Source organism: Helianthus annuus, chromosome 16 (genome assembly GCF_002127325.2).
Source record: "Helianthus annuus cultivar XRQ/B chromosome 16, HanXRQr2.0-SUNRISE, whole genome shotgun sequence".
In the NCBI taxonomy this organism is placed as follows: domain Eukaryota; kingdom Viridiplantae; phylum Streptophyta; class Magnoliopsida; order Asterales; family Asteraceae; genus Helianthus; species Helianthus annuus.
Window position 1 is genome coordinate 182,526,094 of NC_035448.2, and position 72,089 is coordinate 182,598,182.

Genomic DNA, 72,089 nt, shown 5'->3' on the forward strand with positions numbered 1-72,089 from the left:
CGGACAAATTATTCTTAGATGTTGTATTCCCGATTCAGAATGTGATTTCAGAAAAAGTTGACAAAGTTTTCAAAATGGTTGAAATAGAGAAGTCTGAGATTTCAAAGTTTGTCGGTAAGAGTCATAAAGGTTCGTATAACAAACCTGGTTTCAAAAAGAAAAATATGAAGGCTGGGTTGGGTTATAAGAAGAAACAACATTGGAACAAAAATGAGACGCCAAATTATCAGGCTAAAATGAGTTTTGTTCAAGGAAATAGTTTGGATGAAGAAAAAGAACTTAAAATTGGACGACAGTCTAATGCTGAGTTTGAGGCACAAAAGCGAAAGTAACAACCACAGGTCAAAGATGTGTCCATGAGAACATGTTTCAAATGTGATCAAAAAGGACATCTTGCACGAAAGTGTCCAAATCTAAAACCTGTGGATGTTGATCAAAAGAAGATTGATGCTGAGAAACAAAAATCTGAGAATGTGAGACAAAGGTCAACCAAATTTGATTCGAAACAAACTTGGAGGTACAACACAAACAAGTTTGCTTCAAATCAAAATTGGAAATCAAACCAGAACAGGTTCGATTCAAGACAGACCTGGAATTCTCACACACCCAGATTCAGAACAACACAAAGGTGGAAAACTTCAGTTGATATGACAAAACCCCAACAGTTTTGGAAACCACAAGTTGTTGTTCAAAATCAAAATGTTCAAAAAGATTCACATTTTTACAAACGTGGTACACCGAAAGGTCAAACATGGAGTGTTAAGAAACATGTTGATTCGGTAAAAGATGAGAAAGTTGAAGTTAAAATTGAGAAAGTTTTTGTGAAAAATGACAATGAATTTCCAGCATTGAATGAAAATTATTGTATTGAAATGCCTAAGGTTCAACAGACCTGGGCTAAATTGTTCAAGTAACTCAATTAGTTGAATGTGCAGGTGCTCAAGAATACTGAAGATTATGAAATTGAAAGTTGGAGCAGCCTGGCACATGAAGAGGAAGCAGAGGCTGCTGGACCCTGTGTTGCTTGAAACAGGGAGTTTATGTGTTTTCTGTACATAAATAAACATTATTTCAAAACCCTAAAAATTTGGAAAAATTAAAAACCAAAAATATGTTTTTAGTTTGTTAAACTTGAAAAACCAAAAATATGTTTGTTTTTAATTTTTGTCAAAAATAGAAAATTACAAAAATATGTGTTGATTGAATACGCCGAAACCCTCACGGCTGAACAAACATGATTACTTTCACCAGATTGAAAAACGGTTTTCAAACTGTAAAAATCAATGTGTTGTAAATCATGGGGGTACTTTATGTTAGATTTTCTGCAAATCAGAGCACTTTAAGCATAAAATGGATGGCGAGACAAAGCTATCAGTGTCGGTTATCAAATTTCTTTAATGGTTTTGCATTTTAGGGGGAGAAAAATTGTCAGAAAATACAAAAACATTAGAAAATTTGAAAAAGCCAAAAACATGATAAAATTCAAAAATTTGAGTTTTGCGTAAAAAGAAGAAATGATAGTACATCAGTAGACAGTTACGGTATGCTAAAGAATTGTAATGATTAAATAGCGTTAAACAGTCTCACTGATGATATGTCGATAGGTTTTTATACACTTAGTAAACTTTTTCGGGATATAAACCTAAATTCAAAAACTTGCTTATTTCGTGGGGAACACTACTTGGATATATAGGTAACCCCTGAAATCTCGTTTGAAAGGTCTCGTATTCTGATATACTAGGTTTTATACTCTATGATGTCTGGGGTATTATTCCGGGACTTCTGCTGAATGGAAGTTCTGACCTAGTCCTTGGATAATACTTTCACCGAATGCTTGAAACATAGCACAAACCCTCAGCATGCAGATGAAACAATAAAATTGATATTCGCTGCTGTTGTAGCTAAAAGATCCTCTAAAGGGGACATACCGAAAAGTTGAAACTGATATCTCTCTGCGCATACGGAAGTATCGACCTGAGATCCCTCAGTCCTCGCATACCTAATTTATGTACAGATATCATTGTAGTATTCTCACCTGTAAGACTGAATATTGGGATTCTGGATACGGGAGTATATTCAAGAGGTGGGACACATGAATGAGTTTAAGTCTTAAAACATCTAAATCGTATCCTGAATTAGTTGAAATTTGTATGAAAATTTAAATGGATCAGTATATTAACAATCTAAGTGAATTGTTTAATTCTTAATGTGTAACTAAGCTCAACGGTACTTGTGACTTGTCAAAAACTGATATGATCCTCTGACGCATACTCAAACAAAAATATTGTCTGTAAATATGTTTGTACATATTTCTTTACTGCTTTATATTTTCAGAAAATACAAAAAGATTTTGATTTCTGCTTTATTTTCGATAAACCGATGTCTGAGTTGCTGAGTTTCAAAATCTAAGTAAGCTGATTGTGTTTCTGAAAATAAAACAAGTTCATTAATTTGATATTTGAATTAAAATCAAAAATTTCAAAAACAATTTGTGATATCTCCAAGGTCATTAGTTTGGACTTGGAAGATTAACTGTGAGGGAGTTGGATTCTTTAACACTGCCAAATCTATAAAGTTTGTTGATAGGGGGAGTTGATTAGAGAATTTGATTGATAATTTCAAAATGATTGTTACTTATAAATGTCTGAGTGTTGCAGATGTTATACCAGACTACGATCCTGAAAGCCGAGTCTAAGGGGGAGTCTGAAGACGAGCTCAACGCAAACGGAAGCGTGCAAAGAGCCAGGTATCGTTCTGGAAGAGCTTGTAACTGGAAAGCAAGGTGTCGATCCCAAAGCACGGAAGCTTGACGAAAGGGGGAGCCTGACGAAGAAAAGAGTCTACAGAAAGGAGAAGCTAAAGCTGAAGACAGATCCACCGGGATTCTGTTTGAGCAAGGGGGAGTCTGTGTAGCTGAGGATGTTAAAGCTTCAAGAAGACTCAGAGAGAGAGAAAGAAAAGACGCTACGAGTTTGACTACAGATTGACTACAGCAATATCCAAGGGGGAGTCTGTTAGTGCATTATCTGTCTATCGCCTCCGTCAATCTAGTCCGTAGCAGAAATCGAAGAGAACGAGAGTTACATTGTTATTTTAGAGTTAGTTAGTCAAAAAGGCAAGGTGGCGTAATTGTAATTAATGAGAAACCTCATTAATCCCTTGGCCTATAAATAGGAGGCTTATGCCTTAGGTTTAGAACTTTTGCCATTTTCACATCTTGGAGAGCTAGAAGCTAGAGAGCTAGAAGCTAGAGAGAGAAGCTAGAGAGAGAAAGTTTATTGTTCGTGATTCAGGTGCTGTACGTTTTCAGATTTGTCAATAGAATCACAGTTTAGATTACGTCTCGTGTGTTAGCTCGCGTTCGTGTACGGATTCCGCACGTCACACGTTCGATTACGCAATCGTTTTGGAGTCAAACCGGTCCTAACAGATACCTTCCATAATGCCCGTAACGAGTTTTAATCCAATATATGCCCCGTGGGGGTATTTCGGTCATTTTAAAGATTATAAAAGAGGTTTCTGAGTTCTACAGGAAATCTAAGTTTTCCAAACAGTTTATAAAGTCCAAAATACTCTATTTATTATTTAAAATCAGTAGCAACTGGAATCGGGTCAAAAGACCATGTAGAACTCAAGTTATGCTCGAAAAGGGTATATTCGGTATTTACCGAACCGATGCCATAACCGCAGGTTATGAGTAGGTTAAAAATAATTAAAAATCTTTAAAAATTCCAAAATATTATTTTACATCAGTGTGTAAAAGGTTTGGTGTCGAAATCTGGGTTTAGATAGGCGTTATGCTAATTGCGCCGTTTAATTACTAAAGTTTCCGTAATTGCGCTATTTAGCATAACTCCTATTCTGGACCTCGAATTGACGTGAAATTTTAAGGACCTGCTTAGAGATCAGTAACTAAGGTTATTGTCCTTTCACGTGTCCAAAATTCTCGTTTTAAAGTACAAAGGGCGTTACGGTCAACTTTTAAGCATTTAACGGAAATGTGCTAAAGACTTGGACAAACAACGAACCGGTCACAGAGGGTTAAACCATCATGTAACCTGGTACTAAGAGAGTCTTAAGGCATATCTAACTCATACCATAACGGGTCAGAACTGAAGTCAAAGAAAAAGTCAAAGTTTTGCGACTTTCGGTTCCGAACCGGGTCAAAACAGTAAATGGTCGGATCAAACAAGCTTAGACTAGTTAATATACTTATTATTATGTTGTATGAGTGTTAAAACAGGTTACACACCATCTACATTACTGATTATGCATAAAATCGCAAAATAGCATTCTGTTGACTTTTTCTAAGCAAGTTTGACTCGACATTCGGACTAGTTAGAATGGGAATCAGAGGGTGCCCTTTTAGGGGTTTAATGCCCACATGATTACCAACATATAACTACCTTTGTTTCGATTAATCACTGGACCATTTGTGATTAACCGTTAAGTCAATCATTAGTTACGACGGATTGACTTTTAAGCTATAACTAAGCAAAAACTAAACCACAAAGGATTAAACATACTTACAAGAGTCCTATGCACGACTTGTGAAGCCTAGAGAGAATGCTTGAGTTCCAGAAATGAGCAGAAATGATGAATGAAGGTGTGAACAATTGTTACAACATGAATTGCCTTTTATAGTGTTCAACATCCTCCAAGATGGTGACAACTAGGTCTATGGGGTGATCTAGATCATTTACAAGTGTATCCTAGTGCCTAGGAAGTGTTAGGAGTCGCCCATGTCCCCAAAAATATCTTGGTAAGTCGGTTTAACCGTTATAACAGCCAACAGCCAACTTACTGTCGCTGGGCACCTCTTACGGACCGTAAGGCAGGGCCCTTGCGGTCCGTAACCCTTTGACAGAGAACACGTTTTACCCTTTCGCACCTTACGGACCGTAAGGCAGGACCCTTGCCGTCCGTAAGCCCTTGCCAGAAGCAAAAAAATTAACCTTTCATGATTTGAACGGACAACTTGCAATGCATGATTTTGAGTCTGGAAAATGTCAGTATGAGGCCCTTTTAACCCATGCTTGATCAGGTGTGCCAACCCATTATGAAGATTATTGGCTTACATAAAGATGAGGTTCATGAACAAAGATTTGAATTGCATTATTTTCTTAGGATCCAAATTAGTAAACTTGGGCATCTTTTATTTTTAGTAATTATCGGATTAAGGTAATTTAGATGTTTGTTAATCATGTTAGGGTCTTGGGATTTGTAATGGAGTCGCTCAGAGGTGTAAATTAACATGTCGACGTGTCTAAAAATCCTACCACACATCTTTTTAATTTGATCCGGGTTTACCATACTTTTGTCGTAAGTGACACGTGTCGTTTATTCATTGGACACAAAATTTCGAGGTGTTACATATATACATATCTGTATTTCAAAGTTGCAATACAATAACCGGGTTTCGTTTCGAATATGCGACGCTTCACGGTCATCGAGGAGGGTAGAATAGGTCTTCTCTCAATGTCATCGTGAACGTTAATGTGTGTCTTGAGTAATGAGTGGCACTGCGACACATCATGGCTATCAAGGAGGGTAGAATTGGTCCTCACTCGACATCTTCGTGGTTTGTCAGCAAGTGCAATGTGATGTGGTAGCGATAAAGTATGCGAAATATGCGAAAAACACTGCGATTTAGCGATATACGCGATATAGCCACATTATGATCCGAATCTCTGGTGCTAGGCGTAACGAGTGTAACGAGTAGTAACAACGCACGAATGTGCGGGTTGTTACAGTCTCCCCTGCTTTAGGAAATTTCGTCCTGAAATTAATCCACAAGAAGGGTCGCGAGGGTTGATGCGAGCGAGTAAGCGATAAAGCGACGAGATAGCGAGCGATCTATTTGAGAATCCAATGCGTGAGAGTATTGCGAAGGCTAAGCGAGAGCGAAGAGTTAAAGCGATTCGTATAATTAAAGGTGATAACAAACACAAGAATGCGATTCCGGAGCGTTTTAAATTTTTGAAAAGTAGGTTAATTTAGGAAAAACTTGTTTATGAAAATCTTCTCATGGTGCGGCATTAACTGTGTTGATATTCATGCCAACACTATGAGAAGGGTTTTTGGTTAGGTTACAAAAAAACTCATTTTACGAAATTTTCTCGTCACGCGGTAGTAACTTGAGTCGATTGTCATACCAACGTTACAAGGTAATCTCGTTTTGTACCAAGGTTTTGATCAAATTTTTAGAAAAAGTTTTGTAACGAAAGTTTGTTTACACAAAAGGTTTTAATGATGTCAAAAATTTTCAAATTTAAAGTCGACCCCGCATGGCACTTCCCACGAAAGTTTGACAATATGGCGGAAACACTTATATATAGGAAGTACCAGCGGCGTATCCACCATGTTTTAGCCATATGGCTTCCGTCCCGTGGGGCGGTGTCATGTGTGTCGACATGGTACTTAATAGATTTGCGATGACTTGGTCCAAGCGAGAAAAGTTGGCTCAAGTCTTTGGAAGGCGAACTGAGTGATGAAGTCGATCTCAAACTCAGTTCTGCGATACAAGCGAGGGCGATAAGCGATGATTGGTACACGATAATCGATAACACAACACCAAACATCAAGCATAGTAAGCGAAGACGGCGGCGATAAGCGAAAAGCGATAAGCGACAAGCGTAAAGCGATGAGTGATAGCGAAAGGCGGTAATGACGACTGTCGAGTGATAAGCGACAGTCGATGCGTTGCAAGCGATGGAGACATGCGATTCGACTAGATTTAATAACACCACAATTTTAAATTAACACTAGCCCACATGGCCTTTTTCCACGAAAGTCTGCTGATACGGCTAAGACACCATCATGTCTTAACCCTATTAGTTTCGTCTCGTGAAGCAAGGTCATGAGTGCTATCATAACGCAGATAACACAGATACACAAATAGCGATGGCGATCAGCGATGGAAATATCGAAGCGATGAGATAGGTGCAAGAAGCGTTAAGGCGAAGAGCGACGAGCGGTACTCATCAAGCAATCCACGATACGCGGTTCTCGGCAAGTGATACACAGTAGTGGTAAGCGATGGAGCTATACTCGCGTAATAAGCGATGCATAACAAGTGACACACACACATAAGCGATTAAGCGTGAGCACACTAAAAGCAATAGCGATTCACATAACAAGCGATGACCAGTGGTAGAGATTGCGAGATACGCACCATATGCGATTGCGATTTCGAGCCACACAATAAGCATTTGAGATTGCGAGCATACAATAAGCGATAACGTGGGACACATAATATACAATTGCGATTTGCGAGATAGATTCTAGCGATAATGCGATTGCGAGCGTGTTGACTTACGTAAAGTCTTGCGATCACACGCTTGAGTTGCAATTTGGGTTGTTACGCCTTGCGAGATAGTATGGTGTGTCGAAAATAACCACAATAGTATAATAGGTCTACGTTCCAACTCCACGTGGCACTTTCTTCACAAAACTCCGGTTAGCATGGCGAATCATCGTCATGTTTCAACCATGCGCCTTCGTTCCGTGAATAGATGTCACACTTCGTCAGACATGGTCAAGACACTTATATATAGGAAGTACCAGCGACGTATCCACCACGCTTAACCATGCCCTGAACGTTAAGGCATCATTGAAACTCACTACGACCTCCGTGCACTAACCAAAATAATCCCGTGTGCACCCGTGATTAATCTGATCCTTGCACGCTTATCGTACCTTATCTCAAGAACGCATAATAGGGGTAAAATACATTATATAGTACATAGTGCTAGCATTTAGATTGTGCACGAGTATAAGAGAGAAGCAGAATCCACATGCGACGATAGATAAAATAAGTTCAACACATAAAAGAATTGACGGCGATAAGTCGTATTATTACAACAACATTTAGAAGCAAAATAACGTTGTTGTGGAGTACTTCTGCGGAGACTGCAGTTGTTGTTGAAATTCCTCTAGGCTGCGGTCCCGTGCGATAGTGCTGCGTAAGATGACCGTACCAGTGGCAATTTGCGCAATAGCGACAGTTAGCTTCTGGCGGGTGATGATACGTACACTTGAAACACTGGGGATGAGCTCCGTTGTAGGCGCGCTTCAAGTGAACTGGAGCTGCTCGGAGAGGTTCTGGTTGCGACAATCCGGTTGTTGATGAGTCTGGGCTCATGGTCTTTTGTTTACGGCTGGGCTGAGTTTCTTGAGATGATGCGGTGTCATCGGCGGATTCGTCTGATGATTCGCTGGAGACATCGTCGGAGGAATCTTCAGAAGAATCGTTGGTAGATTTGTTGGAAGAATCATCAGAAGAATTGATGATGATGGCTTGACGAGCTTGTTTGACAGGATTCTTGGAGAAGAATCCGTCCAGGACTCGTTTGTCGTTGATCTTTGCGGCCAAACGGTAGGTTTCTTCGATGGTAGCAGGTCTTGTAGCTTCGACGAAATCACCCACACACTCAGGCAAGCCGCGAATGTACTTGGGAATGGCTTTTTCTGAAGTGTTGACTTGACTTGGGCAGATTATGCTAAGCTGCTTGAACCTTGCAGTGTAGCCAGCATTGTCACCTTCGACTTGCTTGATTTTCCAAAATTCGTCTTCTAGCTTCTGGATTACGTGGGGAGGGCAGTACTCTTTCTTCATGAGCTCTTTCAGCTCATCCCAAGAGAGAGCGTAAGCTGTGGAGATCCCACGTTTATTACGTTCGGCTGTCCACCAGTCGAGTGCTTGCGACTAAAATACTCCGGTTGCGCAAGTAGTAAGAAAACTATCAGGACACCCACTTTGACGAAGGGTAACATTGATAGAATCGAACCACTGGAGCAGTTGGGACACACCTTCTTCACCCGTGAACTCCATCGGGCCACAGGCTTTGAAGTGTTTGTAAAGAAAAGCAGATTGTGGCGCTTCCGTCTTAGAGTCTTCCGGGGTTCGAGAGTTGCTGAGAGAGTGCACTTGAGCGACAATTTGAGGAATGACCTTGGCCACTTCCCTGACCACAAGCGAGGCAATCCTCTTCTCGACGCTTCGTTTGGCTCTTCTCCTAGCTGTTCGTCTCGAGGTAGAGTCGTTGGAAGGCATCTAGACAGAGATATATTTGGAGTGAGATTCGATCATAATGATTTTTGAGTTTTGCGATGCGATTGAGCGCGAGCAAAACTTGTTGCGAGTATAATATATTAGATTTCACATAGGAGCCACATAGGAGACACGAGATTCCTAAGTTCTCACACAATTGATTTGTTTTGTATATATAAATAGTTGTAGTTTATACTTATACACATATATCGATGTAGAATACGCGAGGACGCAATGAGAGGGAGAGAGCGAAAGCGAGCAATGAGGCATTAGTTTTGTTGCGAACGTTCGGTTTTTGTTTTAGATTGCGATGGCTGTGCGAGTTGTGCATTTTGTAAAACAGGGAGCGAAAATAGATAAATCGTAAAATATACAGCGTCACTAAGTTCAACAAGCATAAAACCGGCTAGTCGTAGGCTTAGTAAAATCGGAGTGCCTCGGGTGTTTAGGCGTCAACTACCCAACTATACTCAACAAGTTCATGCACGCGCGTTGACCTAGAAGACTTATGCTTCCACTGGGATGCAGCTCATGGCATTCGTCCTCCTAGTCATCGCGTGGCTCGAGTCGTCGTTATAGTCCGGTCCTTGGTAAGAGCTTTTTGAAAACCATTTTAGAGAGTGGAACGGTTTATTAAGATACGGGTTTCACCCCTGGCTTAACAGCTTCGTTCCCAATTATGGTTAGGCTCATCGAATAAATCCGAGAGTTCCACTAGAATTTCGAAATGGAGGCTTTTGTCCAGATATGGATGTCACTTCTAACTCAACGAAAGGTCCTCGTGCTAGGAAAATGCGCTGAGTGAGAAACCCTATCGAGAGTTCTTGGTTTTCACACCTGGTCTCGACTGGATCACCCGGTTGTGATATGCGAGTATTTTCGAAAACATGTGTATTGTGTCAGCCTTAGGAAAGGCTAAGTAGTATTTCAGCCTTAGGAAAGGCTTCTTCGTGTGAAGCTGTAGTATGCGGTGTTCACAAAAAGTTGTAGTTTTTAGTAATTTCGATCGAGAGTATCAAGTAGGCCCAATACAAACCCTACTGGGTTCGTACGAGTCGGCCTGTTGGTGCTTAGACTATAGACTAGGTTAATTTCTAAGACGTCGACCCGGACGGGGTCGAGTCTTGCCTAATTCCCTATAGTTATGGCTCTGATACCAATCTGTCACACCCCAACCGATGGCGGAATCATCGGGGCGCGACACTATGCGAATCAGATTGCTCAAGAGAATCCATAACAACTATATTGCGACAGTATTTAATGTGTTCATTATCCCATACTAATAAACCATACAATCACATAAGGTATCACAAATTTCTTGTCCTCTCGAATAATACAACCCGAAAACATAGATTTTTAGGTGAGTTTCTAGACTTCCTAGCTTGATTTGATGTAGGCTACTACTAAACCTGCAACATACGTTAAAACAACATCAATACAAAAGTATTGGCGAGTATACAAGTTTTGATGGAGTAGCGTAAAAATAGATAAAAGTGATGCGAATTACCAAATACATAAACAGGATACCTTGACATACATGCAAAAAGATAGATACTACCAGCTAAGTCACTCGAGTTGCGATTGCGATTGCGATTGCTATTCATCCTAACTAGACCCCGTCGGGTGCTATAGTTCTATTCTAGTTAAGGCGGGACCTCGCGAGTATAAGTCCTAACACATATGTAACTAGCATCACGTATGAATATGCCTACAGTCATTCGCAAGTGATAAATAAATTAATTGAATAATTCGTTTGATAAGTTTGATTTATTAGGAACGTATGTTACACCCAAAATGCGATTAAAAAGGGGGTTCGAGTATACTCACAGTCGGTGTTCAGCAAGCAAACACAACTTGGTTGGATTGAAGGGAGAGTGTCTGAGATTAGCCTGATTGCAGATTAATAGCGTAAGCGTTGCATAGTGCGTTAAGCGGTGCAAAGTGGCAAAGGATCGGACAATACACCGATCGGATGGCAATCCGATCGGGTGGCCGGTTGATTGGGTGACAATTCGCTCGGATGGTCATCCGGTCGGGTGACCTTTCGAGTGGATTGTTTCCTCCTTTGGGAAGGATGTGTTTGTGTATGATGGTTTGACTTTTGAAGTTTTTGTTGTAGCATTTGAAAACACAAAAGTGTTTCTATCCTTCAGGTCAATCGATCGAACGGTCGGTCGATCGATCGAACGGTCGTTCGATCGGGCGACATTTCGGTAGGTTGAACACTTAGCGAGAACAAGTTAACAGCAGTTGTCACTCGATCCAACTGCAGTTTGATCGGGTGGCAATCCGTTTGTAGTGATTACGTTGAAAACTGTTTAAGTGTTGAAGTCTAAACACCACATGGTCGGGTGGTAGTCCGATCGGGTGACAATCCGATCGGACCGCAATCCATTCAATGTTCAAACTCCAAATTATTGAAATCAAAGTCAAGTGCGGGATCCAAGGTGCAATCCGATCGGATGGCAGTCCGATCGGATGGCTGGCTGTCCGATCGGACGACTGTCCTGTCCGATCGGACGGCAATCCGTCCAAACGATCTAGTCATCCTTGGCACTTGACTATTTTGAAGGTTTTTGGCGGTTTTGATCGAGACGGTGTTGTGACGTGCTAAACAACAGAAACCCCATCTCGAACCAAGGGACCCGTTCAGACAGGAATCACCCAAATCTGACCGGTTTACTGATTCGTGATGATCGTTCTTGGTCAACCCGAAATTGGTCGTCTCTTTGTTAGAAACCGGATCTTGAACCAACACGACACTAAGAATGAGTAGAAGGTCGGTACAAGCTCCGACTCTATCGATGTTGAGTGCATTAAGTGTAAAAGAGTTGAAAGAAACTTGGAAAACCATCTTTCAATCCTTTTACTCATGATTATGTGCAGATCTATTGTGAAAACGTTGTTTATTCTTGTGGGAATCCTCCGGATCTGAGTTGTTCTTGGTGGAATGAGGCCAACACTTGAAGTTCATAAGAACTTCATGATGACATCACCCTAGAACACCTCAAATCCATCGATTTCACGGCTAAAAGTTAAGATTTAGAAGAGAAAATGATGGAGAAGTGCGTGTAGATCATAGAAGTACAAGATTTGAGGTAAAAACTTACAAGAATCGTGAGAAATCAAGAGAAAATGGTCCAAAGCGTGCTGGTCGAGTGAGAGCTGTCACATCACTGTTCAAGTGATGTGACATGTGCTATTTATAGGCAAGAGAGGAGAAAAGGTAGTGCAGTGCATTGGATTGGATGGCTGTCCGATCGGATGGCTATTCGATCGAAGTGCCATTCGATCAAACGCCTCCGGCGAGCTGATTTTTGGCGTTCCGTTTCGATTGTTAAGCGTGGCGATAGTTTGGGTACACATTCTCATCCACATTTCATATATTTATTATAAATAGCCACGTTGGGTCGTATATACATATCCATATTTCAAAGTTGCGATACAATAACTGGGTTTCGTTTCGAATATGCAATTACTTTGTGACGCTTCACGGTCATCGAGGAGGGTAGAATAGGTCTTCTCTCTATGTCATCGTGAACGTTAATGTGTGTCTTGAGTAATGAGTGGCACTTCGACACATCACGGCTATCAAGGAGGGTAGAATTGGTCCTCACTCGACATCTTCATGGTTTGTCAGCAAGTGCAATGTGATGTAATAGCGATAAAGTATGCGAAATATGCGGAAAAACTGCGATTTAGCGATATACGCGATATAGCCACATTATGATCCGAATCTCTGGTGCTAGGCGTAACGAGTGTAACGAGTAGTAACAACGCACGAATGTGCGGGTTGTTACACCTTCAACCAACAATCTTGAATTTTTACAATCAACGATGTTTGATTTTTTAACCTTTTTAGCGTTTTACCGATAAAAAGAACGCCACGAAATAAGATCACCTTAAACCTCAAATTTTGATCATGCTAAAATCAATTATGTTTTGCTTTATGAGATGGACAACATTGTTAATCCTCTGTTAAGGAAGATAACTGATAATGTTGTCCACCACATATAGCTAAACTTTATTGACAACAAACCTCAATAATGTTTTTGTATGTTTTTGCGTTATAAATTTGATAGAAGTTTAGGATATGTCAATGTGATTTTACTCAATGAAATGGACAATATCCTCACTTAAGGATTTTGTCTATTTCATTGAGCGAAATCTTACTGACAGCCAAATTGAATTTCAAAAAAACGTTTTTGGGGTTGAAGATATTTGATGTTTGGGTTTTTTGGCATTTCTAAGGCGAATGGGTTATATGAAACATGGCGTTTGGGTTTTTGTGTGTGTTTTTAATTGAAGGTCTGATATGTTGTATATATAGGATTTTTTGGCGGTTTTTTAGGCGCGATTTTACTATAATTAAGTTTGGCGTTTTATATTTAATGGCGTTTTACTTAGAATGGTCTGTGATTTTTGTTTTTGGCGTTTTATTTCATGATTTGGCGTTTTGTGTGAAGTAGTCAAAAGACCCTTTTACCCTTAATGAAGCGCGTCTACGTAATAAAATTGATGTTATTTACGAAAACGCCACCGCGCCAATCTAGTCCATAGATTGTTTTGATCGGACGATCGTTAAGCGTTCTCACCATTCTCACACTTTCTATCGTTTTCTCTAAATCTCGACCCTATATATATATGTGTGTGTGTGTGTGTGTGTTAATATTTTTTTTAAACAGTCTACTTATTCCAACTTCAAGATAGACCCATTTACAAAACAATTTTTATAATTTAAAAGTTAGTCTATCGGCATTAGGTTTATATATATAATTGTTAATATTTTTTTAAACAGTCTACTTATTCCAACTTCAACATAGGCCCATTTACAAAACAATTTTTATGGTTTAAAAGTTAGTTTATCGGCATTAAGTTTAGTGAGCCCAATAACACTAAAACAATACGAGATGATACATTTTTTGAGCTCGAACATGGTACATAAAATCTCAGACAAGCCTCTGGTTGAAAGTTTTAGTTTATTCATTCTCTTTAGCAATGTATAAATTCAATTTATGTTTTTTAATGATGGATTAATGACTATTAGGTCAACCCGGTAGAAATTTATAATAGAGTAAACACACACAATCAATTTCCCACTTAACTTGAAAACACATGTAAGTTGTTGTTACAAACAACTATAGTTATCCTCAGTTTTAGTACAAAGTTAATTATAGTTCTCGAATGCAATTATAATACGTGCCACCCCTCTTCCTTTTTAAGTGTGAATGTAATTTATCATAATCTTAAAGGTGGTTAAATTTAGCAATGCTCTTGATTATTTGCATATACGAAATCTCTATCATGACAAATGGTAATATGGATGGGTTGCTCAGGAATTATTTTCGGAAATGACATGTTTGCTTTGCGTTAAACGCGGCTCTTTGACATGTTGTGTTTTCTTTCAAGAACGTTTAGGTTCCGTTCCATTTGAGAGTTTATGTTCAGTTCCATTTGAGCGTTCTCTTTGACGTTTATAGGCCTTCTTTGTATTGAACCTGAATTTGGATTTTATATAGCTTTGACGCTTCACGATGATGAGAAAAATAGAAATTGCAAAAGTAATTGTTTTTATTTTGTTGTAGCAGATGTCACATTTCTTAAAGTTATACAACGCACTTTAGGTCCACTGTATCATGTGTTTGCTGATGAATGCTATCTTACAAGGGAAACCAGAGACAATATATTGTTTTTCAACCCGTGTACAAGGAAGTTTTTATTGAAATTTGAATGATTTGTTAGGCTGGAGGGTGTGGGGGCGCCACCACCGCCAACTTAGCAACTATAGTGCCCCGGGGCGCTATACGACCACACCGTCCGAATTAAGGGGGGGGGGGGCGCTATAGGAGGGGCTCCATCATGGTAAAGATTGAGAAGGGGCGCTATAGAGGGGCCCACTTGATCTAAATCAATGAATTTTTTTTAATTTTGTTTAATAGGGGGCTCCATCCAAACCATGCAAATTAAAGGGGGTTCCATGGCTGAGGTGGATCCTAGGTGGCGCTGACGTGACTTGATAAAGCCCCTAGGGGGCTCCAACCACACCCTCCAGCCTTATGTGTTTCTTCCAATGTATGTGTTTTTACACGATACTAAATTTCAAGAAAAATAATTTGTTTTCATTTCTGAAACCGCGTTTAACGCGGGCATTAACCTAGTGTACAAATAACCGAAACAAAGACTTACATGTTATTAAACTGAGAAATATTTCGTTTACCGCCCCACAACACGAGCGAGGCATAAACTAGTATAATATACAAAACAAAGACTCAAAGATGAGAGACCCTATAAAAGTGATGGCCCTGAGCATCCGCTTCACTTAAATGGGCCTTGAGTCGACTTTGGGGAGTCATATTAGACTAGTGGGTATAGGGAGGCTTATCCCCATAAAGATGGGTCGCCATGTCAGCGCCACGTGTACAATTTTTCATCTGATATACCTACATAAACTAAAAAATTAACAACAGTGATGAATAAAAAAAAACATAGCATACACATATACACATAAGTACATAACCTACACATTTGTACTTTAACAATAACAAAAATAGATAATCTAGACATATTGATTGATACATTTAACACACTCTCGTTTGCATATTATTTTTTATTAGGAATAATGGATTTTAATAATTTCAACTATTAGACATTAGCTGGTAACGGTCCCAACTTAAAAAATAACTATTGGTGATCCCACTTTTTCACATATTGTAAACCAATGGAACTTTACTAACAGAACCTTAATTTCTTTTTATCCCTTTTTTTTCTTTTCTGTTAGCAAAGGTCCATTGGTTTAGAATATGTGAAAAGATGGGATCACTACTAGTAATTTTTTAAGTTAGTACCATTACGGTCAACGACTAATAATTGAGATTATTAAAATTCATTATTCTTTTTTATCATCAAGAATTTTTTTATCTAACATATATGCTATTAACTTGCTTATATATTTCATCACCAGAAATATACCATTTTAAATTGTTTTTATATTTTGCACCAAAAAATGTATGGTTTTAACTTGTTTTTATATTTTCTTGGTGTGAGAAGAAAATGTGCTAGACAAGAAAAACAACTCAAAGACAATATAATTGTATGTATATTTAAAAGGCATGATCGGGAATAGTGTCGGATAGCTGTTTGACACTTCTCCATTAGGTGTGACCTTTATTTTTCTTTAAACTATTGTGTATTTTACTTTTAAAACTTCAACTTCGCTAATATACATCTTTAACCCTTCTATTAAAAAAAAACATTCTTGTTTATTTGTTAACTTTGTGTAAATGCGTGTTTGGTCCCTCTGCTTTAACTTTGGTATTATACATGTTTAGTCCTTCTACTTTTATTCCTTTCAGTATTTCATCTTTTAGTATTTTCCCTTGCTACCGACGAACCAACCTGGGGGAATACTAAAACGTTTGTTATTAGTGGACAAACGCTGCTACTTCTAGACTTTAATAAAGTTACTCTACAATTCCTAAACTTAGTTTAAAAAAATTTATTTAACCACCGTATTTTTATCTACGTCTCGATGTAATTTTTTTTGAGAATGTGTTATGAATAGTATTTACAAATATCCGAAACACATGCGTACATTTTATAAAACGGAGAAATATTCGGCTTAACGCACACAACACGGGCGAGACATAAACCTAGTTATAGTTCATTGGTGATGGATACCATTTTGGGCTAAAAAAGATTATATGAAATAATTCTCTATCCATCTAACTAATTTAAATATGAGCAGGCCACTATGGACTTTTTATGGGCCGGAGTAAAAATGATGAGCCCATAAACTAATCAACCCATGAGAAGAATCAACGGATCCATTATGGGGGTTACGGCAATTTCAGAAGTTGATTTTGGGCGTTTGCTATTGGTCGAAGGAAATAAATAGAAGAGACAAACACACAGTTTGGGTATCCAGATTCCAGAACAGTGACGATATTAAATTTCTTTATCGACTCCTTGCAGTGCACTATAATCTGACCGACAAAAATGAATAACTCGTGTTTTTTTTTATTGTCTTGTACGTCTACAAACTTCTTTATTAAGAAAAAAATGAATAACTCGTGTTTCTTTTTATTGTCTTGTACGTCTACAAACTTCTTTATTAAGAAAAAAAAAATGAATAACTCGTGTTTGTTTTTATTCTCTGGTACGTCTACAAAATTCTTTATTTAGAAATTTGACCTCTAAACTGACAAGGTTTTTTTTTTCCTTTCAAGTAGTATCTCTCTACTTCGTGTTAAGTTTAGAAATTTGACATTTGACATTTACATCAACAAGGTTTTTTTTAAATAGTGTCTCTCTATTTCGTATGGAATATTAATTGAAATCTATACGCAAGTTCGAGTTACCAACAATTTCATCCAATAATTCAACTTCTTCTCAGCCCTTTTATTTGTAGTTTTGAATTTGATAAATCCTAAGTTAGTTTGGTTTGAGTTTGTTTGCTATAGTAGGCTTTTGAAATGGCATGTCTACGTAATCAGTATGTATTTAAAATAAATAAAAAAAAACAGATTATATAAATAATAACTAGCTTTGGTTAAATGAGATTTGGCCAGCCGGAGGGCCAAAGGACTATCATTTTTTTAACGGTAATTATCTACATCGACTCATCGCACCTCCCCATTAGAGGCTCGGTTTCACTAAGGCCAAACAGTCGTTCATTACAATAGGGTCCACACTGACATAGTGAGTGACATGATGTTCAACTATGTAAAAGTATAGTTGAGTGCCCCCAACCAAGGTGCAATGGTGGGACTTGAACCCGAGCTTGCTCTTGATTTTAATTGAATGTGGGGTTTGGTTATATAAACGTATTTGGTTTAACTTGTGAACTTTGCTAAACATGAATTCTCGGTGAATAGTTTCACTATGTAAAAGCATGAATATTAGAATAGTGAGTGAATCGCCAACCAACAAAAAAATAATAAGAAAACCAAAAAATTGCGTTTAGTAGATATGATTAGTAATCATTATTGATAAAGTTCTTAATGTTCTGTGTCGCAACACCATTCACATATTTGTTTAACCTATATGAAAGATTCTATTATTCTCACATCTTTATATCTTATTTTCACATATTTTTTTTCACTTTATCTCTCGGTGTATATATATCTAAGAATGTGTGGTCACGTCATCACATGTCTTTAACACTATAATTGCATTTGTCAAAGCAACAATAAATAGGGCCCCCTTACTTTTAATAATTGTGGCCTTTAAAACCCATGTGTAGAAAGAAAGACTAGAAAAATAACATCCAATGGCGCCTTCTATAAGCTCTAGATTATTTGTAGGTTTGTATGTAATGTTATGGAGTGGTAGGTTGTATGCTGCTAATGGATGCTTTTCATCCATCATCAGCTTCGGCGACTCCATTGCTGACACCGGGAACGCAAAATATCTCGCTTCCATATCCGACGACGTACAATTTCTATGTGTCCCCCCTTACGGCCAAAATTTTATTGGCCAGTCCACCGGCCGCTGCTCCAACGGGCGTCTCATCATTGATTTCCTGGGTAACTCCTCTCTCCGTCTATGTAAAATGATGTTAGGGATGGATGGTGACACACTGATGAATAACGATATATAGTTGAGTTGTGACCAACATAAATGGCGACCTAGATTGGGAAATGGGTGGATTTTTAGAGGGATAATGTTTTAAGTTTATCACTTTTAGTTTTAACATTCCAATTCTATCCCTACCTATACTAACCAAACAAAATATATGTAAAAACTAGTTAAGGTAATGTTGATATATTTTGTAGCCACTGAAAAGACATTTATTATGAGGTTTAATCAGGGAGGGATGATCGAAATTCGATTCGAATTTAAAAAAATCGAAGTTCGATTAAATTCAATTCAATTAGACCATGCATAGTGGTTTTATCAATAATGCCCCCACCATGGGGCGTTTTCTGCCATATGGCAGTCCAATCAGCATGGGGGCATTATTGGGGGTTATTGCAAAAGTACCGTAGTGAGAATAATGCCCAAGCAATCATTACACAATTATTTATTTTTTTAAATTTAAAACATAAAATTCTTCATTAATTTAAAAAAAAAAATTACACTACTTGAATGCTTACGTCGAGGTTCGTTCGCTTCCTTCTTCTTATGCTACCTTCTGCCGCGTTTGGATGTCTCTCGCTCCGGTTCGGGTTGCGTCTCTGGCACGACATCCACATCGGGTTCGGGTTGTTGTTGTGAAGGTTGCGACCCGCCGGCTTGACCAAAGCCGAAAGTGGGTTGCACGAATGGAGTAGCACCACTCAAGTAAGCCGCGTACGATAACATGTTCGGGTCCATGTCTTGAAAGTTAAACGGGTGTTGCGGTTGGGTTGTGTTCGGGTTCATGGGTCTCGAGGGGACACCAAATGGGAGCCGGAATGGATGCATCTTTTTATAAAATATAGAAGTAGTAGAGAGAAAGTTTGAGAGTGTGTGAGTTTTTTTTTTATAAAAAATGATGGAAAAGTGGGTAATATATATAGTGGGTTAATAATTGGAATAAAAAAAATATATTAAACAAATGACCGTTGGCAACGGTCAACTCAATTCCCAATTCAAAATTTGGCGTGATTTGAAAAAGGCCAATCGATTTTTTGGCTTGGAAAACGCCCGAAAACGCCGGGCCGTAATGGGCTAATGGCGTGTTTCGGCTTTTTTTTTTTTTGAATTTTTTTTATAACAAACACCCCACTACGGGCGGTCTTATCAAGAATCAAAATTTAATTCAATTCGAGTCTAGTAAATTGAATACTACTTTATAATTTTAAATTCAATTCGATTCGAAATTTGAAGTTCGATTAAATTCAATTCAATTCGATTATCAAGAATCAAAATTAATTCAATTCGAGTCTAGTAAATCAAATACTAATTTATCATTTTAAATTCAGTTTAACAAGCCCGACATTTTAAATCGAACTATACTTATTTATTAATTATCTTTATATACAATACACGCATATGAGTTTAATTTGGACTATAGCATAAATTAATCTATAAATTTAGTCTAAGTCTTCAAATAGACTATTACCAAGCCCAACTAGCCCATGACTTAAAAATATCTTTAACATATCAATTTTAACCTAACTTATTTACATCAATGACCACCATCACTTAATTTATTGAGACAACGACACCACCATCACCCATCGATCATAGCGGTGCCCAACCACCATTCCCCAACCCCATCACCATATCAACCATCATTCTGATTTTCCGCATGCCCCATCAGCGCACTAGCCAACATCCTACATACCTATCGCCGTCACTCATCGCCGCACCAGTTTTGAACTTTTTAATGTGACACTGTAATTTGTGGTTACTCTAAAATCTGTATTTGGTGTTGAAGTTATGATTTTGGTAGTTTTTTACATATTTTAAATGAGTTTGAATAAAAATGAATTTAAAATTCGAATTTTTACTCGAATTCGAATCGGAGTTTTATTCGAATCGAATTTGCCATTTTTTAATTGAATTTGAATTATAGCAAAAATAAAAAATATTCGAAAAATTCATTCGTGTACGTATTTAAAAAGTCGTTATTCGATTTGATGAATATCCCGCACTGAAAATATAACATACTTTCTTGTTACATATGTAAAAACTAGTTTAGGTAAAATTGATATATCAAAGTATTACACTTATTTAAAATGCACGTTATTGTAAAAACAAATTCAAAATAATAACTCAAAGCTACCATAGTTTGACGAGGAGCATACAAAAAATGCTAACATGAAAAAAAATGATCACGTGATACGGTGTATATTTATATTACTTGGTCAAGACAAAAGTTGACGAGATAGTGTTTGGCAAAATAGTATACATGTTTTCCGAATTTATGTCCAAAGTGACCATATTGCTTCGGTTAAGCCGATCCGTCCTTAATGAGTTTATACTTTTGTAGCGGAAAGTCTTGGGTTGCCATTGATACCACCGTATTTTGGCATCAAGGGGAGTGGGAGTGTGGTGGCATTGAGGCAAGGCGTGAACTATGCGGTTGCGGGCTCAACAGCAATGAATTCATCCTTTGTCGAAGCTAGATGCAATGGTTGTGTTGTGATTAATGGATCTCTAGAAGTTCAGTTAGCATGGTTTAAACAATCACTGCCTTTTATTTGTGGCAATACTACCTCTTCAGGTACGATTGTGTGTCTTATTGCTTCTAACCATTGTGTTTTTAAGCTTTCAAAACATTAACATCGGGAACACTTAGAAATGCCGATTTTCTTCTTTTTACACCCTATTCATCGTAGGTTGAACTTTTGTAAATTACACTTTTTGTCCTTTAAACTTTTTTTCTTGAACGACCTATAGGACATTTTTTAGGTTGCATCATTTAACTTCCAAAAATTTACATACCCTTTATTTTTAAAAAGGTGTCACATACCCTTTATTTTTAAAAAAGGTGTCACACTTTTGTCATAATTTTCATTTACGGTTGTTAAACTTTTCTTTAGTTTTATAGGGTGAGGATATAATAGAAAGTTTTTTTAAGTAGGAAGTTTCTTAATCATTTATTTATTAGTCAAGGGCTAAGATTAAATAAATGAAATTGAAGAAAAAAAAAAGGAGGCGTGTGAGTTTGTATATGGGCATTCTAGTCAATCCAAGACAATAGTTTCTCTATCCTCCAATCCCCCCCCCCCAATTTTTTAAACGTTAATAACTATTTCATACGCATTATTATTTTTTTTTATAAAAATTACACAAAAAAGCGAGCGTTTTTTATCTTTAAAACGAGTATACTATTGCTATATTTTTGATTTTTTTCGAAAACCCAGTTGCGTAAAACACAATGGACAAAAAGCTTAAAAACGACTTTTTTTAAAACGCAATGAACAAAAAACACAAAAGAAATGTGTTATTTCTAAAACGCAATGGCTGAAAAACATAAAGAAATGTCTTTTTTTTTTTGTAAACGCAAATATGTTTTTCCTAAAACGCAATAGACAAAAAAGAAAGTTTTTTTTTTTTCTAAAACGCAATGGGCTAAAAACACATTTTATGTGTTTTACCTAAAACGTAATGGACAAAAAACACTTTAAAATGTGTTTTTCTAAAACGCATTGGACCAAAAAACACATAAAAATGTGTGTTTCTAAAACGCAATAGATGTAAACACAAAAGAAAGTATTTTTTTTTTTTCTAAAACGCAATGGACTAAAAACACATTTTAGTGTTTTACCTAAAACGCAATGGACTAAAAACACAATAAAATGTGTTATTTCTAAAACCCAATGGACTGAAAATACAAAACAAAACAGTTTTTCATTCCTTTGTACGCAATGACTCAATTCAAAAATCTAGATTGTAAAAATGCAATTTAAAATTTTCTTACTTAGATTGAAGTCGATTTTTTCAGATTTCTTCAACGATTGACGAAATTTGAATGCTAGAAACACTTATCAGCAATCGAATCAAACGAATCGAGCGATTCGCTTCAAAATCACGGGAAAAAATGAGATATTGTATGAAATTAAACTTGGTTTCTTCAAAAAAAGTTGAAGAACACGTTGATTGGGCGTTTAAATCATTGATTGGTGAAGAACATCGCACTATAATGTAGTGATTATTGAGATAGAAAGTGAAGAAAAGGTTGAAGATAGTGAGTTTTGAAAATGATGGGTTTTGAAGTTACAGGGAGAGAAGAAGGAAGACGATTGGATAAAATTGACTAAAATACCTTTCTGTTTATTTTTAAACTTTGCCACATGTCATAATCATATTGCTTTCTATGATTACGAGCCAAATTAAACTTCCTATTTAATCCTCTCCTTAGTTTTATAAAATTGACAATTTTATCTTTACAATTAAAGGACACATTTTATAATTTTCACAATTCTTTTTTATTTCCTTTTTTTCTTTAACTTTTATTTTTTTTCACTTTTATTTTATAAATTTTATAAAACCCATATAATCAACTTGTTTATTTTTATAAAAATATAATTCATTTTAATTTATTTATTTTGGTTTGTTTTATTAAGTTTTCTAGTTCTTATTATATTTCAAACAAACTAACTAATAACATTGTTTTTCCCTGTAAAATGCTTTCCACTAATGGTAAATTATAGAATTCTTGTAATTTTTTATAGCTTTCTTAGCTTATTTAACTTAAGAGATATCAAGCTCAGCTTTCGAGTAGACAAATGATTTATTAGACAAATACACAAAAAGGTTATAAAATTATATATATTATATATTATATATTATATATATTGATTATTAAGGACGATGAATAGTAACTTTATTTTTATAATAATATATACATTTTTATTATTTTATATTTAATATAATAGTTTATTATTATATTTACTTTTAATAGACTATTTTTATTTTTTTTCCTTTTTTAAAATCATATATTTCATTTACCATTTTTTATAATTCTTTTTTCTCTTTTTAAAACATGTATTAGTTTATCGATTAATTTGATATATTTTTTTAATAATTTATGCTTATAACTTTTTTTTTCTAAAAACTTAACTATGTAGTTGTGCTTAATTATTTTCCCTGACATTCCGTTACAAGTTTTGTTAAAAATGAAGTTGTACTCAAAATAAAGTATTTATTTAGTGTCATAATGGTACGATGATAAACTAAACTGCTCTAATGGTTTGCCTTTCTAAACAACATGCTTTATTTTTAAAACACGTTTGTTTTACATTATCATTTACTCGGTTTCGCTGCAACGCGCGACGTAAAAAAAAAACTAGTTTTAAATAATCATAAAATTTTGATAAATAGTATTAACAAACAATACACGAATGGTTTACAACGTGCAAAATACACAGTATGCAAACTATCCGATAGTTAAAACACCAATATATATATTATATACCTACCCCTTTTGATTGCTCATCTAAAAAGTTGAGAACTAAAGGGAAACTGGCTCAAACAAACTTTGATTAATGTAGCGTTGGAACTGACACGTCGAACTCGAATTATATTTTTAGAGTTTAGCTTTTAGAGTTTATAGTTTAGCTTCGGAGTTTAGGGATTACCTTTACGCTATGCCGTTAATGCGATCTAAAATCAAATATCGGTCAAGGGCCGATATTTGAGATATAAGTTATCATGATGAAATATCGGTTATTTTAATATCATGTAGAATTCATATATATATATATATATATATATATATATATATATATATAAACTGAAAACATATATAATATTAATAGTAGCAATATCAAAAGTTAAAACTCAAAAGTGCCAATATGTGAAATATGATCTAACCGTAAGCCATGAAATCTTCCTTCGAGTCCACATCAACCGAGGCATCCACAATAACGGTCAATATCGCTGATAACATCAGAATGTATTCCGAACCTGTAACACCCCCAAAATTCCACCTGCGGAAACCCCGCGAGGCGTGTTACGCATCAGAGTTCGAGCCACCAATCACATTGAACCAATAATAGATATTTAAATAAGTCATGACATTAATTACTAATATAAAATGTCAACATGTTATCAATTCTCAAAAGTTGTGTAGCGGAAGCATGTATTAATTCGTTCAGTAATAGTTTCATGATAACATTCAAATCAATGTAACGTTTATAAGTCACCCAAGAGTCTCGATCCATGACCACTCCAGCACTCCCAGATAGCAAGTCCATGTTCCAAGCGTTAACGACCTACAAGCATGCAAACAAGTGTGTCAGACTACGCTGGTGAGTTCAAAGTGTTGCTTACGTGTTGTATTACCAGATATATGTTAATGCGATTCAATGTTGCGTTACGATGTTGCTCAAGTTAGTTACCCTAGGGACTACGCCCTTACGTAACCGAGGAGTGTGCCTCTTAGCAACCCACTATGTTGTTCAGTTAGTTACCCTAGGGGAACCGCCCTTACGTAACCGAGGAGTGTGCCTCTAAACAACCATAGTGAAACCCAGATAATTAGTACCTAATAGCGCTATCAACTAATTACCCCCATTGCCCTCCAGGCAATAACCAAAACCGATTAAGTTATTTACCCAATGTTTCCCGTCCAATGTTTACCAGTTGTCCCAAACCACCGGGACGCATGCTTGAGAAAATGCATTGAACTCACCTGGGATTGCTCGGTATGATACACAAAAAGATTCAGTTAAGCTACAATGTGATCAACCACGTCCTAGCATGTTTATCATACGCGTCAGGTTTGATTCGAGTAAAGCACGTATAGTTACACGGAGTTAACACGTTACAGACACGTATAGATCATGGCAACCATGTTTCACATATTGTCAGTCAAGTTCATATCATGCTAACACGTATACACAACCAAAGGTAAAGCCCAGTAACAAGCGGCCCAATATCTAAACAGAAAACGGCCCAACAAATAGTGTTCAAGTCTTGTGCGATTAGAAAGCCCAAACATACAAATACTCGGCCCAAACAAAAGCCTTGTGCGATTAGAATTAGTCTGACCCAAATATTAAGTAAACCCAACATGGTTAAATAAATAGCCTACACACTTACGGCCCAATAATAAAACAACTTGTGCGATCCGGACCGGCTTGCCCGACCCGGTTGGGTTGTGCGATCAAATCAGCTTGTGTGACCGATCTACTTGTGCGAGTGGACGTCTTGTGCGACCAAGATGCCTTATGCGACTGTTTAAACATTCCGGATTTCTTGCATATCGGTTACAATCTGTTTAATCAATTTCCTATTTTACATTCTATCAATTAACAGGTTTTCAACCATACACTTAGCAATACATCGATCAAACAGGCAATTATCAATTGATCCATAAGAACCCTAAATAAAACATGAACAATAATATAGTGATTCATGTGAACATGTATCCAATTCTGTCAACCTAACCCCATTCACCATCAGCAAACCTCCATCCGAATCGTAGATCATCACAATACATTAGCATTTACATCAACCCGATTCATATCATAGCTAATTAACATCATATCACAATAGATTACCATGCGTTCAGTTCTAATTCTAAGTCATGCAATCCAATCATATGAACATTATCAACAAGCAAATCATACATCTAAGTCATCGATTACTAGAACATTAATACATTCTAATTAATCTGTTGATATTACATGAGTATGCCAATGGTTCCCTATCATATGTTCATGAATAATAACGCACATATGAGCATAGTCCATGCCAACATCACATCTAATTAATTCTTATAACATTAGTAACATTGACTAATCTGACAACCTACACATGGGCCGCCCACTTTGATAAAGGAATTTCGTCCCACATGCACTGACATCCACCCACTTTAATTATGAAGCACACAAACAACAAATAATACCATGCATCAATCTCATAATAAATGTATCCAAGGAATTTCAAACCAAGCAAATATAATAGCACACTAACCGAGAGTTTGACTGGATTAAAATGTGGACCGACTAGGGGAGTTGCATCGATGAGAGGGTGGGGGTTATCCACTGCCGTCGAGATGCCTCTTGATGGGGGAAAACTAGGGTTATACAATGGAGTATAGAACAGGTTACGTGCTCCCTATATCGTTACGTATACATATTAGAAAAAGATCGGGCCATTTATTTGCTTCATAGACTCAAACGGCCCAAACCACAATGGATCCGCTTGGCTTTTGCTCGGCCCAAGCCGTGCACTCATGTGCCCTAAATGGCTAACCAGGCGCGTAGCCCAAATGTCTCGCTGGCCCAATTCTTTCTAAATCTATATTTGGGCTTGGGTGAATCAGATTTAATACATAAGGGAACAGGTTTAACACAACACATCTAACGTGTCGAATTCAAGCAATGCCTAATGAAAGTAGATAACGGGGGTTTAGAATCGCAAAGCTAAATCATACTAACCTTGAAAGTTAGGGTTGTCACAGAACCGATATTTGACACTGATATTTTGTAGATGTCCGATAACCGATTTCTAGCGATATTTGCTTACGGTTTAACTTTAAGGGTTTAGCTTTAGAGCACACAGTTTCTAGTTTGGGTTCGATTAACAGTTCCGACACCACTTGAATGAGTTCAATCAAACTCGTTTTAGTCGGTTTCCCTCCGGTTCCCCACTTTTTGGAGTTCCTCTCTGAGCTCACCCCTACACACACCCTTCTGAAGGAATTTCTAAGAAATTTCAAAACGCTTAAGACATTTTTTGTTGCGTAGTATACAACTTACCAATGCATAAAATATGTGTGCTTCCCATTTAACCCATCATTTGCTCTTTAAATCACCCATAAAAAAAAAGCATTAAAAACCTAATGCATTTACAATGGTCAATCTAAAAGTTAAAATTTATTATAGAGTTAAATGTCATTTTAGTCCTTATGGTTTGGGGCATTTTGCCAGTTTAGTCCAAAGGTTTGAAACGTTGTCATTTTAGTCCAAATAGTTATAAGTGTTGCCATTTTAGTCCACTGCGTTAACCCCGTTCATTTTTTCTGTTAGCTAGAAGGGTAATCTGATCATTTTATATGGTCGAATTGCCCTTCTAGTTAACAGAATTACATATAAAATGACCGAAATGCCATTCTAGTTAATAGAATAAAGGGATGGAGTTAACCCAACGTACTAAAATAGCAACGTTTGAAACTATTTGGACTAAAACGACAACGTTTCACCATAAATAATATTAAAAACGATAACCATACAAAAAATGTGTTAGTTGAACAAAGAAGCCGATCATGCGTTAGTCATAAAATTGTTGAACGAAAACTAGCTACAACATAGCAAAATGTGTTATCTCGTCGCGTAGCACATGTGTACATGCTTATATATATATGGGACTGCTAAAATAAAAACCACATCCAGTTGTAAGAACCATGAGAACTACACCGTACGGGGCGAGTTAGACCAAAATTTTTTTCATAAACGTAGACGCGTGTATTATAAACACATTTGTATAAAAAAATTCAAAAAAAAAAAATTGTCGTGTGTGTAGTTTTGAGCACCACAAGTTTGTGTTTACGGGTGCCGTAAATTTTATTTAAAGTTTTCATGGTTCTTACAACTGGAGTTGGTTTTCATTTTAGCGGTCCCCTATATATATATATATATATATATATATATATAGGGGAAAGATAAATCGAAAACCCATGTGAGTTGAGAAAACCCAAATAAACCCTATGTAACATTTTTATTTTTTTCTAAAAAAAATAGGAAATGTAATATAAATGTACACGGACCTATTTATGAAAAAAAATGAAAAAAACGCTTACTATTTTTTTTTTTTAAAAATGTTGAAAATTTATATGTTACATTTTTTTGGACATACATATTATGTAACCTGAAATTTTGTAACATTTTTTTTTAAAAAAACTACTTGGTGTTTTTTTGTGTTTCTTTTTTTAAAATGTTCAAATATATGTATATTACATTTCCTATTTTTTTTAGAAATGTATCTTGAGTTTACATGGTTTTTTTACAAAGGTTTTCTAAGTTTTCTCAACTCAAGTGGGTTTTCGATTTATCCTTCCCCTATATATATATATATATATATATAGGGGACCGCTAAAATGAAAACCACCTCCAGTTGTAAGAACTAAGAGAACCACTTTCTAGCCTTTAGATCAACAAGATGGATGGATGAGATTGAAAATAACTAAAATTAATATTAAATAGATTTTGTCTTATTATGTCTTTAATATTTTAATTCAAAAGGGTAGTGTAGTAAAATTACTCTATTTTGTCTTTATTATTTTTTATTACTTTTTTTATTATATTACTTTTTATTTTTTAAAAAGAATTTTTTTAATTAAAAGCATTTTTTGAATTCAGGTTTTTTTAACCAAGCGATTTTTTTTTGCGCGCCGGTTTTTGGCGTCCCGTTTTACCGCGACGTTTTTTTACGTCCCGTTTTTTTTCGCGGAGTTTTTACGCGCCGTTTTTTCAAGCGTCGTTTTTTACACGTTTTTTAACGCGCCGTTTTTTACACGTTTTTTTACACGCCGTTTGTTACATGTTTTTTTACGCGTCGTTTTAACGCGCCGTTTTTTCACGTTTTTTGACGCGCTGTTTTTACACTTTTTACGTTTGACGTTAAACTTTTTAAACTTTTCACGTTTTAAGTTTTACGTTAAACTTTTTACGTAAATATTTTTACGTTTTACGTTAAAATTCTTACGTGTTACGTTTTACGTAAAACTTTTTACGTTTTACGCAAAACTTTTTACGTTTTACGTTAAAAATTTTACATTTTACGTAAAACTTTTATGTTAAAATTTTTACGTTTTACGTTTTACGTTAAACTTTTTACGTTTTACGTTTTACGTTTTTACGTTTTACGTTAAAACGAACGCACCCATAAATCGCAAACTCGGTAGGTGTCTCAGATAGATGGTTTATCATCATCGACTGGGTGGAAAAAATTAAAAAACCAACAACATCAAAACAATGTGTATCTCAGAAAAAAAACACGGCTTGGCTCAGATTTTCCGATAATCAGAGGCTGCAAAGTGGGGTTGCACGTTCAAAAACCTACCCTCTACCATCCTTGCCGCGCCATCGTAATCAAAATATGCGTTTTTTTTTTGCATCATCACTGCCAAGAACGATCGTCAATATCAATTGTCGCCAAAAAAAGTTTCAGTCGGCACAACGGGCACCACCGGCACCAGCAGGCACCACGGGGCACCACCGGGCACCGCTGTACACAAATCAAAGAACAAATCCAACAAACATAATCAAAACAAACAAGCTGTACAGGTAAACATTCCAACAGAAACAAAAATCAAACCCTTGGACCCCCACCAGCCACCTGCACCAGCACCGACTACCGAAGACAGGGAATCAAGCCAACAAAAAATCTAAACTTTTCAAAAATTAATGACAAGATTCAGAAAAATCAGAAATCAAAATACATATCAAAACAGAGATCAAAATACCAACATACCAAAATACCATGGGTATCATCATCATCATTCAAGTCGACCAGAGCATCAACTCGTCGGAAGGAGACCAGGACCTCCGCCGCTCACGGAGGCGCTGCTGCCGGCCCGCCTCCGTCCTTCTTTTCTCTCCGTCTCTCTAGTGGTGAACATACATGATCTGGTGGCACATCTGGCCGCCATTAATTACCACAAAAATCAAACCCCCAAAACTCAAACCCCCAAAATCAGCCACCGTCTTCCCTGGCTCAACCACCATCGCCGCCACCGGCCCTCTCCACCCACCCACCATCCCCAACGCCACCGCCACCAACCCCAACGCGACCACCACTGTCGTCTGCTGGAAATAACCACCGTCGCCGGTGGTCTCACCGAAGAAGAAGAGGGGTTTAGGTGCGTCATTGTCGGAGAAGGGGGGGCTGTCGGCGAGTGCACGATCGAAGCCCACTTCGGTGGTCGAAGCTGCGAGAGGGAGAGAGAGAGCCATGAAACATGATTTTTTGTGTGTGTGCTTGATGAGTGTTGGCAGAGAAATTATGAAGGAGAGAAGGTTTCTCATATGGTGTGGAAGACATAAATAAAGAAGAAGACAGATTTAAATGAAGAGAGAGAGGGTGTGATTTAAATGAAGAGAGAGGGTAAGATTAGAGTGGTTCCCATGGTTCTTACAACTGGAGGTGGTTTTCATTTTAGCGGCTCCATATATATATATATAAATATAGGGTGAGGTTCCTGTAAAAAGAACCTTTTTCGTGAGAAATGTGAGAAGGAATAGAAATCGACATGTAGGCATCATGTTTTGGACTTAGGCATGATGTTTTAAGTTGTTTTGGCAAGAAAAACACTAAACATAACAATTTAAAACACAATGCAACATATTATGGACATGAAATTGAAAACACAACCAAAACACACTGCTTAACACTTAAAACACACTACTTAATGTTCTTGGCATGGTGTTTTACGTTTTAAGCCTAGAATTCATTGCATTGTGTCTTAAATTGTTATGTTTGTTTTTTTTCTTGTCAAAATAACCGAAAACATTATACCCAATTCCAAAACATGATGCCTACATGTCAATTCTTATGTCTTTTGCCACTTCTCACGAAAAATGTCCTTTTTACAGGATCCTTAAACTATATATATATATACATATAGGGTAAGGTTATTGTAAAAAAGGTTAAAAGTGTGAGAAGTGTGAGAAATATTGTGGAGGTATGACATGTGTCCTCAATCTAAATTAATTAAAAAGGGTAAACAAGTAATTTTATCACTGATTCAATTAATTCAAAACCTTCCATAACCGCCACCTTATTTATAGGAACATGATTGTTTTAAAAGATCTCTATAAAAACACTACGAATAACACTGCAACCACCATTCAGCACGTATATAACACCATTCAACAATTATATAACACCATTTAATAAGGATATAACACCATTCAATAAGTATATAACACCATTTTAAAGATCTCTATAAAAACACTACGAATAACACTGCAAAATCACCATTCAGCACATATATAACACCATTCAATAATTATATAACACCATTCAATAAGTATATAACACCATTCAATAATTATATAACACCATTCAATAAGTATATAACATCATTCAATAAGTATAACACTATTAAAGACACTACCTCCATTTAATGTGGTCTTAGTATAATGTTCATAGTATGGTTATTGTACATGGTGTTTTAAACCTGCATGCATGGTGTTTTACATCTGCATGCTAGTAGATGTTCCAGATTCCATATGTTAAAACACCATGGTATTTTAAACCTACATTCCAGTAGATGTTCTTCGCATGTTCATTGTTTAGTGTTTTACACCTGCATTCCAGTATGTGTTTAAAACACCACGCTTTGAATCATAATACAATTAAAACACCACTGTATGAACATAGACAAAACATCTGATTGAAACATATTTTTTCTCTATATAAGTATAGCAATATGGTACTCATATTAAAGATAAAAATACGCTCGTTATTATGGTGTAATTTTTTTTTTTAAAAGTTACGTATAAAAAGTTATTGATGTTTAAAAAAGACGGGGGAAGTTGCATGTGCATTAATGTTAGTTTCTTAATTTAAAAATGTTAAATTTACCTGTATACCCTTAATTTAGAAAATTAATATGTTTAATAGTAAACATTATTTACAATTTTGCCATTATGATATCAACCATTAGATCTTTTCTTTCTTACATTTCTCACAAAAACCCCTTTTTTTACAGGAACCTCTACCTATATATACATATATATATATACATATATATAAATATATATTTGTATTTAGGATCTTTTTATCATCTATTATATGTATTTCTTTGATTACATACATCTTAAAAGTAGTTTACATATGTGTAATAGTCAAATTATATATTTGTGTCATAACTAATTACATATATGTAAGAAAACTAGTTTACATATGTGTAATTATAAAATTACATATAAAAAATGATAAAATTACTCTTAACATGTATGTAATCATAAAAATACACATAATAAATGATAAAATTATCCTAAACATAAAAATATATAAATAAAAAGATTGTTTATTAGGAGTTCTGCGAGTTCTCTAAATATTTATGGTTCTGAAATGATCCTTACCCTATATATATATATATATATATATATATATATATATATATATATATATATATATATATATATAGTGGAGAGTTCAAATGAGAATAAACTTTTTGTAAGAAGAAATTTCAACCAATAAGAATGTTTCATTTTACTTCATTTAATATAAGTATTTAATGTTACTATAAGGGTAATATGGTAAACCTACAAAGATTATTAATTAGTAGTATTCCTCTTTAATTGCTAACTATATTAAAATTTGTAACTTATCTTCAAAATATATATTTTTTCAAAAAAATAAAATAAAATAATTTAGAGTGTAGGATAAATTACAACGTGTATATGATAAATTACGGGTTGTGTAGGATAAATTTCAACATGTGTAGGGTAAATTTCGAAAGATGTAGGGATAACTATTGATGTGTGTAGTCAAAAAACATTAGTGTGAAGGATGTTAGTTTTTATGACTAATTAATTAGTCAAAGATGATAATAAATGAGATAAGTGAAAAAGTATTTAATGTTTTACAATTATACCCTTTGTTCTTTTTCTTCTCAATTAAATTTTCTTCTCAAATGAACCTTCCCCTATATATATATATATATATATATATATATATAGAAAGTATAATGTACTTCACGCCTTAACGTACATTAACGTACTTCACGAAATATATAACATGCATAATTATTTTTTGACCAAAATAACGTGCGTAATTTTGGATCCCATGCGTGATTATGTGGTCCCATGCGTGATTATATGTTCCATGCGTGATTATACCCCTGATCCAACGGTTACCATTGTCTCCTACGTGAAGTATGATAAGCCGTGAAGTATGTTAACCTCTCTCTCTCTCTCTCTCTCTATATATATATATATATATATATATGGTAAGGACCTATTAGGAACCACCTTTTATTGCTAGAACCATGAGAACCAATGTAAACATAATCAAAACTACTTAAAAAAGCTTAAAAAACACATTTTTTTAAAAAAATTTTCATTTAGAAATCGCAACATTTTATTTATATTCTTTTTTGTTGTAAAAAGTCGTGATTTAACTGTTAAAAATATTTTTAGCATTTAGTTTTATACTTTAGCTTTAGGGTTTAGTGGGGTTAAGCTTTTTTGGAGGTGGGAGACGACTGACGTCTTGTTTAAATACATGTATGATAAATTGTGAAAATAAATTTTGATATGCATAGGATACAATGTCTTTGACTTATGAATTAAAGAGAAAATATTTTATGAGAGGAGAGATAAACCAATTATTTGTAGAGATAAAATATTGGGTGAATTGCATATTTCCCCTTATAAAACTTTTTAATTCCATATTTACTTAATTCAAATTTAAAACTGCACATATACTCTTCCTTAACTTATAAAATTGTAAATATACCCATTTTAAAACACTTTATTTAAAATAAATTTTATAATAACTATGTTACGTCTTTAAAAAAAACCAAATTGTATTTATTTTTGTTAGATTTAGCCTAAATTAACAATCATAAAAAATATGTGTATTTTTCCATTTAAATGAAAAAAAAATGCTAAAACTTTAAACCATTACCATACCAAATAAAAAATGCTAAAACTTTAAACCATTATCATACCAAATAATTATCTCAAGTTATCGATAATAATTTATTAATTAAAGAAAACCTAAAAGAATTTAAAATATATGAAATTGTTATCATCCACAAGAACCAGGCCCTACTATTACTGTCGAATGAACTTTATGTGAGGCTCAAATAAACCATTTGGGCATGGAAAGCTTCTTATATGCAGTAACATACCCGGTTGTATTTAGTAGCTCTCAAATGAGATTCTAACAGTGACTAGGGAGTGGTTTTCCTTTGGATCATATTTAAGGGGTGTTTGGGATTGCGTTTTCAACTTGATTATTTGATTATTGTGTTTTGAAATCGCAAAAAATCTATTTTGAGTGTTTGGTAAAAAACTAATAAAAAGTGATTTTTTACGTTTTGTAGAGTTCAAAACGTGATAATCCATAAGTAGGTCACCCCTTGCTGCAGGAAAACGTGATAATCCAAAAACTGATTTTTTACGTTTTCACTTATTTATTTTTTTGAAATATATATACTTGCCAAACACTCAAATAATTGATTATCTGATTATTGTGATATCAAACAACATAATCAAATCCAAACACTATCTTTCTGCAGCACGTTTTGTTACAGCTAATTATCTGATTCTGATTATTAAAAACGCATAATCTATTTTCAAAACTCAACCCCAAACACAATATTAGATGAACCTCTTGATTTTGACAATTAAGAGTGGCAACACTACTAGAAAATCTAAAACTTCTTACAGCAGTTTTTGTAGGAAACGCGTTATAAAATATGCTTTTCTACGCATTTATGACAAACACCTGATGTAGGAAAACACCTCGTAGGAAACCCGTTTTCAACGCATTTCCTACACATTTTCTACGAAACTACTACGTCGCAAATTGCTACGAATCTCCTATAATATATTTAATTATTATCTTTTAGGATTTATTTTTTTAGCTACACATTTCTAACCAAAAAAAAAAAAAAAAAATTAACAAATTTTAGTACAACATTATTTGTGACCCACTTCCGACAAATAAATTAGAAGTGTTGTTACAAATTTCCGAGGAAACTGAGTGTTTTTTGTGACCCAATTCCAACAAATAAATAAGAAGTGTTGTTACAAATTTCCGAGGAAACTGAGTATTTTTTTGTGACCCAATTCCGGTCACAAAGCCAGGTTCAATTTTATCTCTTGTCACTATTCGATCTTGATATCTGTTTCATCGTATTGCAAAATTGAACCTGGCTTTGTGACCGTAAGCCACGGAATAGCGACTAAGGGAATATTAACATATGAAAAAATTGAGAGTATTAACATATAAAAAAATACATCATAAAACAAGCAATTTTCACCCGTAAACCATTATGGGTAAATATGCAATTGAGAGTATTTTTTAAGAGGAAATATGCAATTGTCCCTAAATTATTTGATATTTTACCATTTTGTCTTTTTAATTTATTTTTCAGTAATTAAGATTTAAAATAAAATTAGTGATCCATATTTGTGCGCTCTCTCTTCCACATTAAATATTTTCTCAATAGAGCATTCCAATATATACGCATGTTATAGGGGTGCCTGCGTGATACAGTGAGAAACATAGACAATGGTAATCATATAACATGTTATTTTTTAAGTAAAAAAAAAATACTATAGCAATACCATACGTAAATGAAAAAGAATAAAATGCTTGTTTTATGATGTATTTTTTTAAGTATTAACGTATGAAAAAATTACATGCACTTAAAAATCATGGTGAAAGTTGATTTAAAAGTCAATAATATACTTCAAAGGATCGCGCCTTATATCTTAAAAGTTTGTAATTACTTAAACTCTTGAAATTTAGTAATATTGCTTTCTCTTCGTCCTTATATGTATTATAATATAGTGTATGTACAAACACAATTTTTGATTCATCTTAGCAAAGTACTTATTGTTATAATTGTTGGCAGATTGTAGAAATTTTATTGGACGTTCTTTGATACTTATGGGTGAAATTGGTGGTAACGATTACAATTTTCCATTATCTACGGGAAGACCCATTGATGAGGTCAAATCATATGTTCCTCTTGTTATTGATACCATCATCTCCGCAATCAATGTAAGAAGCTACTCAAATAACACAACGCATGTTTTAAACAATGTAATATATAAATTATCACTACCAAATATCATGTCACAACAAAGGATGTTTCATTTGAGGACCACAGTCCGTCAGGACTAGAGGGGGTCCACTGATCATCTGGTCATCTAAGTTTTCTACTAATAAGGTTATACGACATCGTTGTTTTTAACAGTATAATAAGGATATGCAACTTCGTTGTTTTTAAAAGTATAACCCTCAAATTTTCTTTGATAAAATAGTCAACGTGAATGTAAGAAAACTTATAGTGTGACCTCTTACTTGACAAGGTTTACAAGTATATCATTTGCAGTGGCTTGAATTTAATCATTATAAGTGCAGGAATTGATTGATATGGGGGCTCAAACTCTAGTTGTTCCAGGAAACTTTCCAATTGGATGCTTTCCCTCGTATTTGACAACTGGTGTGTCTGATAAGGAAGGGTATGATCCCATAACCGGTTGCCTCACCAAGTTAAATGAGTTCAGCGAATATCATAATCAAATGTTGCGGATAAAATTAAATAAGATTCAAGAGCTTAATCCTAATGTTGTTGTCATTTATGCGGACTACTATAATGCTGCCATGCAAATTTACCGTTCTCCGGATAAATACGGTATTTAACATTTTATGAAGTCAAATGAATTGCGTATGAAAAAACCAAAATCGAGCGTTGCAAAATGGTCTTATTGCAGGATTCACAAATGGGACTTTGAAGGCGTGTTGTGGATGTGGAGGGCCGTTTAATTACAAGGCAACCGCAAGATGTGGAGATGTATCTATGATCTTGTGTGATGAACCAGATAAATATGTCAGCTGGGATGGCCTTCACTTAACGGAAGCGGCATATAAACTGATTTCCAAAAGTTTATTTCAAGGACAATATACTATGCCCGAATTTCGTTCCATGTGTCCTAGACCATCACCATCACAAGGGATAGGCAAATCATCTATATAAGCGATGCAAGCTTGAATACATATAAATCTTCGTAGCCATAGGTAGCTTGCGAAAGTGCATAAGGCTAAAGAACCAGGTGCGAAGATACTATGCCGAAAATAATATATTTGATATATGATTAAAATTCTTGTATACTATGTATAGTTCTCTTTATTCTGTTTTAGTGTGATCTTATATATAATAATAACGTACATTTGTGACTTGCATAAAGAACAATTTAATAGTTTAAATTTATAAGCACAATTGCCTGTCTCATGGATGCTATTTTTTCATTTTTTTATGGTTTGCTTTTTCAAACTGGTTATGTTTTAGTATGACAATATCCAGTGATGCCCTTAGAATGAATATAAACCATGGTTTAAGACTCGCATAATCTTATAATATTTGAGTTTTTTATATTTCTTTCATCCTCCCATAATGTACTATAGGGACAAATTCAAAGTTCGTATAACTTACTACCTTTAAATTAAATTAATGTTTCTAACGGTTAAAACTAGAAACAAGATTAGAACTAGTGTTCAAAATTCATTTCGAATTCGAAAATCGTTTAAATTCGATTCGATTATCAATAATTTGTTTTGATTATAAGAATTCGAATTCGATTCAATTCGAGTCAGTAAATCGAATACGAACCGAATACGAATTTACAATTTCAAATTCGATTAGAAATTCGAATAAAAATTATATATTTTTATTTATTATTTTTGTATATAATAAATATATAACTTTTATTAGGCTATACTACAAATTAACTCAAAGTATTAAAATTACCCATTACCAAACCAACTACATGGCCCATAACTAAAACCTAACTAACAAATCTATCAATAGATTTCTAACCCTAAAAATATTAACTTGTAATGTGGAGTGGTTATTCCTGACTTCTCGTTTTGAATTATAGATTTATGATACTTTATTTGGAACTGTTTTAATATGATATCGTGCTTTATGGTTGCTTTAAAATTTATGTTTCATTTTGATAGTTTTTTACATGTTTTTAAAGAATCTAAATCAAATCAAATTTATTCGAATTCGAATTTTTAATTGAATACGAATTGGGTTTTTTATTTGAATCCGAATTCGAATCGAATTTGGTAGATTTTAATCGAATTCGAATCGAATACGAATTCAAGGGAAAATAAAAATTATTCGAATAATTCGAAAATTTGATTCGATGAACACCCCTAATTAGAACCTTTGTTATGCCTGTTGTGCACCCACATTGATTAGCTACTTTTAGGAGTATGATCAAATACAAACCACATTTCATATACAAACTGTAAGAATCATTTAAAAAGTGTCATGTGCCATCCAAACAATTACCATTCAAAAAGTGTCATGAGAGAAATGATAAAATAATAACATAAATAATATCAATTCTATTGAATTCCTTATAAATGTGCTTATATAATTTTTCATAAAGAAAAGTACTGATATTATTCACATATGTGCTAAAATCAATCATCTTGATTAATTTTCATGTGCTAATATAATTCAAAAGTGCTACTTTTATGTATATATTGTTTTAGTATGTGCTAATTCAACTTTTTTAAGTGCTAGGATATGTTCTCACATTTTGTAATATAAATATGGTTTGTACCGTAACTAACCCCACTACTTTTATCGATCCTGCAGTATTAAACTAAATCATTTGATACTTTGTTTTCCCATGATTCAAGAATCAAAATATCTTTTATGATTAGAAGGCAAGGAAAACATTCGAATAATTAGCCGATTTAACAGATTCGTTGGATTTTTATTAATTCTTTCCAAGGCTATAGGAACATGCATATTATTGCAAATACAGTAGATTAATGATATATCAAGTAGGGTTTTCTCCGAGAATGTTAAAAAAAATTTGGATCCTTGGTGAGATAAAAAAATCCGGCCCTATCCGTCCTATAATATAAACTCATTAATCTACTACTTCTAATAAAGCAAAATAATTTTTAGCCACTTGTCATTAGCTTAACCCATTAGTTGACACTTGGCATTTGATTAATACCCTTTTTCCTCTATTGACTGCCAAAACACACCATATTTCACAATACACAAACCAATATATAAGCTTGGACGCGGGATCCGGCAGTACTTGGGTCACGTAATGATCCAAACGGATCCTTTATATTCTTTTTACTCATTCTTCCTTCTCACACTTTGACATTCTCCACAAACCCTAGAAACCAAAGCTGTTCGTGTGCCATTTCTTCTTCCTTTTTACTCATTCCAATTCCAAAGCCCAATTCAATGAGAACCAACAGTTCTTTATTGTTGCTTGAAGATCAGACATCTATTATTCGATCGATTAGATTATACAAGGTTTTGGTTAACAGGTATAATCAGATCTTATATATCCTTTCCCACACAACGACAAATCAATACCACATTCTCAAAAAAACCCTAAATCCCAAAATCGCAATCTGTTACATTTGTTTATGTGACAAGCGATTTCAAAACAATGTGAGTATATCTTACAATTATGTTGTTTTGTTTTTAGTTTTTTCATGAATTCGATTATGAGATTAGGGTTTATTTTTGTTCAGATTACGTTTTTTACATATAAGTTCAGATTATGGCTATTCATTGGACATCGATTTGTTTTTTTTTCATCAATTGCAACAAGGTTTAACCGGTGGTGGCGGCTTACAAATAAGGTATCTTAGTGCCATCTCTGCTCAATCTCTGCAACCATCAATGGTTTTTCTTTACCCGGATTTGGAAGAATTGGATGTTTGTGTTGCCGTGTTGTTCACCATACTTAATCATCACTTTAGGCTCAATCGCAAAGTATAAATAGATTCTGTATTCCATCTGTTTGGCGAGACCAAGAGTCAATTCCGGTGATTCTCGCAAGCTTCACACTTTTATTGATTGTACCCATGGAGCCGCCAGTCATTCTTCCTCTGTATGATTCCTTTTCATTTTATTTTAATTACATAAACTCAGTTTATTTATGTGTATCATAGATACTAATTTATGTTTTGGTCGGAATCCACAAAACATAAGATGTGTCAATTGAGTAAACATTAGCTTTTTTTACAGCATTGTAAAATAGTTAAGTTCTATCATATATAAGTGAATGGATCGTTAAGTTCTATCATAAACTGATGATTGTCTTTTTTTTATTTTGTTTTAAACTCATAGCATTGGAGGAGGGAACCAATAAGTGAAAATGAATGTTGCGGACTAGAACAGTGCAAGGAGATGCTACAGGAATCTCTGTAACTGACAATAGGGAATAGTGGAAGTCTTCTTCATCTGGTAAGAAGTAGTCTTTACAAATTTTTATTTGTTTTGAACCATTAGTTATAGGTAATTGTTGTTTGATTCTCAATTAAGTGTTCAATTGTGCCATCAATTTTTACTAAGACACGGAGTGGTACATTATTTGTTCATGCTTTTACTTATTTTTAAGCTTTTTCATTTATGGTTTTTGGGTGGGTTGGAACGTGTCAACCCCGGTCGACTTAAATAAGTCACTACTCTTTCCAAATTTCATAATATATATAAATTTGCTATTTCAGAATACATAAAAAATAAAATATGAAATTATCCTAAAAATGTAACTTAAAGAGGTGGTCTTTTTATTGGGTTTATTATTTTTACATATTTTTTTCATCTATAAGTTAATTAATCCAACTTTTTAAACAACCAATAGACCTATAAAGTATTTTTTTAATCTCCCCACTTACCTGTTTCTAGCCTCACTTCAGCTCTTACCAAAAGATGGACATCGAATCCTAATCCCTACCAAATTTGGAGCTTTGAATCAAATAAAAACTCAGCTGAATGCACATCTCTACCTAACACTGACACAAAATGCACATACATGTTACGCAAAGAATTCTTAACGTTAGACCTTTGAAGATGACGGGTTATTCACATATGAAGGTCTCCCTTATTCACGACTCATTTGTTCGCGAGTTATGAAGCAAAGTTGGAAGACAAGTATATTTAGAGAATATATTATGTGGTTTATTAAATATATATGTATTTGCTGCTTCTTTGCTTTTAATTGGCTCAATTGAGGGCCTCGATTTACCACTTACAGTTCATCATGTCTACTAAGTTGTCAACTGCTCAATATTTTGATTTGATATATGAGCCCACTTTGTATCAGCTCATGAAAATTGGCTATACTATTTGACTAACTAATCATTCATTATCCAAACAATTTTAAGACAATTTTACCTCTGGTTCAATGTTATTGGAAATGCCTTTGCAGTGATGGAATTGTATTTAACAAGGCTACAATTGAATATGCTGGATAATGAATGATGAGTTTACATGACAATTCAGAATTTTATTCTTAAGATGGTTGATGGATGTCAATGGGAGTTGAAAATATCCATTGTTATGACAGCCGACAGGTATGATATCGTTTTTTTATGTTTACAGTTTTCAGTTTTCTTATGTTGTATCCATTTATTGGGCTCCATTTTAATAAAAATCCACACGGGATCCGATTAAATCAATTTGGATTTCTTGATTTGGATCACCCACTTCCCCTTTTTCGGATCTAATATAAATTAACAGATCTCAATTATTGAGGTCATTGTCTGCGTTTCATTTCTCTTATATACAATAGCAGCCCTTCTTCGTCCCTCTACATCAATATTCTTCTCCAATCGATTCACAAAAATATGTGTTCTTGATCTTTAGGAAAACAAGGAGGGCCTTAAATTACTAAAGATTCATTTACTTATGAATAGATCAATTCGATTTTTTTAATCTCTAATATGTAAAAGGTTAAAATGTGAAAGATCGAGTCGTTCGTACTTCTAGTCCACCTTTGCCGTTACACATTGGTAAGTATATATCACATGTTTGAGATTATTTATTAATTTTTTAACTTTTTTTGTCATGTTTTTGTTCGGTAATTTTTTTAAATTCGTCGATTGGGTAGAAAAGTTTGATTCAGTTACATTGTTGTTGTGTTGTTATTTACTTGATTGTTTTTGTTATTTGGATTTTAAGTGACTGGAAACAATGAAATGCATATATAAGATAGGTGCTTTGTTTTTAGGGGAATATAAATATAATATTCATATCTTTGATTTGATTTGATTGCAGACTTCAAAATAGGCCGATATCGGAACTGTGATCAGGCTGCGGTTTCGAGTTATTGGGGGATTTCAAGATCTAACCAAGTGGACATGGAACTGTTGTATGGTAATTAATTTTTTTATGATGCTTATTTTGATATTTGTTTCAGTATTGTTGATTGTTTGATCGCGTATAGTTGCATGTTTGATGGAAATTGAATGTGGCTTTTTTCCTTTCTATGTGTTTTAATGATTGGGTATCCTTTTGCCACTTATAATATATATACACACAAAGGTGGATAGGCGATTGGTTGAACTATGAAGTAGGAAAGATATGTTGGTTGAATTTTGGATAATGATTATTGTATATTATAATGATTATTGTACTCTAGAATCGAACCGTCATATCATCGGCATTGGATCTACAGATGCAATACTCTTTTATAACGTAAGTTTTGTTAGATAGGAACGGATTTGGGTCGGAAATTTTTTTGAGTGTACGTGTTCAAGTGTCAATGCGGTTCAAATAGGAACTAATTTGGGTCAGCACTGGTTGCGGGTCAGAACTGATTCCGGTCATTGGTTCATTATTCAAAATCGATTTGGGCCATTAAGGGTCCGTGCCAAAACAGGCTAATCGACACAATCAGATGAAATATTTTCCATTTTAGAAATAATTTATGGCCTTTAAGGATGACATAACTCAAACAAGCCTACAAATGATGACTTAAATCAGCTATATATTGGTTATTGTTTTCAGATGTTCTTCTAATTAAATAAAACAATAAGGGTGCATGAAAACTGGAATAAAGGTCTGAAACTATTTAGCACCAGTGAAGACGGCGGGCAACAACTTTTTCAGGTATTGTCTTTGCCCTGTTTTGTTACACTTCACTTCTAAAATAATAGAGGTTACAGATATACTGATTTTGGTTTAGTCATTTAGCTGCTGCTCCGTGTATACTAGCCACAATGGTAGGATTCACAATTGAGCCTGTTTCTTATGATCGGGCCAAACAGATCAATTAAAAGAAATTTAGCTTAAAAGTAACCGGGTCAAACAAGTCTAAAGATACCCAAAGTGTTTTGTTTTATGCTTAAATTCTCATAAAGCATTTTATTACAAGGAATAGATTACTTTTGAAATGATATGATTTATGTAAATGTGTAATCATATAGTACACACTAAATAAATATAAAAAAGATTTAATTTTGTTTGGAATCGCAAGCATTGTAGGGTCAACCTGACCCGACCCATTTCGTCACCTGGTTACTAAAAAGTTATTCATCCTTCGTGCACCTTGTTGCTCTGCGTGCCGAGTCTGAGCTTCAAGTTATTTCACATGAAAACCTTCCTAACAACCTACAACTTCTAAGTTCCTTGAAGTCCCGAATGGGTTGCTTATTTGGTGGCAATATCATAACATCTCCGACCATACCAGAAACTGGCAAATAACCTAAAAAATCACAACATGAAATGGAAATGGTACCCGCCGTTTAGGAAGCTCAGAAAGATAATCTCAGAAATTTGAGTGACTACATGATGACAGTTTGGTTTGGGTTGCTGTTGAAAGACGATAAAATACCTAGCTTTATGCAATTTTTGATGCGTTAAAACGCCGTCCAGAAGTACTTGCTGTTAAAAATGTTATTTTTGTACTTTTGTTTGTTTTTAATTAAATTTTCCTACCCGGAAAATTTCCGGGTTATTTATGGGCTGATACTAGGCAGATTTTGATTGGTTCTTCTACAAATATATTATGAAATGGATCAGCCAAGGGAATTTATGGGCTGATACTAAAACACAAGAAGACCAGCCAAGTTAAGTTCTTGATTTTTTTACTTTGCTCAATAGATACTTCCCATGTAATAGTATATTATTTTCTGGCTGTTATGTACATATTCCTTTACATGAAAGTAATTTTTGTAGGCTCCTGAAATTGGTTTAATAGAGCTTGAGAGTCTTTTTCCAGTTGTTTCTATTTCTAACAACAAAGGTGGAGCTCGCCGAGTTGCAAAAATTAATAAACCTGAGAAGGTTTAGGGTTTGGTAAGTGGGTTTATTTCTACTTTAAATGTATCAGGAGGGTACCATTGAAATGGGTCAAATGGGCTGAAAGTTGCTGAAAATATGTTTTTAATACACACAGTTTTTTTAGTTGTTTAATTTCAAAGATATAGTGATCATTGTAATTATATTGTTTCTTTAATCATACATATTGAAATAATTGTTTTGTATATATCAGCCCCTGTTGCCAGCTGATCAGGTGAATGTGGCAATTGAGTTTTTGAAGCAACGAGGTATATCATTCTACGCATACTATATTTATTGACCTTTTTAATATATGTCCACATTTTGATGGGTTTATTGACTGTCTTGCATATGCAGTGGGATCACCAACTATAATGGGGCAAGGAGTTCCCGTGCTGTTTATTGAACACCCCGCCATTATATCTATTACTAAGCTTTCAAGTTGCTCACTATTTTGTACTTGTGTATATCATGAAGTGAATTCACCGGCTAAACTTAGTACTGAATCATGTCAGTTTATGTATAAATATTCATGTAACATCTCATGGGTGCATAGTGTAATGCCCGGGAAAAGTGGCCTTTTCACTTAAGGTTATACTCATCAAAAGAAGTACTCAGAAGTGTTGCGGTTGAGTTCTGGTGTGCTATTTTATTGAAACAAAAATAAGCTAAACCTTTATTTGGGTTGTATTGTATTCTAATGCAGGGAAGCCACCATCTGCTTACCACATGTTAGGAGCATGTTTATTTAAGCAAAAAGGCTTAAAGTTGGTGATTCTGTTTTGTTTGTTAGGTATTCTTCTTTTCAAAATAGTCAAAATATGGATTCAAATTCATGCAGCAAGTTTGATTTTACATGTAATTTAATATAGCTTATATTTTACTTATTTTATGTAATATTAATGTAATTTCATTTTTTTCTTATTATATGTAACATGTAATGTAATTCATATACGGAATTATGAATTATAAAGTTTGTTGTTACTCAGTTCGTGTTTTGCCAGGATATCAGAGATTCTTTCATTTCAAAATATCATGTACGGACTTATAAATTAAATAATTAGCATTGTGTAACACATGTAGCATACGGGTACTTAACTATATATAATTAGCATGGGTTGAACTTGAAGCGATAACACGAAGGTATATTTTTGTCGTAATGGACCTTTGGGCGGCCTTTTGATAGTGGGCTTAGGCTACTCATTTATCTATAATTTTTTATTTTAGTATCATTTTTATACGTTTGTGTTAAGCCACCCGCGAAACTCGCGGGATCTTAGGCTAGTCACATATATATAAAAATGGGTGCACAAAAAAAGGGTTAATTAACCGTAACCGGTTAGTGGTTATTTTTAACCGTAGGTTAGTAACCGGTTATAAATATTTGGTATAGGAACAAGTTATTAACCGGTTTTTTAAACCGATAGACCGGTTAACCGAAAAGATAACCCGTACCGATTAAAGCATTAACCAGTTAAAGTCAAATAGTCAAATTAATCGGTATAAACGGTTAACCAACCCGGTTTGTGCACCTCTAGGTTTGATTGTGGGCTTTTTAAAACCGAGTGACCCATTTTACCATTACTTATTATTTAGTTTGGGTTTAAATTTTAGGCCTTTTAAAATTGTTAAAACTCTAACTATTGAAACATATATATATATATATATATATATATATATATCTATATATATATATATATATATATATATATATATATATATATATATATATATATATATATAGGGTAATGCTCCATAGAAAACCTTAAATTTTTAGAAAACTTTGCAAACTCATCTAATGGCCTACATGTTGCCACGTGTCCCAGCCACCTTCATATCCTTTTTAGCTTTTGAGGGCACATTGGTAAATTTACATATTCATACCCCACTCTCAAGATATTTTGACCAACCTGATTTGACACTATCACCCATCACATCATTCTCACCCATCATCCTCCATTTTCTTTACTTTATTTCAAATTAACTAGTTTTTTTTCAAAATATGTTAATCTTCTTAAACCACTCATTTCACACTAGATCCGCCATCAATGCACTATGGAACATCCATCAACAATGGTAGATCTAAAGGAAAATGGAGGATACTCTGATGTGCTCGACCATGAAAACCCAAAACATCTTCATTGACAACGATGATGTGTTATACAATGAAGATAATGTTCCAGGTTTGCTCTACAATCTTCATCATGTTTATCAAGAACACCAAGAACACATAAAGAGAAGCAAGTTTGAAGATCTTCATCATGTTCATCGCATGGTTCTAGATCCGGGAAGTGTTTTAGAGAGAGAAAGTTGATGTTTTAGAGAGAGAAACAACATTCTCTTGAGTATTTTATTTTAAAAAAATCATTTCACACTTGATGTTTTTGTTAAAATGGTTGTTAATAGGTTTTTGTGTAATGGCAGTTTTAGAGATGAAACATGATTTTTTTTTTTGTTAAAATGGTTCTTAAAAGGGGTAAATGTTTATGTAATTTGCAGGTTTTTATTTTTGTGCTAAAAAGTTGTGCTTGGTTTGGTTGCTTGTTTGGGCTTTTGATCTGAATAGTAACTGTTTTTTGTTGGTTTGGTTGCTTTGTTTGGGGCTTTTGATCTGAATAGTAACTGTTTTTGTGATGTTATTTGAGAAAAAAAAAATTTCTGGCTATGAATGTGTTAATATTTATGTTTGGTTAACGACTTAACGGTTATCTTATCTTTTTGTTATTAGGACGGTGATGGATACAAGGGAAATAAGATCCAATTCTTGGGACCGTTGGTTTCGTCAAACGTGGATCAGATGATCAAGGATCATGACCATGTTTATGTTACAGCACAACACAACTAACACGTGTTATAGCTTGAACTTCTCAGACATGCATTTGTTACATGTGACATGAAACTCATGTACAACGTAACATGTGTTACGCGTGACATGAAAACACATTTTTATAACTTCCCTGGCATACACACACCCACATGTTTACAAACCGTTTTAAGACCGACCCAAACAAGCAAGGGTAGCCGCTGAAAAGCTAAGGCAGCAAAGGTAGCCGCTGAAAAGCTAAGGCAGACTGTCAAAGGAAGCTCCACCATTTTCTTAGTGCTATGTATTTTCGTTTACTAGTAATATGTAATGTGAGACTCTTATTGTTTTGTCTAGTACATGATGTTAAAACGGTATGGACTTAACACATTCTGGAAGTCTTAACACACGTTATAAAAGAGGCTTAACACACGTTATATCAGGTATACTATGTTGTTATTAAGTTACTATTGGAGTTTATGCATCCATTCTGGAAGTCTTAACACACGTTATAATAGAGGCTTAACACACATTACACATGTTACAGTATGTATATACAAATCATGGTGTTTTGGAAACCACTAGCTTATACATGACACCATGTTGGGTTAAACCAAGATTATAACAGAGGCTTAACACATGTTTTCCCAGGTATACGGTGTTACAATATTAACTTGTATGTTCCATATTAACTTGTACACGTGTTACGATCAGTATATGCACATCATGGTGTTTTGCAAACCACTTTCATATACATGAATACAAGTCGGGTTATAATGGATGCTTACATGTTATCATATGTATACAAGTGGGGTTACAACAAGATTACGATATTGTATAAGTGGGGTTACAACAAGATTACGATATTAACTAAGCTCACCATTAAACTCATTGCCCCGTCGACTTTTTTCACCCTTGTCACATGTTAAGCAATTACATGTCCCGAACAGACAAATTGTAACACATGTTAGATTAGTATATACACATCATGGTGTTTTGTAAACCACTAGCTTATACATGAATACATGTCAGGTTACAAAAAGATTATAACAGAGGCTTAACACATGTTATACATTCCAAAATGTGCAAAACAAATGACCCGTTTCATATTATATATTCCAAAATTACCGGTACATGTGTTACCATAAATGGCTCGTTTCATATTACACATTACATACTAACTTGTACATTTATTACTTGTACAAGTTTTACGCTCAGTATCCACATTATCGGATATTTTAAACATCAACAAAAATAAAATAGATATTACTTGTTTTTTTTAATTAACAAAAGGTTAACACACGTTATATATCATTCTAACAGGGGCTTAACACATGTTATACATGAACACATGTCAGGTTACATCATGGTGTTCTGTTACAGCATGAACCACCAACACACGTTATAAATGAACGAAGACTTCTTTTCCAAAGGATGTGACTTATTCAATGTCCTCGCATTAACGTCGCCTACATCCATCCAGCTTGTCAATTGAATATCTTTTATGGATCTGTTTCTGTAAATCAACACACGTTATATATCATTCTAACAGGTGCTTAATACATGTTATGGGTCTGTCTCTGTAAATCAAGCAACCCAACAAAAAAACAATTATTGTTAAGATCAAAAGCCCCAAACAAGCAACCAAACCAACAAAAAAACCCGTTCAAAATCTCATCATAAAGTTTTGGATTTATTTAAAATACATGAACATTAACCATTACTAGAACACGCATTAACTTCGCCTACATCTATCCAGCTTGTCAATTGAATATCTTTATTGGTTTGTTTCTGTAAATCAACACACGTTATATAACATTCTAACAGGGGGGCTTAACACATGTTATGGGCCTGAGTCTGTGAATCAAGCAACCAAACAGCTACTGTTCAGATCAAAAGCCCAAACAAGCAACCCAAACCAACAAAAAACAGCTACTGTTAAGATCAAAAGCCCCTAACAAGCAACCAAACCAACAAAAAAACCCGTTCAAAATCTCATCCTAAAGTTTATGATTTATTTAAAATACAAAATCATATTAACAACCATTACTAAAACACTTTTAGCACACAAAAACATATTAATAACCATTTCAACAAAAAATCAAGTGTGAAATGATATTTCAAGAACACTTACCGAATCTATAACCGTCCGATGAACATGAAGAAGATCTTCAAACCTTCTTCTCACACACACACTCGTGCGTGTGTCATCGTTCTCTCTCTAAAACAACATACTTCAAACTTCTTCTCTCTCACACACTTGTATGTGTGTTTTGTTGGACCGTTCTTTGACCCGAAAAGTCAGTCAGAGTAGCTCATCCTCACATATAAAGGCGGAATCAGAATATGCAAGGTTACAACAGCTTGTCCTATTAATTTCCTTTGCTTTTATTGCTTTTCTACTGAAAATTTGACAGAGTTTCACTCCAGCATACAAACATACGTCCTGAGGTCCGCTCGGATGACCACCCTATATATAGACATCCTGGTTCGCTTATATGACAGGCCATATAAGCGAACCTGTTACAACTTGACACATAGGCGGACCAGCTAAGACCCTATGAGCGGACCACTATGTAACTTGTGACAAATAAGCGAACCTATATGCAAATGTTACATATTTTACATTTTGACCCCCTGTTGACTAATCTTGACTTCAGACTTCTTGTAGACGCAGTCAACAGACATTCCGTGCATCAACAGACTCCCCCTTGGATGTTGACGTAGTCTTTATCAGTCTTCAGTTCCACAGTCTTCAGTCTTAGTCTTTTCCTCAACTCTGTCTATTCTCACAAACATTCTTCACAGGTTTCAGGATTAACACCTGGCTCTAACTTCAACTTCCCAATAGCTGTTGATCCAGACTCCCCTTTTCACAGACTCCCCCTCTTAGTATGCTGAGGTCTTGAGATATCTGGTTCAAGCTTTGACAATTTGCCTCCGTTGGAATTTAAAGTCCAAACCTGTTATTCTACCCATAATATTAAAATTCATCTATTTCAACCAATAAAAACAAAACTTAATCAGCTCTAGCAATCCACTCAAGTATTCAAGTTCAATTTAATGACCTTGATTACTCGATTAATCTACCAAGTTCAATTTAATGACCCTGGTTGAACTTTTGACGAACTCAACTGATTTAGTAAAATCATTTTTTAACTTTTTCTGAAAATAACAAGTATCAAATTAATGAACTTGTTTTTGACACAGAAAACAATCAAACTTCCAACAATGTAAGCTCTTCTCATTCTTCAGCTCAGAATCTCCTGCATCTGCTTCATCTTTCTAGAATCCGACAATCAACTTTCCACTCTGTTTTGTCTAAAATAAAGCAGAAATGTAAAATCTTTTTGGATTTTAAGGTGATCTAAACTAAGAAATGAAATAACAGAAAACTTAAAATTGCAGAAAGTAAACTATTTACAAGCTTATTTTTGGCAAGCGTGTCAGGGAATCATATCAGCTTTTCAGACAGATTACAAGTACCGTTAAGCTACATTACATACTCATATTTAAACAATTCACCTCGATTGTCGATATACTGATCCATCTTAAATTCTCACACAAACTTCAATCTATTCAGGATACCGTTTAAGTGTTTTAAGAACTTAGATCAATTCATGTGTCCCACCTCTTGAATATACTCCCGTATCCAGAATCCCAATATTCAGTCTTACAGGCAAGAATACTACAATGATGTCTGTTCATAAATTAGAGGTTAAATGCGAGAACTGAGGGATCTCAGGTCAGAACTTCCGTTCAGCAGAGAGATATCAGCTTCGACTTAGTAGTGTGTCCCCTTTAGAGGATCTTTTCAGCTACAACAGATGATTATCAATTTTATTGTCTAATCAGCTGAGGGCTTCATGCTATATTTCAAGCATTTTGGATAAAGTATTAGCCTAGGACTAGGTCAGAACTACCGTTCAGCAGAAGTCCCGGAATAATACCCCAGACATCATAGAGTACAAACACCTAGTATATCAGAATACGAGACCTTTCAAACGAGATTTCAGGGGTTACCTATATATCCAAGTAATGTTCCCCACGAATTTCACCAGTTTGAAATTTTAGGTTTATATCCCGAATAAATCTACTAAATGTACGAAAACCTATCGACACATCGTTAGTGAGACTGTTTAACTCATTTTGTCTTTCCAAATCTTTAGCATACTGTAATTGTCTAGCTGATGTACAATCATTTTCCCTATATACACAAGCTCTTTTTCAATTTTATCATGTTTTTGTATTTTTGCATTTTTTACCGTTTTTGTATTTTTCTGAAAACAAACTATGTACAACTATCTATCTCCCCCTAAATACCAAAACATGTAAAAAACCGACAAACCATCGTAGATTGTTTCTCATCTTCATCCGCAACAGTACTCTCATCAACGCTCACAACCCCATCCGACACCGAAAGCAATTTCATACCATTAAGTTTTAACAAATATTGAAACCGATTTTTATCAAAAGCTTTGGTATGCAAATCAGCTTTTTGTTCGTCAGTGTGGATTTTCTCAATTCGTATCAACTTTTTCTCGAAGCAATCGCGAATAAAGTGATGACGAATTTCGATATGTTTAGTTTTAGCATGATGTACTGGATTTTTAGTTATATTAATTGCGGCCTCATTATCAACAAACAGAGGTGTGTTAAGAAACTGCAAACCGTAGACGCGCATCTGTTGCTGTATCCACAGGATCTGAGAGCAGCAACTGCTAGCAGAAACGTACTCCGCTTCACATGTAGATAGCGCCACAGATGTTTGTTTCTTACACTGCCAGGTAACCAATCTCGGACCAAAGAACTGGCATCCTGCAGTTGTTGATTTCGCGTTGACTTTGCAGCATCCGAAATCTGAATCGGAATACCCTTCGAGCGTAAAAACGCCTTTTCTAGGATACCATAACCCCAATGATGGAGTACCTTTCAGGTAACGTAATATCCTTTTGACAATAATCATGTGCAATGCTCTCGGGTTAGACTGAAATCTTGCTGCGAGGCACGTTGGGTACATGATGTCAGGACGTGAAGCAGTCAGATACATCAAAGAACCTATCATGGAACGGTAAAACGTTTCATCAGCCCTGTCTCCGGTGAGATCTGGGTGAATCCCATGATTAGTCGCAAGTGGGGTAGCAGCTGGAGTAGAACTTGACATTCCAAATTTCTCTAGAATATCATGCACATACTTCGTTTGATGAATGAAAATTCCCTCAGGAAGTTGTTCAACTTGTAAACCCAGAAAGAATTTCATCTCCCCCATTGATGACATTTCGAATTTCTGCTTCTTCACCTGTTCGAAATCTTTGCACAATTTCTCATTCGTTGACCCAAAAATTATATCGTCCACATAAATTTGTACTATCAGAAGATGACCATCAACGACTTTAGTGAAGAGAGTGGCATCCACTTTTCCACGTATAAACTGGTTAGTGAGTAGGTGTTGAGACAAAGTCTCGTACCAGGCTCTCGGCGCCTGATGTAAACCATACAACGCTTTGTCCAGCAAATAAACTTTGTTCTTGTGGATTGGGTCAGTAAAGCCCGGCGGCTGACCAACATAAACCTCCTCTTTGACCTTCCCATAAAGAAACGCTGATTTAACATCTAACTGATATACTTTGAAATTCTTCCAAGACGCAAATGCTAGGAAAATTCTGATAGCCTCTAGTCGTGCGACAGGAGCATAGACTTCGGTAAAATCAATCCCCTCCTGTTGACTAAAGCCCTGAACAACGAGTCGAGCTTTGTTCCTTACAACCACTCCTCTATCGTCCCTCTTACATTTGAAAACCCATTTTGTATTGATTTTCCTTTGACCATCCGGTAAATCAACCAACTTCCACACCCCCAACTTTTCAAACTGACTTAACTCTTCTTGCATCGCTATGACCCAAGAGTCTTCAGTAAGCGCCTCTTTGTAAGTTCTTGGTTCGACCTGCGAGATAAAACAACTTAATGAAAATTCAGTTTGTAAAGGTGCTACTGTAGAATAAAAACATGTTAAGCCCTGGTCAATTTGACGTCTCGTGCGAACGCCCGATTGCAATTCTCCTATTATCAACTCCTCTGGATGATAAGAAAGAGTTCGCGGCATCACTTCGCTTGGAACTTCTACATTTCCCTCCAGATTAGTAACATTCTGCTCTGCATCTTGTGCACCAACTTGATTTGTTTGACTTGACAACTGGATCTGCTCCCCCTCAAGATCTGAATCACCATGGTAAAAAACTGGCATATTTTCAGCTTCTTGATCATCATTCACCTCCGACTGGTTACCAGGAGCAACTTCATCATCATGTTCACCAGCATTACTAGGACCTGCTTCATCGTCATTTGAAGTTTCCCGAGGTCTTCTAGAATACTCCGCTGGGAACCTGAGCTGCGACTCATGCTCTCGCAAAATATCTAGCTCATCAAAGAAATCTTCTTCTTCCTCTGATTCTTCTCTCATGTCAAACGAATCCCAAAGTTTGTCATAATGATAACGCCATGAATCACCAGGATTCTGTGGCGGCATAGTGTATCCCTGACATTCAACATTTGCTGCCTCAATAATCTGCTTGTCACTTGGAATGAAAACGCGTCGCAAAGGACTTGAATAACCCACAAAGATTCCCTCAACGCTCTTCGGACCAAACTTTCCTTTAGGTTCTATCACCGTACAGGGTGACCCAAACGGTTCTAGATACTTCAAATTCGGCTTGCGTTTATTGAGTAGCTCAAAACACGTCTTGTTGAACTTCTTTACATTAAGAACTCTGTTGAGAGTATAGCATGCAGCAGATACAGCTTCAGCCCAGAAATTAATAGGTAACTTAGAGTCTGCAAGCATCGTTCTGGCTGTCTCGATTAGCGTCCGGTTTTTGCGTTCTGCAACTCCATTCTGCTGCGGAGTGTACGGAGCACTAAACTCATGCAGTATACCTCTTTCGTCACAAAATTCTTCCATCTTTCTGTTTTTGAATTCAGTACCATTATCACTGCGAATTCTACAGATTGGCCTCTGGTACAGATTCTCAATTCTTTTAAACAATGCCATCAAACTATCAAAAGTCTCATCTTTTGATTTCAAAAACATTACCCAAGAAAATCTGGAATAATCATCAGTCACGACCAAACAGTAGGAATCTCCTGTTATACTCTTGACATTCACTGGACCAAACAAATCCATGTGAAGTCTTTCCAAAGGTCTTGAAACTGAATTGACTTGCTTTGTAGGGTGTGACTTTTTCTTCTGTTTGCCTTTGACACAACTTATGCACTCCCCTTCCAGATGAAAACCTTTAATATTCACTCCAGTGACCAAGTCGTTATGCACTAAGTGATTCATTTTCCTTAGGTGAATATGCCCCATCTTTCGGTGCCATAACCTTGATTCTTTCTCCGTTGCTCTGGACACAAAACAATGAGACTGACCCGTGGTTGTAGTAGCGACGCTCATGTCCAACACGTACAGATCGTTGACTCTTGGTGCCCTCATAATGATCCACTCTTCAGGTATCACAAATCCCGGTTTCAAGATCAAACATTCTTTGTCGGTGAAATGAGTAGTATACATCCTGTCACAGATCTGGGAGATACTCAGCAGATTGTTCTCCAGCTCAGCGATGTAATTAACTCTCTCAAACGTTATAATGCCATTTGACAATGTTCCATCACCTATGATCCTACCTCCTTGATTACCCGCAAAACCCACATAACCACCGTTAATGTTATTCACATCATACAGCAATGCGGTCTTCCCTGTCATATGCCTTGACGCTCCACTATCCATTATCCACCTGGATATAAGTTTTGGAAGATCCTGCACATAACAAATCATCATTTAAACAACTTCAAGAAAGATGCCGATTCATGCTTAGCAATCCAGGAAGCTCCGGCAATTCAAACTGTTTAGTCAAACATTGAGTCCACCCAGGCCTCATCAGCCTTAGGTGTAACCTTGACTCTCGCAATTTGAATTTTGAAATTTTCAGCCTTGAGAGGCGGAAAATTTGCATCATAATCAACAATAATTTGCTCTTCAGCCATTTTCTCTTCAGAATTTGAAACTTTCTTCTCAACTTTTGATTCAATTTTTGGTTTCCACACCTGTTGAGTTTCTGCAACCCTTTTATAAAATTTATCATTTTGAGTTACTAACTTCTTTACGGGTTCAGTTTTTGCTTTTACGTTGTCGATTTTAACGTTTTTCTTCTCAACCAATTTCTTCTCAACATACATCGGTGCTTTACCCTTTACATCAACCTTCTTTTGTTGAACCTTCACAGCTTCAGTCTTAGGCTTCACATATGTACACTTTCGTGCAATATGACCAACCTGTTCACATCTAAAACAAGCACGAGTATCAGCTACCCGACTCATGCCTTCAGACTGAGCCTGTGAAGCTCTCTTCTCAAAAAATTCTTTGTTTGATTTTGAAAAAAATTCTTTTTCTTCATCAGCAAGTGAACTTGAACTGTTCACAAATTTTTTCTTCTCTACAAACCTCTTGTGTGAAACATTCTTTTTCTGAAACGGTTTACCCCCCTGATAACCACCCGACCAGTTGTTTCTGTTATTATTGTAAAAACGCGGTGGATAACCAGTTTTCTTGTTGTAAACCCTGTCTTTCTTTCGACTCAGAGTATTCACTGCTGACAATTCGACTTCAACAAGTTTGAAAACATTTGTCAATTTGTTCATGTTAACATTCTCGATCGGAAACTCTGAATCGAAAACAACTTATCCGATCCCGACATCTTGTACATGACAAGATCAGATTCATCATGTAAGTTGTTTTTGGACTTTTGCTTCGGAATGTATTTGTCTAGGAAACATCCATCCTCCTCAGAAGTGTCATAATCCTGTTTAAGTACTTTGTCTACCACACTTTTCACCACATCATTTTGGACACTTTCGTCATTGGAAGACGTGAACATGACATCAATATTTTCCGGAAGTTGCACTACACTTCCTTCCTCAAGTTCAACCAACCCAGATTCCTTTTTAGTGTAATTGTGCAAAATCGGCGGTGGAACTTTGTGAAACCCTACACCGGTACCATCTGAAAACACATCCTCGCCAGCTTTGTTTTTTCCTATAGGTTTAGGAACAATATGCTGCAACACAAAGCTTGCAGAGTTATAACTGTTAAGTTTCAACTGAATTCGCTCATTCTCTATTTCAGCTTCTTGAACTTTAAGTTTCAATTTAGCGATCTCATCCAGTTGTTTATTGATTGATTCTTCTTTTATTCTCACCACAGCTCGCAAATGTTCATTTTCTTTAAACGTTTTACCATTTCGTTCATCACTTTCTTTAACTGTGGTTTTGAGTTTTTCAAATTTTTCAGAAATTTTACGGTTTTCAAGAATTAACTTTTCATTTTCAGTTTTAACCTTTTCATGATCAATTTTATCTTTTTCCATTTGAGATGTTAACTCTTTGATCCGTTCAGTTGAAGCTCTCACAGTTTTGTCACGACCGAGTATTTGATCCTCAACATTGCTGACCTTAGCTGTCAGGTTTTTAATTTTCTCATTGTTGAGGTACGTGACAGTACTACAGAAATTGCATTCTTTTGTGCAATTTTTGCCGAGTCAATGTTTCCATCAATCTTCTTACCTGACGCATTAGCTGACACATTTGGACTGACCTGATCCTTAGACTCAGAAACAGAATTAGGATCTACCTCAAGTGCTTTCGCAGCTAGCACTTTGTCAGCCATCTTTCCCAGATTTTCATCTGTCAACTCCTGCGTAACATCGATCAAGCCCGTATCAATCGTTTTCACTTCATCAATCTCTTCTTTTTCTTTCTTTTCTTTCTCCTCTTTCTCCTCTTTCTCTTTCTCTTCTTCAATCATCTTTGACGTTGGTGTTCCCCACCACTTGTGCTGCCAATATTCATCTTCTTCTTTATACTCCTTGATGATGGCCTCGATATCAAGCGTTTTGTCATCAATCGCGATGTTGCCATACTTATCAAGGTAGCACTCTCTGTCTGGATCCCATCTATTCGCTCTTTTTGCCTCTAGATATATACCAGAAAGTCTGATAATCTTGTTTTCAGCAACCATCTTCCGATATCTATACTTCTGATCCTCTGTTCGATTATCTTTCCACGGAATAGGCTCATTCTTTGCCATGAAAGCATAACCAACAGCATCTTCTTCTGGCAAAACCTCTTTGCTCCAATCGTAACCCTCATCATCATAAATCACAGCTAAAGCCCTCGATTTGTCTCTGTTCTCTTCCTGCTGCTTCAATCTGGGCGGCTCGGATTTATTCTGATGGTAGATTGCCTTCTTGTAGTAGTCGTCTCGAAACGGATTCTCTGATTCATCTGCATACGCATTTCTGCATTCCCGCTTGAAATGACCCTTCTGTTTACACTTAAAACATGTCACCTTTGACTTATCGAACCCCAGCTTTGTAGACGGACCTCCGATTGTCTTCCTCCTGGTAATTTCCATGAAATGCTGAGCACGTCGAACAGCACTTGCCATCGCCCAACGAATATCGATCAGTTCCATTTCCTCCGGGTCTATCTGATCGTAGTCTTCTTTTGTCAGATTTGTGTTCTCGATCTTTCCGGCCACCAAACCTTCATAGGACTCCAACACAGACGCCAGAAAAACCATTTGTTGCTTGGCCGACTCTTCATCAAAGTTCTGTGCGTTCTTCAGATCTATTGCGATATTGCAAGAAAACTTTGCATCAGAACGCTTTTCAGAAGACGAAGATCCACCGTGATAACCACTGTGACTTCCACTGTTTGAACTGCTTTGACTTTCTTTGTTTGCTGAAGAAACATTCTCAGCAGAAAATGCAGTTTTCGGAGAAGTAGCTTTCGGCATCAAGCTTTTCGGATAGTAAAGATCCAAGTTTTGCTGATAGGATGAGTGATTGACTTTGTATGTTTTCTTCAATTCTAGCTCATGACTTTCAAGTCTCTCAATCACCAAGTCTGGAGTCAAATTTTCAGGAGCAATAGTGTTCTTCAACATCAGTGCGTAATATCTCCAATCCACTTCATCTGGTAATGAATCAAACAGTTTGTCAACAAGTTCTTCATCAGAATACGTAATCTTATGTCGTGCAAGTTCCAGCTTCAGATGACCAAACCTTTCAATCATTTTACAAACTGATTCATTTTTAAGACAACTAAACATGTCAAACTCTTTTCTAAGAAGTTTCGTTTTATTCTTTACAATCTCTTTCCTACCAAGACACTTCTTTTCAAGTTTTTCCCACAAATCTTTAGCATTGGAGTAATCTATCAGCGAAATGATATCTTCTCGCACCGATTGAAACAGTAATGCCACACACTTTTGCTCTGCCACAAATGATTCAATTTCGTCAGCTGATGATAAAGTTTCTCCACTTTTGTCTCCATGAACATATCCATTTTTCAAACTCTTCCAACTTGCAAACGCGAAAGCCATCAACCAATCCTCAAATTTTCTCGACCAACGGCTATATTCCTCGATTGCCATAAGCTTCGGAGGTTTGTTGAATGTACCGAATGCACTCTCAGACTCCCAAGCTTCCTTCTTTTTCTCCTTTGATTGATTCTCATTTGTATTGTTCGAAGATGTATCGTTGTTTCCCGAACTACCCGTGAATGCATACATGTCGCTGAAACGATTCATGAAAATATCATCCATTTTGATCGTTCCTGCAAAATCAACAAACACTTAGAAAAATTTTCGAGATTTTTGAAAAACAGAACCACAAAAGCGGACCAATCTGTACACGTGACAGATAAGCGGACCAAACAGGTTCAGATAAGTGAACCAGATGTGCTATATGAGTGAATCAGACAATGTATCAAAAGGCGAACCCAACTATGTCCTTTCGAGCGGACCAGAAAATGTCACAAGAGCGAACCAGTAAATGATCGTTCGAGCGGACCAGATAGTGTCCGTTCGAGCGAACCAGTCAGTAAAATTTGTCTGAAAGAGCGGACCAAACAGGTATTTCGAGCGAACCTATCAACTAATGTCTGAAAAAGCGGACCTGTTTGTTCGAAAACGCGAACCACTGTTTTTAGCCGGTTTTAACCATTTTTAGTCCGAATTTCACTCTAAAACTTTCTAGGGTTTGTTATTAGTGTGTTTTACACGTTATACTCAAATTTCAGACAATTTCAACCGTAGGAACCACTGAAAACCGAAAAAGTATGAGAGAAAGTGAGTAGAAAAGAGAGATTTCTGCAGATATAAGCTGTAGTAGTATGAACTCCTCGTCCTGAGCTCTGATACCACTTGTTGGACCGTTCTTTGACCCGAAAAGTCAGTCAGAGTAGCTCATCCTCACATATAAAGGCGGAATCAGAATATGCAAGGTTACAACAGCTTGTCCTATTAATTTCCTTTGCTTTTATTGCTTTTCTACTGAAAATTTGACAGAGTTTCGCTCCAGCATACAAACATACGTCCTGAGGTCCGCTCGGATGACCACCCTATATATAGACATCCTGGTTCGCTTATATGACAGGCCATATAAGCGAACCTGTTACAACTTGACATATAGGCGGACCAGCTAAGACCCTATGAGCGGACCACTATGTAACTTGTGACAAATAAGCGAACCTATATGCAAATGTTACATATTTTACATTTTGACCCCCTGTTGACTAATCTTGACCTCAGACTTCTTGTAGACGCAGTCAACAGACATTCCGTGCATCAACATGTTTTTTGGTGTTATAGATGAACATGATGAAGATTGTTGTTTCTCTCTCTAAAACAAAAAAATTCATCTCTCTAAAAACCTTCATCCTGTCGTCGTTCTCTCTCTAAAACAACAATCTTCAAACATTTTCTCTTTCAAACGATGTAGATCTGAACTTGAAGATCGAAACTTGTGTTTGGTGTTCATCATGATCTTGATTGAAGAGAGAGGAGGGAGGAGAGAAGAGAGAGGAGAGAGGAGAGAGGAGAGAGAGATAACATGTGTGTGTAAGAGAAATAAAGTTGATGTGTGTAAGAGAAAAGTCAGATTTTCAATGCCTTAATTGCCCTTCTCCTTTACTAATGTGTATTATAAGATTTCTTTTAAATATAATTCTTACCAAAATTATGAGAGCCATTGATCAAGTTAGATGAAAGGTAATCAATGGATGACAATGGGTTTGCATAGTTTTCTAAAAAAGATAGAGTTTTCTATAGAGCCCAACCATATATATATATATATATATATATATATATATATATATAGGGTAAGGTTATTGTAAAAAAGGTTAAAAGTGTGAGAAATGTGAGAAATATTGTGGAGATGACATGTGTCCTAAATCTAAATTAATTCAAAAGGGTAAACAAGTAATTTTATCATTAATTCAATTAATTAAAAACTTCCCATAACCGCCACCTTAATTATAGGAACTGGATTTCTTTTAAAAGATATCTATAAACACCATTCAGCAAGTATATAACACCATTTAGCAAATATATAACACCATTCAGCAAGTATATAACACCATTCAACAAGTATATAATGGTAAGTATATAACACCATTCAGCAAGTATATAACACCATTCAACAAGTATATAACACCATTCAGTAAGTATATAACACCATTCAGCAAGTATATAACACCATTCAGTAAGTATATAACACCATTCAGTAAGAATATAACACCATTCAGTAAGTATACAACACCATTCAGTAAGTATATAACACCATTCATGGACTAAACATCTGATCGAAACATATTTTTTCTCTATATAAGTATAGTAATATGGTACTCATATTAAAGATAAAAAAACACTCGTTATTATGGTGTAATTTTTTTTAAAAAAAGTTACGTATAAAAAGTTATTGACGTTTAAAAAAGACGGGGGGAAGTTACATGTGCATTAATGTTAGTTTCTAATTTAAAAATGTTACATTTACCTATATACCCTTAATCTAGAAAATTAATATGTTTAATAGTAAACATTATTTACAATTTTGCCATTATGATCTCAACCATTAGATCAAAGATCTAATGCTGTAGATTCTTTCTTACCTTTCTCACAAAAAACCTTTTTTTACAGGAACCTCTACCTATATATATACATATATATATATATATAGGGTGAGGTTCTAGAATGAACACCAGTGTATTTGCGAACTGAGTGAACAAATCCTGGCCATTGATCTACACACGTGTATGGCCAGGATCTCATCATCAAATCGTAAAATTCACTAGTGTATTTCAACATTAAATCCTGGCCATTGATCTACACACGTGTATGGCCAGGATTAGTTCACTCAGTTCGCAAGCTACACTAATGTTCACTCTTGAACCTAATCTTATATATATATATATATATATATATGTATATAGGGTGAGGTTATTGTAAAAAAAGACGGTTTTGTGAGAAATGTAAGAAGGTATATGGTGAGGACATGTGGCACTAATTAAATTAAGACTTAAGGGTATAATTGTAAATGCATCAACAATTCAGATATGGTAATGAATCTCCAGTTATGAATTTGGAGAGAGAAAATTCTTGATTTAAGGACTTGATAACCGTCCATAACATCATTCCTACTTCATTTCAAATTTTTTTTGCATCATTCACAAAATCAGAGCATGTTCATGACATGGTGTTTTAAATAAATTCATTGTTCAATTCATGGTGTTTTTACAACATGTGTTCTAGAAGCTGCTCTTGGTATGGTGTTTTAATCGCGTATGGTGTTTTCCATCATTCACAAACATCAGAACAGATTCATAACATGTTAAAACACCATGGCTTGAATCACAAATACAATGTTTCCTACTATTTGAAACACCACGCTTGAATCTTATTACAGTTCTTTCAGATGTTAAAACACCACCCTAACCCTATATATATATATATATATATATATATATATATATATATATATATATATATATATATATAGGGGAATGCTAGACAGAAAACCCTTAAATTCTTAGGAAACTCTGGAAACTCAAATCTCCCCCCATTTTTACCCAACCTCCCAACATTTTTTTTTGAAAAAAATAACACATGTAATATACATGTTTTAAAGTGGTTTGGGCCAAAAAAAACAAAAAAGCGCCGAAGGGATTTAAAAAAAAAATAAACAAATTTCAGCAATGTCCGGTTGCCTAACATGTGTTAGACAAAAATGCTGAAAGTTGCTCAAATTTGTTTTTTTTTTAAAAAAACCCTTCGGCGTTTTTTTGATTTTTTTGGCCCAAAACTCTTAAAAACATGTATATTACATGTGTTGTTTTTTTCAAAAAAAAAAAAAAAGTCGGGAGCTTTGAGTTTTACGGGTTTCTTAAATATTTAGGGTTTTCTATATAGCCCAACCCTGTATATATATATATATATATATATATATATATATAGAATTGCGCTAAAATAAGAACCACATCGAGTTGTAAGAACCGTGAGAACTTTTTGATCGGGGGCGAGGTGGACCAAATTTTTTTTTTTCATAAACGTAGATGCGTGTATTATAAACACATATGTAAAAAAAATTCAAAAAAAAAATGTCGTGTGTGTAGTTTTGAGCACCACAAGTTTGTGTTTACGGTACCCATAAATTTTCCGGTTAGATTTACGGGACCCGTAAACACAAACTTGTGGTGCTCAAAACTACACACACGACTTTTTTTTTTGAATTTTTTTTACAAATGTGTTTATAATACACGCAACTACGTTTACGAAAAAAATTATGGTCCGCCTCGCCCCGCACAGTGTAGTTCTCACGATTCTTACAACTCGAGGTGGTACACCATTCAATAAGTATATAACACCATTCAATAAGTATATAACACCATTTTAAAGAACTCTATAAAAAACACTACGAATAACAATGCAAACCACCATTCAGCACATATATAACACCATTCAATAAGTATATAACACCATTCAATAAGTATATAACACTATTTTAAAGATCTCTATAAAACCACTACGAATAACACTGTAAACCACCATTCAACACATATATAATACCATTCAATAATTATATAACACCATTCAATAATTATATAACACCATTCAATAAGTATATAACACCATTCAATAAGTATATAATACTATTTTAAAGATCTCTATAAAAACCACTACGAATAACACTGCAAATCACCATTCAGCACATATATAATACCATTCAATAAGTATATACCACCATTCAATAATTATATAACACCATTCAATAATTATATAACACTATTAAAGACACTGCAATATCGATGATGATGAAGGAATGATGAATCTGCTGTATCGATGATGATGATGATGATGATTCAAGATGTAAACTGACAATGATGATGATTCGAGATGGATTGATGATGATGATTCAAGATCTTTGATCTAGAGAAGAATGAGGATTCGAACACACATATTTGGAAGAAGAAATGTTGAAATTAATCGCTATATTCGTCGGAGAAGCTGCTAATCGAACTGATTGTTGAAGTTTGAAGCATATTCATTGATTCGATTGGTGTTTGAAGCTGTTATTCGAATAGGTTGTTGAAATTTGAAGTGTTAAGGGTTTTAATTGAAGCAACAGATCGTTATTTGAAGCTGTTGTTTGAAAAATCTGGAAAGAAGAGAGAGGATTCGAAATTGTATGGATTTGATTCACAGTTTCCTATTTCAAAGTGGATATATAAGACTCTATTACCCCTAGAATTTTCTAATCAGTCCAAAAAATAAAACACATTTTACAATTTGGTCCTTATTGATCTCAACCATTAGATCAAAGATCTAATGGCTGAGATTGTTTCTTACCCTTCTTACACTTTTGGTCTTTTTTACAGGAACCTCAATCTATATATATATATATATATATATATATATATATATATATATATATATATATATATATATAGGGAGAAGATCATGCGAGAACTGGCTATTATTGTGAGAACTGCGAGAACCAAGTGTGAACGCAACAATACTCAAACTACAAGGGCTGGAATTTAAAATAAGGTATTTTCAGATAATCAGTTATCATATTCATTCAAAATTTGTGCTATTCGTCCGACGCCGCCTATCGCCTTCGTCTCCGCCACCACGATTCCGACCACATATCGAATATTCCGACGATATATCTTTAATTCCGGTCACATTCTCAACACCTCAACGAATTATCAACGAATTAATTCATGTATTACGACAATTCGTACAATTTCTGCAAACCCTAACATTTTTTACAGCATATTCGTCATTTCTCCTCCACCACGATTCTGACCACCGATCGAAGATTCCTACAATTTATCTTTAATTCCGGTCACATTCGCAACACATCAACGAATTAATTCATGTATTACGACAATTCATCAAATTTCTGCAAACCCTAACGTTCTTACAGCATATTCGTTCTTTCTCAGCTTACAAGGTAATGTATATGTCTTTTTGTCTACTAAGATCTGAATACATATTCACAAATTAAATGTTGTTAGTTTCTGTTAATACATACATTAAATTTACACTTGTTTCATAAACATTAACTGATTTGTTAGCATTTAACTATTACTTTATTTTATCTACTACATATGCACATATGCATATATATTACTTTTTGCATCTATGTTACTTCTAATACGATCACATCTGTTTACACACATTTACAACTGTTACACTGTTTGTCATTCTACCTATTGTTACATCATAATATGTTTTATATTTATATATATATATATATATATATATATTCATACGTAATATACAACATGTGATCAATATAATAACAACAAATGTTACTCACATTAATTGCAGAAATCATGGCATCATCTGATTCGTCTTCAGTAAACGTCCCAATCAATATTATTAGAAATGATCAACATTGTCCAACAACAATGCAATCTGAAAAAGGGTTAATTCCTATAATTGATTCATCTTGTGCTGTTGCATCTATCGACCCCATATATGACATTGTGACAGATGATAATTTTGAAATACCGTATAACACACAGTCATATTCTGATTCTGGGTCGTCTTCTTATGTGTCAACTTCATCAAATACACCACCACAACTACAATTCCTACATAAAGAACAGAAAGGTATTACATTACTCCATCATCATTTGTTTAAATACAATTTACATATTGACTATTCATGCATTAGGTTACAACATAATTCTATCATTCCTTCATATTATGCATTATGAACCTTATATTCATTTACTCATTCAACAGGTACATTTATAAGTTTAGTTTATTCGTCCCCCGATGGTACCAAATTTTGGACTCCCGACGTTGACATTCAATACATGCCATCCATTGGAAGTGTATTCCAACACTGGGATGATGCTATCATGATGTATAAACAATACGCTTCAAAGGCTGGATTTTCCGTCCGTATTAGCACTTTGAAATCAAAGCCAGACCCATCCAATCCTATCATAAGAATTCCTACACATCGGTACCTTTTATGTTCAAAAAATGGCAAGCCAAAACATAACACTTTCGATTCATCACTCCCACCTACAAACAACAAACGACGTAGCCGATACACCGTCTCTAATTGTGGTGCATGTGCCCGTTTTCTATATTTGGAAACAACAAAACAATATCAATTATATAGTATTGTTGAGCAACATAATCATTGCATGATCAGTAATGAAAATGCTGATCTTCTCAGACAAAATAGACAAGTAACTTTTGAAGATCAACAATTTATACATCGGGTCGGGTTAAACAAAATTGGGCCAAGCATTGCCCACAATATTCAAGTTTCCTTAAAAGGTGGACCACAAAATGTGCAGGGTACTATAGTGGATTTTAAAAATGTAAGTAGAGACTTTCGATTATTCATTGGTGCCCGCGATGCAAACCTTTTTGTTGACACCTTACAAGCAAGAAGCCAAAACCGTCAAGATTTCATTTTTGAATATGTTGTCACAAACAACGAGCTTCGTTCCGCTTTTTGGGCTGACTTTGTATCCTTACGTAATTACGATGCTTTCGGAGATGTGTGTGGATTTGATGCTACATATGATACAAACAAGTATGTCAACTTTCATTATTATTAAATAACAACATACTTATAATCACATGTTTAGGTGTAATTCATGCACATATGCATATGTTGTACATTCATTTTCTGTATATTACTATGTATACATATATACATAACATACTTACTTCAAATTTATTATAAATTGCATGTTATGCACTCATGCATACACCATATATTTATTTATTATTTGCCTCATATCAACTTATGCATAACTGCATATAATCATATTATGCTATTTAAAATATACATATATAACATTAACCACATGCATATATGCATACAATATCATCTGCATACATGTTTGTATTCATATCGTTACTCATACATTACATCATATGCATATGTGCATATGTTAATATAACACTATATTCTATTTTATCATCATATACGCAAATTATGCTTATTCACGCCTACATATCACAACATGCATTTTTTTACATACATGTCGTAACTTTATTTTATGATTTGTATTATTAATACATATTACAATACATATGTTGCAGATACAAGATGATTTTTGTTCCATTTACTGGTGTTGATCACCACAAACGTTGTGTAATTTTCGGTGCTGGATTACTATACGATGAAACAATTGAATCATACACTTGGCTGCTCCAAATGTTCCTTAAAGCCCACAAAAAACAACCTTCACTTATACTTACTGACCAGGATGCTTCTATGAAACAAGCTGTGTTAAATGTATTCACCGAATCCACCCATCGTTTATGTATGTGGCACATAACGGATAAACTGCCCGCTAAGGTAACGATATTATTAACTTTATATTATTCAATATTTCAATGTACATATATATCATCATTATTTTACTAATATTATAATTTAACATTTTTTATTTATGAATTGTCAACCACTTACAGATATCTGGTGATATACTTGCAAATGGGAATCTGAGAAAATCAATACACAAACTTGTTTGGAATTTGTTCATAACAGTTGAAACATTTGAATCACAATGGCAACTCTTAATGAATGAGTATAAACTTGAAAATCACAAATGGTTGACCGATATGTATAACATTCGCACACGTTGGGCACCATGTTATTTCAGAGATATTCAGTTATGCTGTTTGATGAAAACGACATCCAGGTGCGAAAGTTCTAATGCACGTTTCAAAACTAACTCTAGAGAAACAAACTCCCTTGTCCAATTCTTAATGTGCTATGATACTGCTGTTGATTCTAATCGTAATAAACAACGTAAGAATGAGTTTGATAGTGACACACGCACACCAAAATTTTTAACAACCCTTCCCATTGAAATTCAAGCATCTGAGATATACACCTGGAATATATTTTTGGAAGTTCAAAAAGAGATTCATCGAGGAATGTTGCACTGTATCATTTCTGAACGTCCTACCACGTCTGTCGACTCTATTTATAATGTTAGACATCTTAACAAAGGTATAGGCTCACATCTAGCTGATCTTATTGTTGTTTTTTTTTTGTTTCATGAAAGGAAATAAAAAAAAAAAACATTTAGAGTATCACACTCCCCAACTCATTAAGGAAGCATGAAAGGAAATCAACAGAAAGAAAAAAAGCATGTTACAAATTTAGCATTAGCATGGTGTAAATCTTTTACTCAATCTCAATTTGTGTGGCCCATTTTTTATTTTTCATTCTGTTTTATGGACTTGCTTTGTATGGTGTGAGGACTTGGGTATATGGAATTATGGATTCGGAGTAAAGACTATAAATTGAAAGAAATTGGCTAGATGACTTGAAAAAAAGCTCGAACGAGCCGAGCTTAAATGAGCTCGAGCTCGAGCCCAAGCCTAAAAACAAGCTTTTAGTGAACAACAAAAACATGTTGATGGGTCAAAGGGATCAGAAGTCACCCAAAGCTGATTTTCAATGTAGAAATCATCAAAAATTATTGTACTAAAAACTTCGATTGCCATTAAATATGATTTTTCTAATCGTACTTGATACATAGAGTTTTTGTAACATGAGACCCAACCAGCCTGCACGTTCATTTTGCTACCTCTAGCTTAGACGAGTCCTGCATCAGTAATCAGTTGCTTATTGTTTTGGGATATAATGTTTTATAAGCTTGTCTTGGGTTTAGTGGTTGATCAGGTGACGATTGATGGTTGGGCTTGCAAGGTGGTGTGATTCGTGGTGTTGAAGCTGTGGATTCGAGTTATCGACTGATTTAGAAGGTACAAATGCACACCTGAGGACTTGGTTTAATTATAAATCGATTTTTATTATTGTTGTTGATATACAACAACCCGAGTAACAAGCCTATTAATTGATTGAATTTGATTAAGATAATTAACTATCCTAACACACTAATTATCTATAAATAGGAAAAGGGATATTTTTTCTTCAGAGTAAAAGCTTTGGTCAACTGAGCCAATTCAGTCAACCAAGCCAAATTTGGTCAACTTAGCCAATTCAGCCAAATTTGGTCAACTGGGCTAAATTTGGTCAACTGATGTCAATTTACGAGACCGATTTGTGGGGGTTGCAAAGGAGAAGTATTCATGTGCAGTCTCCATGGCGCGTCTTTTGTGTGGATCATTATGAACCGGCAAAGCATATTTAACATGATTATATATCTAGACCATAGAGCCACAGGGATGGTGGCGATAGAGGTTGGAGCATGTTTAGTGGTCTATTGCAATCATTTTGATCACTAATGTTTGTAAGGTAACTAGACTTGTTTTTGCAAATGCATTGATGACATGAATAGCATCCTTAGATGGGCCATTTATCTACTGGATTTTTAAGTGTTGCAGATTATGCAGTTGATTGGATTCTTGGGCCCTGTGTTTTGACCCGTTTTGGCCAGAACCTAATATTGGCAAAGCCTGTTCTGACCGGACCAAAAATGACCATTTATTGAACTACCAGACGCAAAATGACGATTGAGGACAAGTAACGCCTAACTCCTAAAATTATATTTTGTTCACTATCTTTTCTTTATGGACCGTGAGGATTGGAGTTACACACTTTCCATGTGCGAACAATGATGTTCAAATAAAAAAGCATTGCATAAACTATGGCAAATTATCATTAAAAATCACATTTTATAGAATAAAAAACAAATAAACAGGTTAATTAGGTCGGACCACGAACTCTCTGTGTTGACACGAACACGACCCATCTAAACGTGTCCGCTGGCTCGACCTGAACTGACCTGAATCCGTTTAAACTAAACCCAAATCTGGAATTCCGTGTTAGGAAGGTGTTAATTGTCATTATAATTTATAAATTTTATTGATGTAATCATGTAATTTGCTTTTTGATTTGTTATACTTTTTGTAGATAATATGGTGGAAACGAGCACATGGATGAACTGGAAACACTTTGTCAAAAGAGGGCCTTAGCAGCGTTTTACTTGGATGAAAATAAGTGGGGTGTGAATGTTCAATTGTTATCTGGTTCACCTGCTAATTTTGAGGTTTATAGGTTGTTCTTAAACCCCATGACCACATAATGGTGAGTTGTCTTTAGGTTCGGTTTTGAGCAATCCAAATTGTCTATGTTATATTGCAGCAATATACGTATTATATATTTTATTGTGTTTAATTCAGGGACTTGACTTGCCGCATGGAGGACACTTGTCTCATGGATTCATGACACCCAAACGAAGGGTTTTGGGAACATCCATATATTTTGAATCGAGGGAGGAAGTGCTTGGGAAGCCGTTGAGCCGAGCTGAGAGACTCGAGCTTGTTAAACGGCATGTTTCGAGTAACCGACAGGTTAATCTTGGTAAGATGTAACTATTATATACAGTTAATTCGGTTAATTTGTCGGTTTTTGGTTTGGTTCGGTTAATAACCTAATCAAAACAAGGGCTAAATTTTTTGCTTAGAAATACATGTAATGGAGATGTAAATACATGAAATATATGCATAAATACATGAAAATGATGTATAAATAAATGAAATGGAGGTATAAGTACATGAAATAATAGTATAATACATGAATGAAGGTATAAAAGCTAGAAATATATGAAAATATAAATGGTTCGGTTCGGTTCAGTTAATTTGGGTTAACCGTACAAAAAATAACCAATAACCGACTTTCGGTTAATTCGGTTTGGGTTAATTCAGTTCGGTTTCGGTTAATGATGCGGTGATTGCACATCCGTAAAGGAAGTTATTATTATTAGTATTATTATTAATTATGAATTGGGTTTTGTAGGAAGGGATGGTTAACACATAATATGTTGGAGCTGATTCATTCGCATTGGCGAAGGGATCCGGTTTGTAAGGTACGGTGTCTTGGCGTTCCGACTGTCGACATGCGAAACCTCTGTCGCGTTCTGCAGGTTTGTTAAGACAGTTTGATTCATTATTTAGGTTCTGCAGGTTGTTTATTAATTCAAATGATAAAGAAAAGTTTAGTTGTTTACTTAGCATGCCATTTTTATATTTGCAGGTAACAAATATAGTATAAAAGTTTGTTGGGCTAGATGTTAAAACTACCGAGAAAAGGAGGGCTGTGCTGAAACATGTGGTAGATTTGAAGGGTTGCAACTGTAACTAGTCTCTACGTGCAAGGGGACTAGGAGGCATATATTAAATGATGTACCAGGCTTATGTATTTCATATGTTATTTTAGTTTAGACCATAGAGTGTTTCGTGTAATATTGATTGTTTTCTGCAAGTAATATAAGATTAGTTGCCTGCAACTTAGAAACAGGTGGTTTGCGTTTATGGCTACAAGTAATTTTTTTATTTCAGTTGCATGTTTCATTGTTGTTGTAATACTAAATAGCTAATATCTACATGAATATTAATTTATACAGTAGGTCCAAAACTTTGAGTTATCATTCTTCTTGGTAATTCGAAGGGTGATACACAAAGTTAAAGTAACGATACACAGGTTCATATTGATATTTATATTGATATTATTTCCAGCTTCATATTGCACTTTTTGAACTCATAATGTGCAGGTGAAAGTTTGCATTTTTGTTTTAGGGCATTGTAATTAATATTGCTTTTTGTATCCATACTTGGATGCATCAAGGTTTGTGACAGCGCACAATAAATTTGGATTATGTTTTATGAGTAGAAAAAAAATTACCAAAACTTCCAAACCTGGCCTATAAAAAACTATCTTCATCTCATTGCTATATTCTAACCTCTTGACATATGATAAGAAAACTTAAGTTTTCAACTGGATAAATAACCCACAACAGAAAGTATACAAAATAAAACATTAAAGGGAAATGAAAACGGTTGAATTTGTGAGCTGTCTAATGCGTATGAGGTGAATGGTGATCTATCGATGGGCTATGAGGCTATCTAATATGCGTATCATTGATGAGAAATCCCTTGTAAACCAAAACCAAAATAAAAAAAAATCAAGTTTTAAATAATTTATGAGAAAATGTTGGTCTTCTAGGTTTGTAACAGAGTAAGGGCGAGAAAAAGGGAAAACGTTAAAAGTGATAGAACATTTAAACTTCATTTTTTTTGAACGGTGACTTTTTTTTAAGTGACCCAATGTCACACCGCCTAAACGGCGGCCCTACCCAAGATCTACCCAGACCACGTTGTCTTAACCGGGCCTACGTTGGGTGGGTCAGACTTGGTTACGGCGTTCCCCGGAAACCGTACTGCCTCCACACGAGATGCCTCGCTGAAGTAACAACCGAATGAAAACTAGGGTGCAGCTCAGGATCGAACCGGTGGGTCTGTCACCATCATTGCCCAAACTAGGGTGCAGCTCAGGATCGAACCGGTGGGTCTAATCTTAATTTATAAATACACACCTAAATGTTGAAAAATTGTCTTTTAAACACCATTTATATTTTATCCCTCTCCATCTTATTACACTTAAATCCATGAGTTTAACAAAACTATAGATAATTAGTTACACTTTTCTCCATCCACAACAAACCACAACAAACGAATAATTCTTTTACGTATTCGTGCTATATCTTATAAACTATAATGTTTAAAAAATTCAAAGGTACTGGGACCACCTACTCATTTTTGTTGACGTTTTGATAGTTGCCTTGGTAGAGACTTTGCCTCTAAGTGGGAGGTATTAGGTTTAATCTAGAGCAAGGACTAAATTAAGATTTATATGGTG

The 72,089-nt window shown here is 35.1% G+C and overlaps 1 protein-coding gene and 1 long non-coding RNA gene across 10 annotated transcripts; both read left to right on the top strand.

Annotated features, from left to right (window-relative positions):
* Positions 1-18,289: 18,289 nt before the first annotated feature.
* LOC110918452 (GDSL esterase/lipase At1g31550) lies at positions 18,290-37,376 on the top strand. Its single transcript, XM_022162764.2, has 5 exons — positions 18,290-18,576; positions 20,970-21,203; positions 36,033-36,181; positions 36,545-36,818; positions 36,898-37,376. Exons 1-5 carry the CDS (start codon positions 18,321-18,323, stop codon positions 37,158-37,160), a joined length of 1,176 nt encoding a protein of 391 aa, XP_022018456.1. The 5' UTR covers positions 18,290-18,320; the 3' UTR covers positions 37,161-37,376.
* Positions 37,377-39,259: 1,883 nt separating this feature from the next.
* Positions 39,260-44,870, top strand: LOC110918454. 9 transcript variants are annotated; one of them, XR_002581331.2, is made up of 10 exons: positions 39,260-39,620; positions 39,784-40,065; positions 40,305-40,421; positions 41,386-41,530; positions 41,823-41,968; positions 42,234-42,332; positions 42,966-43,067; positions 43,933-44,255; positions 44,452-44,506; positions 44,595-44,870. It is a non-coding gene; the product is annotated as an uncharacterized LOC110918454 (long non-coding RNA). The 9 variants fall into 9 exon arrangements; XR_002581332.2 differs by having other exon boundaries at positions 41,909-41,968; XR_002581333.2 differs by lacking the exon at positions 41,823-41,968 and having other exon boundaries at positions 43,933-44,026; positions 44,136-44,255.
* The last annotated feature ends 27,219 nt before the right edge of the window (positions 44,871-72,089 follow it).

Coding starts and splice junctions, on each gene's coding strand:
- LOC110918452 (XM_022162764.2), top strand. CDS start 18,321: ATGGCGCCTTCTATAAGCTCTAGATTATTTGTAGGTTTGTATGTAATG. Junction 18,577..20,969: donor TCTCATCATTGATTTCCTGG/GTAACTCCTCTC, acceptor ATACTTTTGTAG/CGGAAAGTCTTGGGTTGCCA. Junction 21,204..36,032: donor TGGCAATACTACCTCTTCAG/GTACGATTGTGT, acceptor AATTGTTGGCAG/ATTGTAGAAATTTTATTGGA.